At 41.2% G+C, this 71,922-nt stretch overlaps 3 protein-coding genes across 4 annotated transcripts; 1 reads left to right on the top strand and 2 right to left on the bottom strand.

Annotated features, from left to right (window-relative positions):
* Positions 1-20,774: 20,774 nt before the first annotated feature.
* On the bottom strand, positions 20,775-27,053 carry BATF3 (basic leucine zipper ATF-like transcription factor 3). Its single transcript, XM_067565407.1, has 3 exons — positions 26,786-27,053; positions 24,326-24,430; positions 20,775-21,800 (listed from the first exon to the last, which is right to left on the bottom strand). The coding sequence occupies exons 1-3, from the start codon at positions 26,861-26,863 to the stop codon at positions 21,615-21,617; spliced, it is 369 nt and encodes a 122-aa protein (XP_067421508.1). The 5' UTR covers positions 26,864-27,053; the 3' UTR covers positions 20,775-21,614.
* Positions 27,054-39,132: 12,079 nt separating this feature from the next.
* Positions 39,133-59,817, bottom strand: NSL1 (NSL1 component of MIS12 kinetochore complex). Its single transcript, XM_067564994.1, has 6 exons — positions 59,536-59,817; positions 55,180-55,264; positions 47,891-48,021; positions 45,670-45,724; positions 41,089-41,156; positions 39,133-40,543 (listed from the first exon to the last, which is right to left on the bottom strand). Exons 1-6 carry the CDS (start codon positions 59,800-59,802, stop codon positions 40,271-40,273), a joined length of 879 nt encoding a protein of 292 aa, XP_067421095.1. The 5' UTR covers positions 59,803-59,817; the 3' UTR covers positions 39,133-40,270.
* An 82-nt stretch (positions 59,818-59,899) lies between these two features.
* On the top strand, positions 59,900-71,705 carry LOC137164260 (putative deoxyribonuclease TATDN3). 2 transcript variants are annotated; one of them, XM_067564993.1, is made up of 10 exons: positions 59,900-59,997; positions 60,666-60,698; positions 63,382-63,455; positions 65,066-65,150; positions 65,846-65,908; positions 68,018-68,127; positions 68,522-68,577; positions 69,681-69,793; positions 70,874-70,951; positions 71,334-71,705. In XM_067564993.1, the coding sequence occupies exons 1-10, from the start codon at positions 59,938-59,940 to the stop codon at positions 71,475-71,477; spliced, it is 816 nt and encodes a 271-aa protein (XP_067421094.1). In that variant the 5' UTR covers positions 59,900-59,937; the 3' UTR covers positions 71,478-71,705. The 2 variants fall into 2 exon arrangements, with proteins under 2 accessions (XP_067421094.1, XP_067421093.1); XM_067564992.1 differs by having other exon boundaries at positions 70,871-70,951.
* The last annotated feature ends 217 nt before the right edge of the window (positions 71,706-71,922 follow it).

The raw sequence follows: 71,922 nt of genomic DNA, 5'->3' as shown, positions 1-71,922 counted from the left end.
TTGTACCTGGGAAAGACAAGAACAGATGGTTACAAGTATCTCTTTCAGATAGACGCAGTAACATTTATTAAAAGATTTGGACCAGGATCTAATTTGGAACTGGTGTTTAGGGTCCTAATCTTCTGGGCTGGCAGAGATGGGAAGCATTGCAGAAGCAGTATCAGTTATTCCTGTGTGAAATTCTTCAGGGGCAAAGGAACAAATGCCATACAACATTTTAAGTCAATGGACAGAAATTAATGGCATGTCAAAATCAGCAAATTACAATACAAACCACAGAAACATATAAAAATGACACAGGGGACAATATGTCCTTTGGGGACGGGAAACAAATGAACACTAACAGCCAGGAAGCAGACTGTTCAAAAGAGGGGATTTCCCTGGTTTACCCTCACTTCAGATAAATCACTGGGCAACACAGTCATCTGGTGGGAGAAGAGAGAGCTTCTTGCATCTAGTGAACTTTCTGGCTGATTCAGGAGTGCCATTGATAGACCAGAGAAACTACATGCCATCATCTTCTGTCAGAAGGATAGCTGTCCTGCCAAGGGATAAGGGTAATGGGAGTAAAAAGGGAAACACCAGAAATCCTTGGGATGCTGGAAGAATGTTGGAGAACACCTTGGGAAAAATACCTTCTTGAATCAGTGCTTCTCATAGCTGGTATTAATGAGAAAGAGACAAATTTTGTCCTCAATTACAATGGCTGACTTCAATGGAAGTGAAATTGATGGCAGATTTTAACAAGCATATAATTGAGGGCAGAATTTGGTTAATGAAACCTAAGCTTTTACTCATATTTAGTGGCTAATCAATTTCTGATGTATAATTTGATTACTCAAAAATAGATACTTCTAACTGTGACTTTGAGAGTCTTTAATACACATATGCATGGGTCTCCCCCTGACCTCAATAGGAGCTGTAGGCATTCATCTGAGAGTAGCATTTCATGAATTACATAAGGTATTTTACCATTTCTACTGTGGCAAATAAGAAACATAATAGACAACAGCCCAAATGCAGAGTTTCCATTCACTGTCTCCTTCTATGAAATGTGGTATTTCAACCACATGCTTCTTACCAAACAGTCCTTAGATGAGCTCTTGTGAACAATTCAAAGACTGCAACCAGACACTTGCTTGTGGATGGCAAGCAGTACAGAGCAGAACTGAAACAGAAACTCCCTAATGCACTTTGTTCACAGCAGCCCCATATTTTCTCTCTTAATAACCAAGTGCTACCCTCCCCCAAACAACAGCACAATTCCTTACAAGAAATTCTCCACTGATTTTACATCCTGTGAATTCCCACTGACCTCAGGGTCGTAACAGCAAAAGTCCACCTACTGTAATATGCAAGAAGCGAAGAGGCAAGGATCATGAATGTAATATTTGAGAATGTCTTTAACCACACATGATCCTTGCATATCTCTTGCATTAAAGCTTGAATAACTGAGCCTTGCATGCTTTGCATCATTCATGGGTGATCTTTGCACTTTTGTCAGTATGGGACAGTGTTGCATGGAAGGTAAGTCAGAGCAGAATTTGATCCCTTAACAATAAAACAACACTAAACAGTCACCCAGACTAAGTGCTCAGGCAATATTGGTCTTGGCTGCTTTTAACAGGCTTGATAATATTGTAAAAATTGGCTTTATATAACTCAAAGCATTTCCAAAAACCATAAACAAAATCAAGTAAACTGGAAAAGCATTTAAGAGTTTTCTATTTTTGTCTGACAACAATTTAGTAACTTTGTCCCCAGTACTGCAATCTGACTGCCACAGGGTTTCAATGTCCAGACTGATCAGATTGTGGGATTGGGGCCTTTGTGTGTGTGTTTTGCTTCAGTTTGTCAGAGAAAAGTACTTAAAATCAAATTCTTCTACTGCAGTTTCAAAACCCTAGACTTGAACTGAAACACTTTCACTTTTTTGCCAAGATCAAGCGCATGCATAACAGTTGCCACTAGATGACACTATAATTTAGGACACCTTGCTTTGTGTGGTGCTCATTGAAGTCACATTTTTAATTATGATATAATGAGAACTAATGGAATGACACAGAAGTATTTTCCAAAACACCGACAAGACATTTTTGTCAACATTTTTGACCTAGATAATAGCTTTGTGACATTGACCTTTACAGAGCTATCAGCATAAAAATTTTAAAGGTGGCAAAGAAAGTCATGTGAATTTTTGCTTAATGAATTCTCTCTCCATATTTGTACACACACGGAGTTGTGTTTAATCGACATAGATATGTCAGATGTTTCAAATATATTACATATGATTGTGGACAGCAATAAATGTAAAGGAATACTTTCATAATAGTTCATATCTGTATATGAGCTCACATAAAACCAATCTGAAAAATGTATACCACTCATATAACATAAGTATATAAACTGCATATGTTTTTATTACCCAGGTAGGTCTGTCAGAATAGAAGAGATCTCTGGAACTCATACTTCTTTTGTCTCCTCACTCATGATCATAATCAGAGAGCAGAAGCCAGGGAAAGCAAGGAAAAGAGATAAAAGGGCAAAAAGAAAAAAGGGATAATGTGGATAACATTCTTCACCTCTGCCCTGATGCTTAAAAAACACTCAAAGAGTTCTAAAAACAGGGGTGAAATGGGGAGTGTCATATCACATGGAACATTGGGGCCTGAAGGTTCTGCGGCAGTTGAGCGGGGATTTGAAGATCTTCTGGGTGGAATGCTGGGCCCTGAATGTTCCATGACAGTTGAAAGTGACAGCTGTGCAGTTCAGCTGGAGTGAGGAGAGACACCTAGAGTTCTGTTTCCCTGATCCAGTCAACTGGGGCCCCAGTGCCTCACTTGCCAGTCAGGAACCCTCACAGGAGGAACTGGGCTGATCTCAACTCTCATCCCGCTTTGGACTACCAGGGCTGAGTAAAATTAATTCTCTGTGATGGCATGACTGGCCGTGATGCTCACTGAAATGCACCTAGTTTTATACTTATGCTACACTTCCACTGGTATAATGTTGGATTACATGTGATCAAATCCTTGGTGGCCATGTTTTAAATGTTATTTATAATTCACTCTCTGCAACATCATTGTGATTTAGATTTAGGGCTAAATTCTCAGTTACCCCCATGCAACCCTATTGATTTAAGTGGGGTTTTACACGTGTAATTAAGGGCAGAACTTGGTCACATGTTTTCCTCTGACCAAGCTACAGATTTAGAGCCAAATTGTGCCCTGACCTACAACCTGTCAAGCCCTGCCCATTTCTGTGTGGATGCAAGGGGTGTAAATCAGGGCAGAATTTGGCACTTAGAGTGACTTCCAGTCACAATGAAACATTGGCAGGTTTACAAGACTTGATTACAGGGATTTCCCCTTATTTCAGCAAGTCCATATCTTGTAAATGAGAGCTCTTACCAGTGTTAACTAGATGGATAGCCCCTAATGACACTTCACTGATCACATTTCATGATTAATAGAATATGTTCATTGAAACTTTTTCATGACTTTCAGCTATAACCAAAGATGTTGTCGTGAATTATGATAATAGGATAGCAGGATCACAGTGATTATAGGCAGACAACACCGGTATGGTCACTGAGTCTGCTCCATGGCAAGGGTAGGAAATAGTTTAATGAGCTATTTGAGTGATACCAAGTACTTTGAACCATAAATGAGCAGTCTTGGTATACCTAAACAGTGAGTGAAACAGCTTTACAATATCAAAAAGATACAGACAGGGGAGATCTTACAGCATTGGTCAATTTAAAAAATATATATATTTTAAATAAAAAAGGATAAGGACACAATTTTCAAAAGTGCATATGCAATTTAGAATTCTAAGTCCTATTTTCAGAAGTGACAGAAGCACTTAGGAGTCCAGGTCCCATTGACTTTCAATAAGACATAGGCTCCCGAGTGCCTAAGTAACTTTTGAAAATGGGACTTTAGCCATCTGGGGCTACAGCTACACTTACGATGGCAAAGTCGCCATTGTCAGATTGATTGCTCTGGATCGACTGAGTGGTCAGTGAAGACCCACTCAGTCGATCCAGAAATCAACGTACTAAGACCACCTTCGCAAGTGGCGTAGCGCTGCGTCGACGGGAACGCGGTTCCCATCGGTGCAGTGCAGTGAAGATGCAGAAGAGGAGCCCAGAAGTCAACGGGAGTTACACAAGTTTTTTGCATAGCTTGTGTAACTCCTGTTGACTGCCGCCGAATCCCGGAGGTAAGTGTAGACAAGGTCTAAGTCACTTAGGCCTTGCAACACTGAGTTGAGAAACAGCTAAATCCCTTTAAAAATCTGATCCTTACACACCTAAGTAACTTTGGCACTTTTGAAAATTTTACCCCAAAAGCTCCCTCTCATCATTGGAAATGGAGCATTTTGTTGGCTGTTACACTACACAAGATGCCATCTCTTTTTTCAAAAAGATGATTTAGTTCAAGCAATCTCATCTGACAGCTTTGAATTCTTCACTTGCACAGGTATTTTTCACATCTATTACTAACCCTGTTTAGTTCTCTTTTAGTGGGTAGGTCCTTAAATCAAAGTATTGAGGCCCAGATATTCAAAGACATTTAGGTGCCTAATTCCCATAAGAGTTAGGCATCTAAATAGCTTTGGGGATCTGGGCCTTCATAGTGAGGCCTATAAACTATGAGTTGTACTTATTATGTTTGCTCTGCGTGAGTAATGAGTATTCACTGAAATAACCAAAGTTTACTTAATATACACAAACCTGCAAAGCCTAATTACATACAGATTGTTGCTTTGGTTGGTCTCTAGCAGATTTTCAAACACAAAATGCAGTGAGTGCCATTACAGGACTCACAAACTATTTCAAGGGATACTGCCCTATTCCTACACACTACATCAACAAATCACCATTCAAACTTGAAACTCTGAGGCTGCAGATTAGGACTATGAGGTAGAAATGCAAAATAGTAGTAATATTATAAATGTTTAAAGGGAAACCCACAAATGCAACATAAGGATTATGAAATCATACATAATCATAACAATTTACAATTTGCTTTTTGTTTCTCAAATTGTTGGTATGTGCAAAGCTACTGGGAAACTAGAATTTAAATATTAAGACTCACTTTTAGGATAAAGAACCAGCAATCTCACATTGATAAAAATTCAGTTTTGCTGAAAGATGGATAAATCACAAAATCCTGTTCCAGAATACACTTGGTCTCACGTAAAACCTAGGATGGATTTTTTCAGGACTGTCTCTACTTTGGTTGTTCCTAAGCCTTGACCAGAAAGGTAGAAAGGTTCTTTCCAGGATACTACATGTAAGTCAACGAAGTTCCAGAGAAATGACAAATATTAGTAATGTAGTGCTGAGAAATTATGTTATTATCTTCATCTGTGAAAGTGTAATTTCAGGAAATCAGTGGTTGTAATTTTGCCACCAATATCCAAATGTTTATGATCAGCAGTTCAGCTATTACTAATTGTGGTAACAAACTGAGATATGTATGCAGAGATCAGACATACATCTTGCAGTCTAAAAAACATACATACATACATCTTGCTGTTTAAAAAACATTGAAAGTCTCATGTCAAATACGTTTATGAAAACCTCTCAAAAAGTTATTTTTTATTATTAGAAGATAATATGGCCTTTGATTTGTAATCTAAGAAGATCCACTTTCATATCACATACACACAAATTAAATCAATTCTTATTATTCCTCATGAAAATTGAAGACTACAAAGAAATCTGCCTGCACTGCACTAAACTGTGAAATTATAACCCTAGAGAACAACCCTTAATTGTTAATTGAATGACATCAGAAAGTAGCACCTAAACTTCCCATTAATAGCATTCTGCCAATTTCCTATACTCTGGAGAGTGTTGGTAAGAGTTTATTAAATGAACTGTCATCGATCCTAATGCTCATCTGTCTGTATTTTATTACTTGGGTTTAAACAGGGTCTTCTGAAGGGAATGAATTACTGGCAATTGTAGTCAATAATGAGAAAGTGATGCATGGTATAAAAATAAGACAGGCAAATTTAATATTATATGGGAACCATTTAAAATATATAGGAAAATATGTCATATTATAAAAGTGTTTGAAAAAGCACAGATATGATGTGGGACACCATCTAAACAAAAAGGAATCCCCCAAATGGAATCCTCAGATTTCTCAGATCAAGAAGATATCAATGTAGAATCTTATCCTTTAAGGAGCAACCTGCAGCCAGATTGCTATGCCTGCACAGAGCCAGGTTGACTTCAATGGAGCAGCAGTCAGCTTGCATACTGCATATTGCAGGATCAAAGCCTTATTTTTTGATACATATGGAAACATTTGTGCATAAGACATTATGGTGCAAAGTCTGCTTTTTGAGATCAATGTGGATGACTAGGGTCTCTGATTTCAGTGGTGTTGCACAGAGCATGTGAAAGCAGAATTTGGTTCTAGAAATATGACACTGATATTAATAAATTGTATTTAATAAAATATTTCAACAACAAGAAAACAAAATAATAGTGAATAATAGTGAGTAAAACACCTTAAGTAGTTTAACTACTGTAAATAATAGGGACTGTGTATTGTAAATAGGAAAAACTAACAGGAACATATCTGATGGGCATGCTAAAGGATAGGATAGGATATACAGATTTCAAAATCATAACTGAATTGTTAGACTCTACCACTAAAACATACGGCTAGCCCATTTCAGATCATGGAACTACAGCTGAGCTGTTCAGGTTTTCTTCATTATAGCATAGCCAAGCATGAATAATGAAAGGGAAGATTGCCAAGAGTGGATCAATGCATGGACAAATCAGGAAAGCATTGCAAGTTAGGAAGTCTCCCTGAAATTGCTCCTGTACAATAGTTATTTGAGGATGCTTTCTTTAATAATACAATCAAAGTATTTATTTATTATTTGTATTATGGTAGTGCCTAGAGGCCAACCAAAACTGGGGCCCTGTTGTACTAGGCACTGTTTTAACATAGAATAGAAGACAGTCCCTGCTCCAAAAATCTTGTAATGTAAATAGACAAGACAGATGTAGCCTATGGGAAAGAGTTACAGATAAAGCTTATACTTCAGCTGCAGACACTACAAAGTAATTAATAGAGTAAGAATGTTAATTGTCCATTTGTTAAGCCTTTATTTATAATTAATAATAAAAAATACTGTAGCTCTCAAAGGTACTGCAAGGATGAGTTAGTACATAATTAAACAGCACTTTGTAAACCTCTATGCTAAAAATGCTAAGTATTATTATTTGTCATGATATATTTACAGATAGAGGAAAAATGTAGATGTTGCATATTGATTCAAAATTGATAACTTTAAAAAATATTAATTCAGTAGTTGAATTACTGCTCTGGAGTCTGAGCCCCTCTATTTCATGGAACAGGTAAGTGGGCTGTCTAATGAAATTTTTATTATGAGATGAAGAAACGGTTTAGTGTACTAGTGTTATCTTCAATAACAGCACAGTGTTCCTGTTTCTGAGAGCACACTGTACAATACAATAAGGCTGGTGAAAGCCTGAAGTTAGTGAATGGATACGTGAGATGTATCCCTGTATGATATTTTGCTACCAAACAGAATTACAAGCACACAATAGATCATTTATGTCTATCCTTAAATAGTAAAAAATGAATAGTTTAAAGTAATATGATTTCTTTATAAAAATCCCATTTTCACTAGCCATAATAAAAGTACAAACTACAAACCTGAAATTAAAAAAAAATAGTCAGTTACATGAAAGCTCATCTAGAACTGTGTACAGTTCCCCTTGAATTTTATAGTTATTTTCCATTTAAGTTGGAAATTGGAAAAAAATGGAAACAAATAATGGGATAAAATCTATCACTGAAGAATGTGGAAATTGGTTAAGCTATAGATTCAGTGAAATATTTAAAAGAATTATCAGGCAAAATTCAATAACTGGGGAAGAATATGAGCTACAGAAAAGAAAAAATATTAATTATTAAGTTAATTAACATAATGATAAATATGTATACGTATATGATGTGTATATGTGCATACCATCTACAAAAATCCCTAACATGGTTAACTAACCATGTAACCTTATTAATATAATGCACATCCTCCCTTACCTTTATTTAAGCCTACTGTTCGAATCATGTCTACAATTAGGTCCTGATCCTGCAAGCTTCTGTGCATGGGTGACCCCTGTGATGCCAGCGGAGCTCCAGGCAGAAGCAAGGGTCTGCCTACATGGAGCAGTCTGCAGTATCAGGACCTTAGATTGCATGCTCTTTGAGGTAGGCACTGTATATACTTTATTTGTCTGTAAAGCAGCACCTTTGCCCACTTCGGGTACTGTAAAAATAATAAATAGAGAGTAATAATTAATACCCTAAAATCATCTTTACTACAAAAAGCCTTCTCCAAACTTTGTGCACGTTTGCCATTAGTCAAGTTCTCAAACATAGTTAATGGGTCAGTTCTCCTGTAGACATGCATGGGCGATGGTGCATAACTCCTCTACATATTTACAGTACAAGTCCTGAGTCCATACTGGAACCTAGAGAATACATGGGATGATCAGAATTCACATGGGGAATTTTTTACCACTACATAGCATGGTCATTTACAGTAAAAAAGAAAGAAAAAGAATATTCATCTCTAGAGATTCTTTACCCCACAAACCTAGTACTATACTTGGAAATTACTGTCCCCTAAAACAGTTCTTATAAGCAAAGATGAAACTTGAACAGCTAAAAGGGAACTACCCTGACTCTTGTTTAGTATCAAATCCTGTTTTAGCGCTTTCTGCTCTTAAAGGCACAGCATCCTGTTTACACATCTAATCAATGAACTGGACATAAGAGAAACTGAGAAAGTTGCCTGCTGTACTCTGTCACCCTGTATATTCCCCAAGTGGAATGAGAATAATTGTTCATTTTGAACTAAATTACAAACTACTAAACAGAGTTTGAGAAATTCAAAAAATTCTGACTTTTTTGGTTTGTTTGCTTGCTTTCATTTTGCGTGTGAAAGCTCTTCTGACTGACCCAGGAATGTAATTTATTCCACCATGGTTCAAATGATAAATAAATAAATGATAAAAAGAATCCCCACTCTTTTCTGTCCTCTCCCTAGACAGACTAAACTAACTGATTCAACTTAACAAGAGGCTCTACCTCACCCCAGTCCTAGTTCTCCCACAATGAAGGCAGAACTGTGGTTTGCAGATCTTTTTTATGTGGTCTTGCTGTTTAAAAAGCATTGCAGGTCCTATGTCAAATACGTTTATGAAAACTTGTCAATATTTTTTTTAATTAATAGAAAATCCAGGCACTTTGCTGATCCCAAGTAAGTCTCCTAAGACTCCAGCTTTAGAACTTCTGGACTCTGATTCCAATTTCATGATTCAGCTGTTTTGAACGTAAAAATTTACAGTGACAATACTGAGACATCAGGTGAGTGTGGGATGCAGGTAAATGAGAATTTCCTCTCAGTGAGAGACAGCTGAGAGGTCTATATAGGACACAGCTAATCCTGATGGAAACATCCTAGAGAATTTAAGAGGGCAAGATCAAGAAGGTTTTACAGAAATGTAATAAATCTATATAATTTAATATATAAAAATGACTTCTATACAATGTTTAAAGCAACATATGCATATAGATCTCTGTAGCAGGGCTGCCATTCTCTATTACATTATTTAGGTTAGTTTAAAAATTCTTTAGAGAAAAAAACATTTCCTTTTAAATTCTATAAGTCTTTTCCATAAGGAACCATCTAGGGAAGAGCAAATGAGTATCAGGCTCATTCCTGGGTAATAAAAGGGCTAACTTTTATTATGTTTCCTATTAAATAGTACTCCTTCCAAGTTAGCTTGTAACTATTCATGAGTTAAATATTACCCAGCTTGAAATTTGTTAGCAGGAGCCCTGAGACACTTCTAAGGCATCCATGTGTCTATTCCCTCTTCCACTGAAGTCAATGTAAAACCCACATTTTGCACAGGATTAAACCTAAAATTTTCTCTCTCATACACACACTGCTTAATTTGTTTGTTTATGAATTTTCCAGCGCTTTGTAAAATGTTTCTCCTATGGTTGTATAACTGTAACACTGGGTGTAAGTACAGTAATCTGCTAACCTTCCTTCAAGAGAGCATCAGTCTGTGTAACAGTAAATCAAACCCACCACTTCTCCTGCTTATCAGACATGCTTCCTTCCTGTGACAGGAATGATACCACTCCACTGATGGGAAGAGGAGAGAAGGGATTTTTTAATGTTTGCTTTATTCATCACTTTCACTGAGGCGTTTAGGAAGAAATTCTAGACTGATTCACAAATGGAAACCCCAAGCGCTGTGCACTAGAGCTTTTGCCTTTGGAGAGGAAGCAGTGTGGTTTTATAGGCTAAAGGTTATGCCTTTTTTTCTACACCGAGTGGATGTAAATATTTCTACACCGAGTGGATGTAGCAAGTTCTCAGACTTCTTCTGTCAACGCCCAAGTGACAAATATCAACTGCAAACATGAACCTGCTTTCACAGCATACACCTGGATGATATAACTACTTTGCATAATGTCCTTCAGAATAATTGTGTTCCAAAATTATCAACAAAGTTATACAGTTACAGAGGTAAATAGGAGCACAAAGAAATTCAGAGGTACAAGCAGAGGAGAAAAGGTGATGTCTGAAATTAGATGGAGAGATACAGGCAGGCTGTTCCAGATGACAGCAGCTGCAGAGGAGAACACCCTCACACAAGCAAGGGCTAGAGAAGGAGCACAGAGTAGACCAGTGTTAATCTATGCAAGATAGCAAGGAAGGGAGGAGAGAGAGAATCAAAGGCTATGGGACAGGCTGCTGCAAGTCCATGGAGGGTTTATAAAAAGAGGGCATTCTGAACTGGATGCTGAAATGACTACTCAGCCAGTGGAGTATTTTGAGAATGAGGGTGATGTGGTTATGACTTTTAGTATATGTGACAGCATGGAGAGAGGATTCTGCACATGAAGGAGCCTGGAGAGAGAGGGTGTTCTAAAGCCATTGAGAAGGGAATTGCAATAATCAAGGCTAGAGGAGACGATGGCATGCATGAGGATTTCAGCACCGGGGAAGTCAATGTGTGCACAGGCAAAGTTGCAGAGATGGAGAGGCAGATTTGCTGAAAGAGGAGAGGTGAGAGTGGAAGCAAAGTTTGGAATCAAGGATAACACAAAGGTTATAAACTCTGAACCCAAACTCTGAGTCAGAGAGGAGATAGATGAGTTGGAGATGGATTCAAGGATGCTCTTCTTGACAAAAGAAGCCCTGATGTCTTTGAGATATTTATCTGAAAGAAATGGAAATGAAGCCACAGGTCGGTCAGTCATGGCAGGAAAGGGGTGGATGGGGAGGAGTCATTAAAAGGAGCAGAATTAGGATATTGTTATGTACAGTTGAGTATCATCAGCAAGGCTCCATGATTCCAAGATTCCACAGCTACAGAATTCACTCTCCCATTCACTGCAACAGAACTGTGCTTCAGAGTCTTAAGTTCTAATTTTCAAAAATATATTCTTAATTCTCATGGTTATGAAGGTACCTTTGCAAACATGAAATGACCGTAAACTGATATAGCCATGTCCCCCTGAGCCTGGATGGTCAATCTTTTTCTTACTGTTCATGACAGTTTATACTATATTAGACTTACGGGTTTTTCTTTATTTTCACCAGGCAGAGCAGTTCGGGTCAGAGAAACGCCACTGAGGGAAATATGTCATAGTTGCCTTCTGACTTATAAAAAATGTATACTCACGAGGACATCAAACATTACAAGCAATGCTGTATTTTCCCCATTCCCAACCCCTATAGAAGGAGGTATGACCCTTTGCAGCTCTGCACAGTGGAACGTGGTTTGAGTGCAATTTTACAAAGCTCCAGAGATGACTGAAGGACAGGGCTTTTTGCAGGGAAAGACGGTGCTCATATACCACGCGGAAGGGTGAGATTCAAGAACTTAGCTAATTAGATCACAGACCACTGAGGGTATTTCTACTCAGTAATTACACACCTATAGCTGACCAAGCCAGCTGACTCGGGCTTGTGGGGCTCAGGCTGCTGGACTGTAAAACTGTGGTGTAGATGTTGGGGCTTAGGCTGGAGCCTAGGCTCTGGTACACTCCCCCGTCATGGGGTCCTGAAGCTTCAGCCCAAGCTCAAGTCCAAATATCTCCACTGAGAGACAAGGTGGGGGAGGTAATATCTTTTACTGGACCAACTTCTGTTGGTGAGAGAGACACGCTTTGGAGCCACACAGAGCTCTTCTTCAACAGCCCTGTAACTTGAGCCCCTGTGAATCCTAGTCAGCTGACACGGACCAGCTGAGGGTGTTTAATTGCTGTGTAAACTACCCTGTGGATATATTTCTCCTGACACTTCAGTTTTCCTGTAGTGAGGGAATGCCCCAGTTGATGCCAATGGGTTTGTAATGATATAAGTGTGATTGGAATTAGGCCCATGATTTCTAAACAAAACTCCAGAAATTTAGATAGGCAGAATGCAACAATGCTGGAGTTTGGCGAGAACACTGGTGTTTGTTGATGTGAAGAATTATTTGCAGCTGATGTCAGAAACCACTCTCTTATAACTGACCTGACCATGCATGTACCTGACTTTGATTTGCCACACCGCTCGTGGGCTCTCCTGAACTGATTTTGAATGGGCCAGAGTCAATGTGCAGTCAGCCTTCACGCCAACAAGAGGATCCCACATGCAGCTGTGATCAAAGACAAACAACGTCACACATCACTGACCTAGGGTTGCCAACTTTCCAGGATTGTTCTGAGTCTCCAGGAATGAAAGATTAATCTTTAATTAAAGATTATATCCTGTGAAGAAAACCTCCAGGAATACATCCAGCCAAAACTGGCAATTCTACACTGACCACTGCCCTCTGGCCATCTTTGATGTTGATCTACAGGCTCTGCACTTTGAAGCTGCTGCAAATTGGCTTGGCAAGCTCTGCATCCAATAAGAAGGTGACTGGGTTTTGTAGTATGTCTTACTCTCAGTGTCACATTTGTTGATCACATTCCCTGCCTGTCAATATTAAAACAATTAATATATCAACAACTTGAAAACGGAAACCAAAGAATTTAGTTCATTATGGAACAGTGTGATTATCACAGCACTTTTCCTTGCTGAATTCTGCACAATAAAAACTGAACCATCACATGCCCCCCATCACCTTCTGGAGCAGTCAACAAGAAATCTCTGAATCTCATCTAGAAACTTGAAAATATTCATAAATATACATATGTGAGATCAGTGGAATAAACAGATTCTTTTTTTCCTCTTTAGATGTCTAGCTCAAGGCACAGAGTCAGTGTCTATTATAATCAAATTAAAGGTTTCAGAAAGTTTGACTACTGTTTTCTGTTGATTTTTCACCTTTGGAGACTAAAATTGGCTTTCAGAGAGACTTCAGTCATTCTGGACACCACCAAGTTAGTAGAAAGACAACATCGGATTGGGCCCAATTGGTTAATTGACTGAGTGCTTTTTAACTTTGGTAGACTTGAGCATCATGCATTTTGCTTCTTCATTGTGATAAATAGAACTTATAAGACTCAAGATCATAACAATCAAATCTGGACAGATGGCAAACTTCACTGCATTTGAAAACCGTTAAAACCAAAATCGTACTCACATGGCAACCCCCATATATATATTATACATCTACAAGCAACAAGCCTCTGACTACATGGCAACCCTTATATATGCCATACACCATAAAACAACACAGCTCCAATTCAGAAGGAACAAATCAAGCCTTTTGGAAGTTTTCAAAAGCTAGTGCATGAGTAGGATAGGACATCAGAGCACATACACAGATTTAGAATATATATTGCAATGATGTGTTAGTCTGCTCCAAAGGGGGAGGTTTGAATTTAATAAAGATATGTGTTGCTTAGTTTACAAAGGCACCTTTTCCTTTCTGTTCTCCTTTCTTGTTCTATTGTAACAACAGCCTCTAGAATAAATTCTGTTTTGAAATACATTGCAAATCTATACCTCGTGAACAGTTCATACAGTTATTGTAATCAGTGTAGCCCCAGTGTTGATCTTTTTATTTATCCCATGTGAGACTATGCCTTAATAGCCCTGCTCCCTTCTTGCCATGTGTAGACTCAAGCTTCACACTAACTATAAATACCAGTGTTGAATTTATTTGTGACTAATTTTAACTAATTTTTTTAAGATGCCCGAAAGCCTTTGAATATTGGCACCAAAACATGGGTAAGATACCATTTCTATTATTAAATATGAGGATGATGCATCAACATCAATGTCGACAATATCATACACACTTTCGTGACAGAAATGGAAAAATAGTTCACTAGGTCTACTGCTTATTGTGCCTTTTGCTCTTTACATAATGAACATAATAGTTACCAAGGAGGTTGTGCAATCCCCATCACTAGAGGTATATAAGAACAGGTTGGACAAACACCTGTTCGGGATGGTCTAGGTATACTTGGCCATGCCTCAGCACATGGGGTAGTGTGGATGATCTCTTGAGGTCCCTTCCAACCCTACATTTGTATCAGGGTGGATAAAAATCAATGATTTTTTTAAAAAAAATTTAAAAATCAGGTTTTTTACATTTAAATTGGATGTTTTTGATTTTTTTTTTTAAATCATCAATAAAATACTAAATTTCTCTCTCATTTAAAAAATAAGAGTTACAATTAAATCTCACCACAAACATGCTAAACCTACACTTACAGTCTCATAAAATGAATTAATGGCTCTAGTCTGTCCAGCCTACCTACCCACTCTTGCTTCTTGAAAGTTCTGGGCTTTCAGTTTCTGTTTCTCAGCAGACTAAAGTCACATGTGCAAAGAAAGACACGGGATGGATAGGATTGTTGTTGTTCTGTGCTTATGTAGTGGAGGAGCTGGGCCGAGCAAGGCAGAGGAGTTAGTTAAGACACTGTCTTAAAGGCAGAGAGACAAAGGACAGAGGCAGAGTAGAAAGGAACAGTGGAGTAGACTGGAAAGAAAAAGGGAAGACATTATTCAGTACACACACAGCTTCCTATATTCCCCCACACTTTTGCCACAGAAAAACTGTCATGGCTTCTGGGCATAAGAGTGACTCTATCTGGGAATATTTTGAAGAAATTCCTTTCCTGGGTAAAAAAGGAAAATGTGTCAAGTGTAAGCACTGCAAGAAGGAGATGCAGGGCCTAGTTGCAAGAATGAAACAACATAATGAAAACTGCTTATTAGGAGAAAATGATGTGGATGAAGATGTGGATATGTCTGAAGAACAATGTGGATCAACTGGTTAGTAACTTAAATAATTCACTTTGCAATGCATCACTCTTCAAGACTCTCTCTATGCCTTTTAGTGTAAGGGTGATTTAACAAGTAAATTCCCAAGCTGTTTGCTATGTTGCTAGAAAAAAAAGTTTAGCTTAGCTAATCCTTATGGCTTGTTTAATTAGGTAACTAGGTTTAGAATCTATCACCCAAGCATACGGTACAGAAAGCTGCAGTAAGAGAAATTTGCCACTTGCCACTGGGTGTCATTTTCTTATTTTATATTACATAATACATGCCCCTTATTTTGGAACATCATGGCCACATGATGCCATAAGTCTATTCCCTATTTTACTTCAGCATAACTCAGCTTTCCCAAGGAAACCCCATCCTATAGTTGTTTTCTCAAAAAACAGAAGTGCCAGTGAGTTCTATGGGGCTTACTCCAAAATTAAGTGCACTCTAAGTGCAGTCAGTCTTAGCTTTTTTGGTTATTTGGAATCAGATCTGTATCCTTGCTGAAAAAAGTGTAAATGATTAACTGAATAATAGAGTGAGAAGAACTGAGAAGAACGATTATTCAAAATCATTTTTGAATTTTGTTTCAGGATCCCATTTAAGCATAAGAGACTTTGACTGTGATTGTCTATCTGCAACAACTTCAGAGTCACCTGTTGGTACTTTTAGCAGCAGTGCTGCAACTAAACATATTTCAGACAACAAAGTATCAGTAGCAAGCAAAAGATTTCAATCATCCAGTAAAACCACCACCTTGGATGGGTTTGTAGTAAGGACCAGCAAATACCAACAAGACACCATAGACGAAAAGATTGCTCGGTTCATTTATGCCACAAATTCTCCATTTTGCATTGTTAACAATAAACACTTCATTGACATGGTTGAGTCCTTACAACCAGGCTACACTCCACCTGGTAGAGCAGCCATTGGTGGAAGGTTGCTAGATACAGTGTATGAGAAGGAACTTGAACAGTGTGCAAGAAATACTGAGGGGAAATTTGCCAGTTTAAGCCTTGATGGGTGGAGCAATGTACACAATGATCCAGTAAATGTACCTGTATGACAACAGAAGATGGGGTTGCATATCTTTCAAAAACAATAAATAATCGGGAAATACCCACACAACAGAATATTTAAAAGACGTGGTAGTGAAAGCTGTAATAAACTGTGAACAAAACTTCAGCTGTCACATGCACAGTTTTGTCACAGACAATGCTGCAAATGTGGCAAAGATGAGAAGATACTTAGAAGAAGAAATGGAAGGATGCTCCTTAATAACATATGGCTGCAGTGCCCATTTAATGCATCTTTTAGTCAAAGACTTAAGTACGTCTTCTCCAGGAATAAAAGAAAATGTTGAAGTCACAAAATACTTCTGTAACAACCATTTTGCTTCAGCTTCACTGAAGAAAGCAGGAAGATCCAAACTAATTCTCCCTCAAGATGTTCGAGAGAATTCTGCGGTTGATTGTTTTGAACTATGTATTAAGACTGGCCTATTCTCATAAAACATTGTGAAGAAAACCATGATATAATAGATAGAAGTATCTCATCCAAAGTATCTAACATTGGATTAAAGAGGAATGTAGACAATATGCTAAGTATACTGAAGCCTATATTCATAGCCTTAAACAAACTTCAGAGAAATGGTTGCAGCATTGCTGATGCTGTCAAAATTTGGAAGGCCCTTCAAGAGACATTGAAGAAAGAAATACTTCACCAGAAAGTTAAACTGCAGGCAATAAAGAAGCAAATGGATCAAGCACTAACTCCACCTCATTTTCTTGTGCACATTTTCGACCCCAGATATAAAGGTAGATGCCTAACTGCAGGCACAGAAAGAATATTTTCATTGTTTGGTATTATTCACTCAAAGCTAAGAAATCGACTGGGAGTTGAAAAAGCAGGAAAACTCGTATTTCTGTTTCAGTCTATGAATAAAAATGACAGTGGGAGGGGGGAAAATGAGAGCTAGTTGTAGAAGTTTTAAGGACAGCATATGTTTAGTGTTGGGATGACTTGTCTGTTAGAGTTAATAAAATTTGGGGGAAAAAAAAAAAAAGTTTAAGGACAGCCATCAGCTGGGAACTCAGGAGACTGCTGCAATTGCAAATGTGAAACATTTATGTAACATTTAAGATTTAGTTTAATAAAATATAAGTGTATAGGGACCAGGAGATTGACAGCAAGGGAGGTCCAAACCCCCTCTGGGCAGTGGAACCCAGAAGTTCACCCGCACCTGACCAGAAGCAGAGAGGTGGGACAGGAAGTATAAAGGGTGAACCTTCCAGCTCAGTGGAGGAGAAGGCAGTCGAGGGAGAAGGACGTCTCTCCCTTGGTACTGGCGTCTGACCCTGAGGAGAGGCTGCCAGGGCTGCCAACTGGCTGGGGCCCTGAGGACCTGCTGGAGCTACCTGAGCTAGAGGAGACCCCTGAGCCTTGTGACCTGGAGGAGCTGTGCTCTGCAGATGGCTGCAAGGAGCTACTGGACCTGCCGCCAATCGATGAAGCTGAACAGCTCTGGAACCTTCCCCTGGCAGAGTACCCCGAGGAGATGGAGGGTGACTCAGGGGACAAGGTACTCCAGGGAAAGGGGAGAAGGAAGGAGCCCAGGGAAGCCAGACACCCTTCCGGCTGTGTTGTGGCCTATAGCTGAGTCAGCACATTTCAGCTGGTTCCCCGCTGACTCAGTGGTGCGACACCCTGTCACTGCCAGGGCCCTGGGCTGGGATGCAGTGGAGTTGGGTTTGCCTGTGTCCCCCTCACCTTCCTATTCCATCCTTGGGGTGATCGCCCTCACATAGTGCTAGAGACTTGTGTCTCTGCCTGCCTGCCCTGCCTGAGGGCTGAGGCTGTAAATAGTTTGTGTGCCCTGCCAAGGGCTATAGACTACTGGACTTATCTGCCTGCTCTGCCTAAGGGCCAGGCTTCAGACTATTTGCTTTGTCCTTCCTAGGTCTGCCGCCCATTTATCCCATCAGGCCCCGACCTACCAGAGAACCTGGGCCGTGAACTGTTTGCTCATTCTTCCAAGGACTAGAGACCGCTCCCTTTTGCCTGCCTCACCCTGTCTAAAGGTCTGGGCAGAGAGCTGTTTGCTTGCTCTGTAGAGGGCTCGAGACTACTCCACTTTACCAGCCCAGCCCTGCCCAAGGGCCTGGGTCAGAAACTGTTTGCTTGCCCTGCAATGGGCTCAAGACTGCCCCCCTTTGTCTGCCTACCCTGCCTAAGGGCCTGGGCTTTGAACTGTGTGCTCGCCCGGGTGAGGGTGAGAGACTGCTCCACTTTGCCTGCCCACCTCGCCAGAAGGCCTGGACTTTGAACTGGGTGCTTGCCCTGCAGAGGACTAGCAGCCTCCTACCTGGCCTGCCCAACCCCAACTGCGGGTTTGGGCCCCAACCTACTGGATTGCCTCGCCTGAGGGTTGGTGGGATTGTCCAGCGGGCCAAAGAGGCCCAGAACTGCTAATTTCCCCCGCTTTTGCTAGAGCTCCCCACAGGGTATAGGGCCCACCCACACCAGGGAACATTTAGGAAGTGCTTTTGTGTTTGTATGTGTGTGATTTAGTTCTTACCATTCCTAATGTACTGCTGCTGCATCTGCAGCTTGACACAAGTTATGAGTATTATGTACTATTTCCTAAATTAATTAAAATCAAGTTATCTAAAAAATTATGCAAAGTATACCCTCCTAGATGTTGTAAAATGCTGTATTGAGTTGTAAATTAACGTTTTAGTGATCAGATTTTCACCATTGTTTAAGAAATATGTGAAGAAGTATCAGGGGGAAAATTGATTTAAATCAATGATTTTCTCTTGGTGATTTAAATCGTGATTTAAATCAATCCACTTTGATTTGTATGATTCTATTTCTGGACTCCATAGTAAAAAAAATGCCAAAGGAAGCCTAAAATGTTCAATTATAATGTCCTTTATAAACATTCTGATTTCTGACAGTGTCTCAAAGAGAAACAATGAAGCAGCCATTACTACTTCATTGTTATTCAAATGAGTAGAAACTATTCAACGAAGGATGCCGTGATACATTTTGGTGGGTGCAGCTAAGCTAGATCCATGGCCTGACTCTTTAACTTAGCAGGAATTCTGATTCTAAAAGACAATTTGTATCTGGATGATTGCTGAACACCCGCTAGTGTTGCTGGGGAGCAAGGGTGGGGGCTTTACCTGGGCATAGGGTTACCATATTTCAAGTTTCCAAATAGAGACACTGCTGAGGGGAAATGGCGGGAGGGGTGTTGGAGGGAGTATCTGGAGGGTGTTGGAAGGGGGTGTGTACTGGGAGGAGATATTTGGGGGATGTGTGTGTACTGGGAGGGGTACCTGTTGCCTCACTCTCAAGGTGGTGGGCAGTGTCACGGTGGCAGGGCGGCTGGCCTAGGCCTGGGACGCAGCACCAGCTTGTCAGTCAGCACCTCCAGGCCGGGGAGCCAGGGCTTGGCCCCGTCATTCCTCCTGGCCAGGCTCTGAGGCCCTGGGGCAGGGCAGGTGGCCTGGCCTAGAGGCGCTTGGCAGCTCCACTTACCTGCCGGAGTGGGGCGGGCAGGATCCGGCAGCTGCGGAGGCGGGAGAGAGACCAATGGGGGCAGGGAGGCGGCTCCTCCCAGCTGCAACATCTGCCCCGCAACGGAAAGACCCCGGCCGCTGCCTCTGACTTGAAAAATCCGCCCGGCCAGAGGACGGCCTACCACAAACAGGTCGTGTCCAGCAGAGCCTGGCCCTGGGGCAGCTTCAGCCCCACCAGGCCTCTTGTTCCTCAGCAGCCCCTTCCCAAGTCGTGCCCTGGCCTAGATACCTGTAATTCTGGTCAGACTGCACGAGGGATCCCCCTGCTGGAAGGAGGCTCGCACTGCAGCCAGCTGGTTGTTCCCCGGCTGAAAAGCCAGGCGGGTCTCCTTCATCCTGTAGCCAAGCTTTTATCTATCGACCATACCGCCAACTTCCCTGTGGAGACAGGAGGCAGTACAGCAGTGATTTGAACCTAGGTCTCCCACATCCTGGTTGAGAACTCTAACCACTGGGCTATTGGGTAAAAGGGGAGGGGGGCAAGGAACCAGCACCAACTCCTCTGGCATTTTTAGTGAGGATTTAGGCATGCTCTGAGCACACCTATGGGACCAGGCCTCAAAGGCAACATATTCAGGGGAATGCCTAGTTTGTAAATCCTGCTGGGGCTCACATGAGAGTTAAGCTGCTGGGTGGAGTCAGGATTGAGACAGCTGTACACATGCCAAGTTGCCAAAATGTAGGCACCTGGAGGATTTTAGGCACTGGCAGTTGAGTGGTGATTATCTGAATGCTAGGGGTGCTTAAATGTGGGGCTTAGACACCTAAAGTGGCAGTTAGGGACCTAAGTCTCCCTTGTGCGCCTAGCCTTATATGTGAAATGGATAATGGGGGAAAGGACGACTAGTAAATTACAAAAGAGACAAACAAAACAAAACAAAAAAAACCAAGGGAATTCCCCATAGTATAATTCCACTGGCTACAATGGCTTTGCTCCCAGAATGAATCTGGACCCAAAACCACATGTTCTACATTTACTCCATTCAAAGTGGGCAAACTTCATGCAAGAATAGGAATAAAGTTCTTGGAGGATTGATGATTTGAGGACCAGTGATTAGGGAAATGAAGAAGAGCTACACTCAGTTGTCACAGAAGCTTCATAAGGGAAGCCAGTAAAAGCTTTTCAAACATCCTGAAGTTGGTGATAAACAAATAAGACACACTGAAAGCAGGGAGATAAGCATTAGACTTTGGATTTGACAAATGAGCAAATGTAAAGGTGGTTGAAAGACATTGGATGTGGAAGAAGGTGGGGACACCATAAAGATAAAGAGAGTACATTGATTTTATTAACCAAACCCCAGTGTAAACAAAAAATGAGCCGCCAGGATATTATATATAAGATCTATTGGACGACAACCTAACAACTCAGAAATAATTGACAGCAGAGTGTGGGGTAAATCATATCCTAGCCCAGACTTCTATATTTCTCCACAGAGTTTCCATCCTGTAAAAGCAGGTTGTATCATATTTTGCCATTTATGAACATGAAACAGTGTATTACAGGTTCTAGAAAATAAGTTGTAGCTCAGTCTTGTTCTCTCCACACTGACCTTTTTGTGATATTCAGAGGATTTAGAGATGGAAAGGCCTATTAGGTCAAGTCCATCCCTCTGCAAGAGGATGGATATACCTGCACTGTGATGAGAAAAAGAAGCTGGATCTTTAAATCTCTTCCATTTATGTGCAACAATAACCCGTATTTAAACTTAAGGAAATAAGGAGGAGCTCTCATCTTGGCAGGCAACTGGTGAGGGCATCAGGCCTGGGGATGGTCACAAAGTTCATGGAGCAGTGCAATAAAGGGCAGATCTTTTCATGGTCCTTCAACACTTCGCTCAAATGTTTCATCTCATCTGTTAGCTTCCCAATCTCTCTTTTCAAGGAGGTATTTTCTTGTTCAAGGCCCTCATATTCCTGGAATGAAAAAAGGAAGCCGCTACTAGTAAAAACATTCCTTTCAGTGCCTTCCCCTGTTTTTAATCAAGTGATTCCAGAATAAATTGTTGTTTCTGCTTATTTAATATTTTTTAAATCTAACATAAGAATCTAAAGACTGAATGAGCCTAATAAATACAAATGCTTGTAACAATGTGACTATTATTGCCCATGTTCTGACTGAGCTACAGTCCTGGACCGAGACCATGAGCTGTCGCCACGAAAGGGTAGTGCCACTCGGGGGGAATTCAAAGGTAGCCTTTAGCCACCTCTGCATTCCCCTCTCCTGGGCTAATCTATGCTGTGCTGGTTCCCTCAACACAAATTATTGTAGCCTAGGTGTTCTAGGTTGTGCTGGTTGGTAATAGCCCAAAGGGCCATTCTGGTAACCAGGAATTGCAAGAGTGGGGTGTATGACCAGAACACCCAGTCTCTTTTCCCAGCCATGTCCTCTGCACTGTTGTAGGGATAGGGGTGGTGAAGGAATTCCACACCACCTGAAGATCCTCCTGCCCAGGATACATCCTCTGCAGGCTGCAAAAGGCAGTTTTGTATTGCCTAAAAAACCAAAAGTACCCAAGTCAGGCCGGGCAGAGTCATGGTCTGCTTTGGGAACCATGAGTAGTTGGACAGCTGCCTCTGAGCCTGGGGTTTCTTCCTTTTCAAATTGTACAATGGCATGTGTGGCTGCAGAGCCCAGTTTGGCTATATAATACCATGGAAGCTACTGAGCCCAATGTCTGGACCTGATAGAAACTAACTCAGCTCTACAACTGCATTTATGTTTAAGAACGAAACTCAGCTCTACTTTCCGTCTACATTATCTATTGTATACATTAATGATTAAAAAACTGAAAAAGGTCTGTGAACCCCTCATTTCCTGCTATCATATGCTGTTCATCTGGGACTTGGGCAACTTGCTAGAGACCTTGTTAAATATAAACTGAATTGGTATATTTTCCTGTGCTGGGTAGCATTGTTAATTATTAATTATTATTATAATTATTTGTATTAGTATAGCATCTAGGAGCCCCACTCATGGATTAGGACCCCACTGTGATAGGTGCTGTATAAACACAGAACAAAAACACAGTCCCTGCCTCAAAGAGCCTACAGTCTACATAGAAGACAAGAGACAACAGATGGATGCAGACAGATGGGGAAGTACAGGGAAACAATGAGATTATACTGATCAGTGTGATAGGCTGTAGTATCAGTGTTTCAGTGCAACTCTATCATTTATTCTCTGGTTTTCACTTTCAGTTGAACATGAGTTAGCAAACACTTCCATAGAAGTTCTTATCTAGATCAACACAAGCTGTCCAGCCATCATGACCAGTGTGCTCAGATAGAAGGAAAATTGTCACTCACCATATTTTTCTGTCTGAAAAATGCAAATATCCCCCACTCCAGCAAGTGTAACAAACTTTCCCTTTGAAGTTATCTTTATTATTCCCCCTTTAAAATGTGTTTGAATTTGATGCTCACAAGAGCACTTTGAAGAATCAAATATCATGCAGGCAGGTTCGGTGCTGGTTTCTAAACTCAGCTCTGCCATTGCATTCACCTCTGTCCTGACTCACAGCCATGTTATTCCAATCCTGCTTCTTATTTGAGCAGAGACTGCCTATGGCAATGAATTAACTGTACTTCATTGCAGAAGAGTTTCGAAGCATTCGGTGGTAGTCATCAAGGGAGGAAAGACTCAGAAGTTCGGCATTTCATCTCTAGAACTTGGTATCATGGAATCCAGATATGGTGACCCCATTACAAGTATTTCCTGAACTTCATAGTGTTTTGCAAGGACAAAAGACATCATGAAAAATTGTCTTCTGTGGATAAATCTTATTTTCACAATGTAGAAGACAGAGATCACTTTGTGCTGAATTGGGCTGTGAGAGCTTCATAATTTACATAAAGGCATTTATACCAGTCGTAAATATTTATATTATGGTGGTGTCCCAAGCCCCAGTCAAGCTGGAAGCCCTATTGTGCTGGCTGCTATACAAACACAGAAAAGAGACAATCCCTGCCCTGTTAGATTTACAACTGAACACATACGAGGACTGCCATATTATATTATTGAGGTTGAGAGCTTGATAGATTACAATAAGGATCAGACATTTAGATGCATAATGGAAACATCCACAGTTGTTGAAGATAGGATAAAATATATAGAAGGTGTCTAAACCCTCATATTTCCGTGATTTACTGGAGTTAGGAGAAGCTTTCCTATGGAAAATTTAGTCCTCAGTTGTTCAGTATAAGGATTCTAGCACATTTGGCCAGTACCAGATGTTTCAATATTGGAGACAAAATATTGGACTAGACAGACCACCAGCATGGTCCAGTATGGTAATTCATATGTTTCTACACCAAATCCATAGTTCTTCATGCTGGATTGATGTGTAAACACCCCATATCTTTTTAAGAAATTCATATTAGTGTTAAATCCCACACATAGAGCTCAAAAGGCAACTGCAACATATGAAGTACCCATTCACCTCATGGAGTTTGTCTGCTTTCTGTGTTTGTTTCTTCCGGCTTCTCTGGGCAGCGACCCTGTTTTTTTCTCTCCGTCTTATCTTCCTATCATCCTCTTCGGGACTCTGAAAAACCAAACACACCTTTTTGATTATTTTCTAATAGTACACTGAGATTCAGAAAGCAATCGAAAATAAGCAAAGAAGCTTCTATGTGTTTCATAATAATAATATTTCACTTTGACATAATCCTCTCCATCCACAGATTTTAAAGCACTTTGTAAACATCAGTAAATATCATTAGCTTTATTACATAGACAGGGAAACTGAGGCACAGAGAGATTTGTGGCCTGATTTTTCAAATGTGCTGAGCATTTTCAGCTCCTATTGACATCAGTGAAAGCTGACATTGTTGAGCAAGTCAGTGGCACAACCAGGACTGAAAAATAGAGAAGCCTGATTCTCAAGTACTCTGCATCTTGTAGCCACTTACACCAATGTATGAAAAGTAGACATAAAGCTCTACCAATCAGAATAATAGTGTTTTACATCTACTTAATCCAGTAGACCATGTGGTTTTACAGAAACAACCTTGTTGTTTACAGAAATAGCATATGATACGCATCACAATCCCTTTGAAATGTATACAATCACAAATGTTTCTGGCCTTTTAGAGAGGAAGATCTCCTATATACAATATTTTACTAAGAGATCCTATTTTGAATTAATGTTTTCCTGTATTGTTCACATGCAAAATCCACACAACCTAGACAACAACTTTCTGTTTTCATTATGGAGCCTTGATCATGGTTTGTGGAGGCTTCTGGAGGCTTTCCATTACACATTTAATGATTAACCCTTCCTCTCACACCTGAAAAATTCTCTATGTGGTCTGAAATTTCATTTGCTTCCTCTCAGGCTGGAGCAGAATTTTATGTATATTAAAGAATCAGGTAAATAAACTTGCCTGATAGCTAACAATGCCCCGTATCAGTTGTCTGCAGATCTAAGTTGCATTAGACTTAGAAGACAATAAGATTTTTATAGTACAGAGAAAGAACAGTCATTACCAAACTGCAGCAAATTCTGCAGAAGAGTGAGCTGGGATTGGGGAGTGGGGAGAAGAGTTCCTTAAGCATGGTGCAAGTATTTCCCTACAGCTTTGTAATACAACCTGACCAATTGCCTTTCATCTTGGTTTAGAAAGAAGACACAGAGTTCATCCTAGCATGTCAATGACAGCGTTAAGGCTGTTGGTGGTGGTGGCTGTTGCTCCTAGCAATGTTTACTCCAAAACACATCAGGTTAACCACTGTTTCCTCTCTTACAAGGAAGATTTATACAACTGAGCAGAAAGTATTTAAAACGGCACGTCCTGGATTGAAGAAGCGGCCCTGGTAGGGAGCTGTAATGCAGTGGTATCCAGACTGCTATCCTCATCTCTGAACTCATCTCTGAGGTAATTCTACTGAAATCAAGGGAGTCACACCAGTGATGAATTCCACCCCATATGTCAGACATGCTCAGGAGAGACATGTGTCTGTGTGTGGTTTCATGAAAGAAAGAGCGGGCAAGAGGAGTGACCACAGTAATTACACATCTGGGGAAACGAGGACATCTATTCTGTTCTCTTCTACATCTCCCTTAGGGGGCTAGAGATTACAGCACAGGCATGTCCAGGCAGGCATTAGTGTCCCCATGCAAGTTCAGGAGGACAACCCATACCAGCATCAAGGAGATGTTGCTCTTCATCTTGGGAAGCATGGAGGCAGCCAATTCTCTTCTAGTTAAAGTTGCCAACCCTTTAGGATTGTCCTGGAGACCCCAGGAATTAAAGATTAATCTTTAATTAAAGATTGTCATGTGATGAAACCGCCAGGAATACTCCAAACAAAATTGGCAAGCATACTTTCTGATCATCCTTGTCTCCTACCTGTACATTCTGGTTGTCATCCTGAGAATCCACCCTGCCAAGAGGAGGAGAAAAGGCATATCCACCTGCACCTCCCACCTGACTGTGGTCACCATGTTACAGGGACTCAGCCTTATGTATTTGGGACACCGTTCCAGCTACGCCCTAGATCAGGACATGGCGAGGTCAACATGCTGGATCTGGAATGCGGAGGTGAAGGATACTCTGAGGAGAGTGACCAGGGGGAAAATATTTCCTCGTGTGATGTGATTTGCAGGGAGTCCATAAGGAATAAGTAGCAATTGCTCCAATGAGAGCGAGCGAGAGAGAAATGACCCGCGAGTCCGTGCCAAACTGAAGAAAAGCACCAAGTTCTCACCAAGCACTTTGAGGGGCATCAATTAACTTTGTATGGGAGAGGAAAATGCGATCAGAGCGAGGGAAAGGCTGCTCTTACTGCCCTCCCACGCTCCTCCACAGCCCTGCTGCCGGTGTCCCGCTCCACCCCGTGCTGCAGCTATGCCACTCCGACCCTGACTGCCCCTGCCCTGCCCTGCCCTGCCCGGTACCTCAGGCTGCTGCTGATTCCCATCCGAAGAGGCGCTTCTCTGCAGAACGCTGCCCGAAGCCGGGGCACCGTGCGACATGCCGGGCGCTGCTGAGCGGCGGGGGCCGCGGCGGGAGCCCAAAGAGCAGCCACGCTCCCCGCACCCCGGCCCCTGCCAGCGCACTCCTGGCCCCAGCCTCGCTAGGGGGAAACTCCGGCCCGGGGCATCCCGGCAGCCGACACCTGGCTGCAGCGGCTCGCACGCTCTCTGTGCTTCCCCAACCCCCGGGGAGGAGCCGCCCCCTCTGCCCGGATCCGGCCGGCCGGCCGCTGCCTGCGGGAGGCAGAGCCTGGGAGTCCCGCACGCGCGGCGGCGGCGGCAGCAGCAGCTCGCTTGTCAATTTCATGGAAGTCACGTGGCGCCCTTTGAAACTTAGGAGGGAACTAGCTGCAAAACCGCAAGGGAGGGGGGGTGACATTTGGTGGGGAAGCGAGAGGGGCTGCGAAGCGCAGCCAGGAGGGGGAGGCTCGAGGCAGAGCACCCTGCCCCCGCACGCCTCGCTCGGGCCGGCGAGAGCGAGACTCCCAGCGCTGGGGAACGACTTGGGAAATAGGAACTGAAGGCGACCGGGCCAGCATCGGAAGCGATTCCTTGGCGCTGATGAAAGCCAAACTTCCCCCACCGCTGTAACTGCGCGTAGAGAGAGAAAAGCCAAGGGCGGGGGGGACGACCCGGCAGGGTTTGGTTCGGCTCCTACTTGAGAAAACTCCGATCCCGCTCCGAAGGGGGTGAGGATTGGTCTTCAGCTCCGGCGTTTGGGCTGAGTCCCATTTCTACAATTACATTTTTTTTTAAGGGACGGGGGCGTGCAAGGAGGCAGAAGAAACACAGGATCGCTCCCTTTAATAGGCTCCCTCCTGCAAAGCAGTACTTTCCATTAGCTGGATTCTCGGAAGGGGGTGGGAGGGAGAGACAGCGCAACCACCTATTTTGTGTATAAAACAGGACTAGCCTGTCACCAGGATAGCGGTGAGACCAATATAAATGCTTCGCTAGAAAGATGAGGCTGGGAGTTTAAATTCATAACTGCTAGATACTAAAAAATCCTGGCTTGAATAGAGACACTGGAGTTATAGCTTAGTACAACAATCTATAACCCACTATCAACCCCCCCCCTTGCTTACTCTCCCTAGGACCGGAGGGGGTACTAAGAGGCCAATTCACCTTGAATTGTCCCTTGAAATGTGTGTTAGCCACTAAATAATCTGTTCCATATTTGTAGGTAGCTATGACACAGTTAATTTCTCAGCTCTGAAGAGCTCAAAAGCTTGTCTCTTGCACCAACAAAACTTGGTCCAATAAAAGGTATTACCTCACCCACCTTGTCTAGTAGGGACAATCCATAACTTGCTCTACCCAGAAGCTACTTCTGGCCACATTTTTCACTGGGCTCTCCCTTCATCAACATGGGCATCCATGTAGTTCCCTGAATGTTTTTCATGAAAAATTATTAGTACAAGGCAAAAGTTATCTTTATGAAACTTGGTGTTGTTATGATACTACTACAGCTGCAAAATATTCCATGCTACTGAAAAGGATGATACATTGTTTTTACATTCCAGGCTCCTGAGCACCTGAATCAACAGTTTTGCTTCTCTTTTAAAAATAATCAGAAGAAAAATGTTTCTGTTTCCCCCAGATCTTCCTCCCCACCCAAATACACCAATCCGAGGCTCAGGAAGGACAATATTAATTCTTGCACTTCTGATAAGTTTGAGGTCTGTTATTCTGTGACTCCTCATGGTTACACAAAAGCTTTGTATTACTGAAAGGAAAGATTCCCAGCTTTGCAAAGGGAAACATAGTGATTATCTCTGAACCTACTGAAAATAGAAGTACATATAGAAAATCTATTTTGGGGCACTTTTACAGTTTTCCAAAATGTGTGATTAATTTTCTTATTTCTCAGAGAACATTGCAGTTGATCTTGTGGTACCTAAGGCAGACTGGCTTTACAAGTGGAAGAATATGAAACAACTCAAATATCTCTACTTTTTCTAAACATATGGATATTGAGGATATGGTGATGCAATGTGGTATTACACTTGTATGGACTGTTATTTAGGATAACCTACATAATTCACTTGTGGCTTCACCCCTCCTGGATAATACAGCCAGCTCAAATTCATCCCAGCTAAACCTCCCACACTGGGGGAATTCTACTGACTTCAATTGACATTGGATCAGATCCCTGTGCGTAATGGAATAAATTCATCCCTGGTGTAACAACACTGATGTCAGAAGGGGAGTGGACTTCAGTGCAGTTATACCAGAGATAAATGTGGGCCAAATACTATGCATGTATTGTCTAGCGATCATGCACTGACATGTTTGAAAAAGCCAATTTTTCACATGCACTAGTCACTCTATTCCTTTATAAGAAGTATTTAGCACATTTTTCATTTGGAGGCAAATCAAGTCTGATTGTTGAAAACATGAAATCCTTTTGTTTCAAGATTAAAAGGTTAATCCATGTTTATTATCCAAATAATATTTCAACATTATGGAGCAATAATACTTAACACTTATACTTTTCTTTTCATCTTCAAATTATTTTTCAAACCATAACATATTCATTCTTTCCACACCCCTACTGATTCTTCCCTCAACTCTTTAAACTAGGCAATGCATATTTGTATAGGTTAAAATGTCTATGCATATCCATAGTGCATATTTAGATAAAATGTCTAAATATACCTTACTAGTAGCATACATTACTTTGTTCAGCTATGAAATTCATAGACTCAAGCCCAAGAAAAAAACCAATATATGCTGTAGTTGTAAAGCCTCAGCTAACCGATCATAAAGATCTAATTGGATATGTCTACATTTTTAATCAGGTACTTCTCATTTTCTGGTAGTCCCAGATGTTTCCATTTGATTCATACAATTTAAATTAATATCAATATTTATTAATTATTAATTATTTAATATTAATATCAAGTTATACAGCTCACAAATTAATGTAAAAATAGTAATTCAATTATATGGAATGTCTAAAGGCTAGAGTATGAGGCTAGGTCTCATTGAAGTCCATGGGAGTCAGAAGAAGGATCATCTAGTGGTTAGTGCATTAGCTTGGGACACTGGAGCCTCATATTCAATTCCTTGCTCTGCGACAGACTTCCTATGTGACTTTAGGCAAGTCACTTTGCCCCAGAGCCTCAAGACTATTTAGACACCTCACTAAATTGATTTCAATGGGAGTTAAATAGACCTTAGAAGAGAGAATTCCTATGTTCTATTCCCAGCTCTTACTATATTGCTCAGGCAAGTAGCTTAATCATCCCCTATCTCATTTTACCCATCTGCAAAATGGGTATTGCAACACCACATATCAAAGAGGTGTCACAAGATTTGACCCTCAGATGATTGATGCTAAAAGTATTAAAAGCATTGCACTATTCAGATGCAAGGTGACATATGGTATTTGACACACAAAAATAATTTTGTTATTTTTTTCTCCTGATGCACGCACAAGTTCCCTTGCCATCCCTGGAAGCTACAAGTGCATAAGAGGAAAGTAAGATACATCTATAACTGAGAAATTACACACATTTGAGGTTATGTCTACACTGCAGCTTGGATGTGTAATTCCAGCTCAAGTAGACCTACATGCACTAGCTGTAGTTGAGCTAGCACCTAAAATTAACAGAGTGGCCACAGTGGCGGCCACACTGCTATTTTTAACATGCCAGTTCAAGAAGAGCTAGGACACAGATGTCTACCTGAGTTAGGAATTATACAGCCCAGCCGCAGTGCAGACATATCCTTCATTGCATTGAAAAAATTGGTTTGGTTAAATTTGGGAAAAAACTTTTATATTACACATCTAGTACACTGTAAATTCTAGATGAGAAATTTTTTTGTCACTATATCCATATTCAATACTATTTCTTTAAGAATACTGGCTAAGGACACAAGAATCCTGCTACTTCAGAAGTCAGTTCAAAACTTCCATTGACATTCCTTGACAGCAGGATTGAGGCCCAAATCATAACAGAAAAACCCGTCAATTAAACCATGCCCAAATATAATCCAGTTCAGATTTATAGTTTCAAAATCCCAATTTAAAATACTTGATTTTATTTTGTGATATTTCAAAAACTAAAAATGAGAAATAAAGATCAGACCTTCAGATTCCACTTAAAAAAATTCATACCACAGCAGGGTAACTAACAAACTGTGGCTCTGAAAAGGAAAATAGAAAATATATTTCAATATTTGTGCAGATCAATATAGTTCTTCAGAATGACATTTTAAAACATTGTTCCACAAGGGAGTGAGATATTCTGAATGTCAAGGATATGTCATTCTCCCTTAGCTTTGCTCAAATGGGCAGAGATGTTCATGTATTGTTTATGCACACATTGTACAGAGATTGTAGGCCAATAGCATATTTGGTAGGCAGGATGCATCTTTCAGTGAACCGCGTTCTATTGATAGAGATAAACTTTGTAGCAGAGGTTTACTTGTTAAAAGAGCATTCAACCTTTTTTAAGTCAACATCAATATAAACACATGGGTAGGCTACCACAGATTAGCAAACGTAGGAAAAAGCTGAAATTTTGTGGGAGAGAAAGTTGTGGACAATGCTATATGCAAATTGTCAAAGGCAATTGGCAAGAAGATTGATATCTCAACTCTGCCAGGCTGCTGCTGCTTGCCAAAGGTCTTTACAATTGGCCTCTAAAGGATGAACCAGAGAACATTTGGTGGACAGCTAAGCACCACACAAACTGTGGTTACTGGTTTGACTTCCAGTGACCTGCTATGGAACCTCTTGGCAGTTATATTATGGGTGGTGGTAAAAGGATTTAAATGGAAGTTATAGGTTTTCTGCTGAAATTATTGGGTGAGGTTCTTTGGCCTGTGTGCTGCAGGAAATCCATTTAGATGATCCTACTGCTCTGTTCTGAACTTAAAATCCATGAATTTAAGATAATCCATGTTGATGACAACTGCGCTCCTGGGAATTGTGCACAACTTCAATATTTTATAGCTTTACTTTTAAAATGCTCATACTTTAGTGAGCACCCTTTACTAATTCTCTCTTGCTGCTATGGTTTTAGGTTGAGAGACCATGTGCACCATAGGATGGAGGGCTCAACATATCTGTAATCGCTATTTGAGAATTACCAAACCAAATCTGAAGACTACCTTACTGCAAGAGATGAGGATTGACTTTAAAACAATTCTATCAGCACCTGAATAAGAACTCGTTGCACTACAATATTTTTTCTTAAAATTTGCAAATACTAATGCTGTTCATGAAAGCAGGAGGCTTGTAGTAGACATGAAACATGCTTGTTTCAAGCAATGTTTATGTTTCACAGACACTGGTTACACCACTGCCACTGTAGCCCTGGACTCCAAGCCTCAAGCAGAGAATATGAACTATGCAGATTATATAGTGGTTTTCTGAGCTGCAGGAATAAGAATGAAATCAAACACACTGATGCTTTATTATAGGTGTACTCTATGTTAGCATGGTCTTAAAACAGAGGGTAAACTCATCCTCTCCTGTGAAGAAACACATAGGTCATTTGGGCAGAGGAAGTTTGAGAAGTTTCCAAGGGATAGTCTTCTTGTGTGGGAGTGGTTTGGCCTCCAACATCTGCAGGTCTGCAAGGAAAAAAAGCCCCATTTATTGAGGATGGAGACACACCTGCATTACAGACTACTCCCTCTATCAAGCTTTCCTGCTTCTCCACCAGCACATCTTCCCAGGAGTTACACCGTCAATGATTTTGGTCCTCCCTGGGTGTACAGACGTAGTTGCAGAGGGGATCCAGCAGTACTGCACTGCATTAATACCTGATCTGTTTATCATGGACAGTGGTGCTGGAGAGTATGGTGTATTTAAAGTGGAGTCAAAATTATAAGTCATCACTTTAAATGTAAGGGGTTTTCTGATCCTGCCAGAAGACTAGGGGGCTCTGTAGGAAGTGTGCCATCTGCATCACTCTTGTGTAATCAGTCTGCAAAAAGCCAGCCTAAAGTATGGTTGGGTGAGCTGTGTCTTTGTTTTAGGGAGCAGCCTACCTGGTCTCTCTGTTCTGGGGTTCCTGTGGGTTAGAGTTCTGAATTATGAAAACAAGCAGTGATACGTTACAACCTTTCAGCAAGAGTATTGTGGATGTTTATCTAACGTCTGCATGTGTATGTGCTGAACATAACAGGGAGAGAAGCTAGCCCTTGGCAATAGCCAAAGCTGGAAGACTACCAATCCTTTAGAGCTCTGGCAACGGGGAGTGTCCGAGAGGTTCCAGAAGAACAGACTATCTCCTTGAGAGATCTGGCTGAGTAAGGTCTCCTTTATTCACAACAACAAAAGAAATGAAGGGGGGTCAAAACCTGCTTACGGGAACAAGCTGCTGTTTAGTGCATAAGGATTTATTAAAAACATCTTTACTACAGCTACAAAAATACATAAGGAACTGCTGCTGTAGACTGGAAGTATTGTTTTAGCAGAGGCACATGTGCATGAGAAAACTCGTCAAAGAGAAAGGGAATCCAGAAAGCAAAGACTAGTCATTTGGGTTTACAACACAATATGCAAAGTTTTATCATTAAAGGTTTAGCAGCAATTCGTTTACAAAGAGTTAACTTGTAAAACATTCAGACTATAATATTCATAGAGAAACACTGAAGCATTGTAGACTATGTCCATATGTTGGTTGTTCTGGAGGGAGGCAGAATTAAGTTTGACTTAACTCCATAGTTTCAGACTCTCCAATTTTTAAAAAAGTTTAGAGAAGTTTTTAAACTTAAATTTTCCACTTTATTTTAAACTTAAAAATTTCATGTGTGTGTGTGTGTGTGTAACTATAAAAGCCTTACAGGAATTTTGATGTCTTGATAACCTTAACTTCATCTTAGGTATGTTTGCTTTGCTATCTTTAAAGAATGTTTTCAATTAAAAACTACTGGTATTCCTGCTATATGAAAGTATTATTAGGGCAGGAGAACATCAGATGGCACTGTTAACAGTCTTACAAATTCTTTTTCTAATTACTTGTCTATAAAAGATCCATAATGAAAGCACGCTATGGAGGAAATGGTTGGTTACTCCAACTGTGGTTCTGAGACGTAATGTGGACATGTATTTTACTTCGGGGTGTGCACACCCAGTGCACCGGAGCTGGAGAACTTTGCCTAGCAGTACCCATAGAGATGCGGTGCTCATGCCTCATAGCCTTATCCCCTCCAGGTCTACGAGGTGGCAGTACCCTGACCCCATTCAGTTCCTTCACATTGAATCCCCAGACACTAGACTGATACAGAGGGGATGAAGGGTGGGTCATGGAATATACATCTGCATCACATCTCAAAGAACCATTTCTTCTTCAAGTAGATACAGCCATGTATTCCACTTAAGTGACTCACAAGCAGTACCCAGAGGAGGTGTCTGATTATCTAAACAAGGATTGCAGGACTCAGATTATCTAAACAAGGACTGCAGGACCACCTTCCCAAATTTTGCATCAGCTTTGGAGGATACAGTAATGGCATAGTGGTTTGTATAAGTATATATGAACAACCACGTGGCAGCCTGTAGGAAGCCACTGTGGCCTCCCACGGAGACAGAACCGGAGGAAGGACGCCCGCGCTCTGATTGGCTCAACTCACACCCTGCCCTGGAGTCTGCCCAGCAACAAGGGACCCGGGCCGTGATAGGACAACCCAACCAGGCCAATTGGCTGCCGCAGGGCGGAGCCCCAACAGGAAGGGGAAATACAAAAGCCTGGCCCCTGAGCTCAGTAGGCCCCAGACTGCTGCCAGAGGCAGACGTGCTGCCGAGCCAGCAGAGGCCTAGGCCAGAACCTAGCCGCTGCCGCCCCCACCTGGGCCCGGGGATTGGATAGGGCCCTCAAGGAGCTGGACAAGGCAACCCGGCCAGGACGACTGGGCCGAGTTACCCCGACCCCGGGGCCGTACTCCGGAGCCACCTGGCTGGGCTGAGACCCCAGAGCAGCCCTAGTGGCGGGCACCCCCGGAGGCTGGGCTGGATTTGGAGGAACTGCCGGCTGCCGAGCCCCTCCCTGCAGCGGGACAGGACTTGGAGGAGCTGCCCGAGGCCGAGCCATTCCCCACCTCTAACGACCTGGAGGAGCTGCCCCCTGAAGAGGAGCTTCCTGCCTTACCCCCCATTGATGAGGAAGGACTGACGGCGCTAGACCAGGTGGACTATCCCCGTGCCGCGGAGGAAGCAGGTACTAGGGTCAGTGGGGAGGAAGTAGCCCAGGGACAGCCACGGCCTGTGGCTGAAGCCGCCTTATAGCCGGTGTGTTGCGGCGGGAGCCCCGCCGGCACAGTGGCAGCCGCTTCTGCCACTGCTAGGGCCCTGGGCTGGGACGCAGTGGAGACGGGTGGGCCTGCGTCCCCCTCCCCTTCCCCTTTTCCCTAGCCACCCCAGGAGAATTGCTCTCCTCACCGCGCCTGAAGCCCTTGCCTCCTTTGCTGACCCTGCCTGAGGGCCTGAGCAATCTGCCTCTGCTCACCCTGCCTAGGGGTTGGAGCCATAGACTCCTGGTTCGCTCGCCCTGCCTGAGGGCCTGAGCGATCTGCCTCTGCTCACCCTGCCTAGGGGTTGGAGCAATAGACTCTGTGCTCGCCCGCCCTGACTGAGGGCCTGAGCGAGTAACTGCTGCTCACCCTACCTAAGGGCGGACTATTAGGACTACTCACTCGCCAAGCGCGAGCTATTCCCTGTTTGTAGGAAGCCGCTGTGGCCTCCCACGGAACAAGAACGCCTACACAGCCCCACAAATGTCCGATATTGAGAGGTCTCTGAGGAACACTATTGACATAGAATGAGTTTGCACCCACTGAGGTGTGATTGAGACTATTTTATATGCATTTAGAGATGTTTTGTGAAGAGACGGCTTGCCCCTTCATGCAATCCACATATGATACAAACAGGAGATGAAGCACAAAATGATTTAGTCTTAGCCAGATAGAAGGCTAGATTTTGGCTGACATTTAACGCATGAAGATTCTGCTCCTCTGGAGATAAATGAATGCAACTTTGGAAAGAACACGAGTAAATATGTCTGGTTCTAATGAAACTCAGAGGCCACTTTAGATAAAATTTTTGGGTGTGGTCGTAAAGACACTTCGTCCTTGGAGAATTGCGTACAAGGAGGCTCAGCCATCATGGCCTGCAATTCACAGACTCTCCCAGTGGATGTTATCGCAACCAGGAATGCAGTTTTCTGACATAAAAGTGGAAAGGGACAAGATGACAGAGGCTTTAACAGAGGTTCCATTAAGGCTGCCAACACCGTCTTAAGTTCCCACAGAAGGGCTGGCTTTTGGACCGGAGATGAAGAAGCCCTTTTTAGAATCTTGCTATCAGGGCATTGCAAAAAACTGATCTTCCATCAATGGGGGGATGAAATGCTAAAATCGCTGCCACATGCAATGAGCAAAGTGCAAGGCCCAAAGACACAACAAGTACTCCTGGATGCACCGGCCCTGCTTCCAGAGACTGCAGAAGGGGAACATTGGGGTGTGGTGCCGACAGACCCAATGGCTCAGCAGCTCATCCAGCCAACGAGGCTGTGAAAGTTCAGCCCTGGCAAAGTCCTGGTCCAAGGGAGAGGTTGTGACAGAAAAGCAAAGGAGGTCCATTGCTGCCAGCGTGAAAACTGCCAGCGCCAGCATCACCCTCATCGGTACTGGACTCCGATTCCATACTAGCTATATACAACTAGGAAAAACACTAACAGTGAAAAATTGTGAGGTTAAGAACCATCCAGAACTTTGACTCCAACCACGAGTGGTAAGAAAGACCTGGGGTGGGGGGAGAAAAAAGGGGGAGAGGTGCTAGGGCAGTACTGCCTCTCATAGCCAGGGGAGGGGATAGGGCCACGGAGTGCAAGTACCACTCCTCTACTGGTATCGCTACTCAAATTTCTCCAGCTTTGGTGGGCTGGGTGCACACACTCAAGTGGAATACACAGCTTCATCTACTCAAAGAACTTCTAATGTGCTCTAGCAGGATCCACACACAGTTAGCAGTATGCTGTAGATTCACACAGCTTGCCACACATTAGCTCACCACGTAGACAAGGTGTTTGTGAGCAAGCAGTGCACAGCCCTTGCAGAAATGCTGTAGTTTGTTTGGTGGTGTAGTTTTCTTTGGGGAACCTGTGGCAATGAGCAAGAGTTTGCTCTCTGCCTTAATCTTCCCAACTAGAATTAATTTTTTGGGAAGAGTTGCTACCTAGAAATTGGGCACTGGTGCTTGGGTAGAGATTTCTGAAAGAGGAATTTATTTGCATGCTCTTTGTGAGCACCTCTATTCAAGAACCAGTATATAAAGTGTAAATAAAACAAGTTACAACAAAAACATAGCCAGACTCTGCAGCACTAATATCTTCTCCAATGGGAGTGATCTGCAGGGCCCCAACAACTGCTGCTGCTTGAGAGAGTGGCAACAATTTTTATCAAATATACAGATATATTACATCTAAAATTAGAAAATCAATGGGTCAAAAATCCAGTTTATAATGGAAATGTGGTTGGATCTTGGACCATCAAGAACAGTCTTTCCTTTGTGGAGTAGGCATCTCTTGCAGAATTCAAAGGCTATATTAAGAAAAACTGCCAGACGTCTCCTGATGCAATACCAATTTACCCCAAGTTAAAAATAGGAGTTTGACTGTTGTGACACTTCAGTAAATGCACACTTCAGACACTTGCCTTATAACACTGCTGATTTCTATGGAAAGTTCCCTGAAGGGAAAAAGTATCTTAGAAAGAAAAATGAAGCACTTTGCATATTCAGACCAACTAAGGAAAAAAAGGACAGAACACTTGAGGCCATACACAAGGAATACTGCAAAAGTAGAAAGGGTCAGTCTTTGGTTCACATTTACAAATGCTAACGTATTTACCATGTAGTTCATCTTACCATGTAACATCCACTCCAAAGAGAAGCCTCCTGGCACCATCTGCTTTTATCATGCCCTCTGCCTGCAAGCTTGGCCCATGGTTGTCTCTGCAGATCCTGAACTTCACAGAGCATTCCTGTTCAGACAGTCTACCCATAAGATTTAGTGATATTTTTGTTTCTTACCAAGTTGCCCTTTGCTCAATCTGCCAGCCTCATTTTTCCCCCCTCCCACTCTGGTTTGTGTCTTCTACCACACCACATCCTGTGTTAGGAATGTTCTCCCTACCCCAGAACACCAAGCATCTATACTCACTTCATTCATATCCCTCTTGAAATCCCACTTTTCGTGGAGCCTTCAAACATTGTCAATATGATGCCATCACCAGCTCACGTTTTTAAAAGTAGCTCCAAGATGCTCTGCTCAGGTTCTATTAAGGTGTTTACCTGACTTTTGCCTTTCAGAATGCTTGTTCCTGGGGCCAGGGGCCATGTAAAGAGCAAAGACACTGTTGGTGTTTACCTCCGACTGTTAAGGAAGAAGAGCCAAATGCTCCCTGAAACCATCTACAGATTTTCTTATGTCAATCTATTAACGTAGGAGTTGCTTAGATACTACAGTGATGGATACCAGTACAAAACCCTCAAATAAATACTGCTCATATATTGGTCTTAAAACTCTTCCTTTTCTACTTGTATCTGTGGGGCTGAGGGAAGAGGAGCAGAAGGAAGTGAGAAGAATGCATGTGGATCATCAAGTGGGTGAAGTAATGAGGTGGTTGGTGTCTTCTTATCCCCACCAACAAAAAAGCACACGACAATCCTGCATAATGTAGGTGGATTGTGTTCTTGCTTTCCTATCTATATGCTAAAATGCCAACATATTTGTGATCCCAGTTCTGGACCTCTCAAGTAGACACTTCTAGTTATAATGAGCTATGTAGTGGTTTTAAGAAGCCAAATAAGAACCAGAATAGGACTAGTATTGTAGCCAAATTTTGAACACAGATTACCAGAGGTACTAATACACTAACCTACTACATTCACTACCAGATTAGATATACCCAGATTAGATAATTATTCTTGAACTGGTAAATAAACTATATTGAGATTTTACACAGTATTTTTTATTAGTTTTATTTGCTTTGTATAATAGCAAATTTCTATTTACAAATATACAAATCATAAGTGCAACATAAAAACAGTATTTATGTACAAATGTTCAATACACAATTTCTCACTGTGCAGTAAATTTAGATTTTTTTAGTCACAATATTTTATTAATCTAAAATTTGTCATGCATTTTTTCTTAAAGATTTTCAGTCTCTGAAAGACTAAGTGGGGACTATCCTTTCCCTTTTAACTGAGTGTACTTGATCAGTGAAATTCTCCAATAAAGAGTAATGAGAGTTATTCAGTACGAGAAAGCACTTTGCATGTTACAGATAAGGTTATATTGAAAGTATATGTAATTAGAAGCTAGGAAAGTTATACTAATGGCTTTGACTTCTGAAACATTTCAAATATAAATGATTAATGCAAACTGTTTAATTTAAGCTGCAATCTTCTAGCTATCCTGTTATAACATGCTGAAACTCAGATGTTGAATAGTTCAGCTTGATATTAATTTACTTTTATTCTACATTGATTTAAAAGTCTAGTCAAAAATATTTTACATACAACTATATTACACACACACACACACGATTGCTTTGAGATCTTCTAACATGTAGCAGTATCCTCTAGGGATCCCAGAGGGGGTGCACTTAGACATATGTAGTTCAGATGACATGAAAATGCAGATGTGAGATTACAAGACTGGAAGGGCCTGATTTTTGTTCAAAAACCATACTGCAACTAAATACACAAAAATGTTATTAAAATTCCATGTTTACATAAAAACATGGATTATAAAAAATAAGCAAACCCATCCAAATTTAGAATAAAAATAATTGTATTAGAAGGACCAGTTTTGCAATTGCACATGAATTTCATAAATGAAAACTATATCGCTATACAGAGACGGTCATGTTTTAAAATTACTTTTCCTCATCAATTAAAGAGAGATCAACAGCCATCTAGCTAACTATATGTAAGAGTGCAATACAATAGGTTCATTCTCCAATCCTTTTATACACATACTTTATGCATGAGTAGTTCTATTGAATACAATAGGTCTACTCACATGCATAAAGTTATAATGTGCATGAGCACCTGAAGGATCAGGACCAGAGTCTATCCCTATAATAAAAAAATACAGCAAGAATTGCAGACTAATCTATGGCGTTCACTATTTTGAAGGACAGAGAAAAATCTATGTGGCTATAACTGCATTCTAATGAACATCTCTGCTAATGGACATGTTTTCACATGACTAGGTTGTAACGGTAAAAAAAGAAAATATAAAAACATTAAAGGCTACACAGCTGCTTAAAAATTCTCTTTTTTTTAAAAAAAAAATCTATAATTCACTGTCAGAAAAGAATACAGTTGAACCATACTATGGACATGGATAGAGTAGATTTTCAAGCTTTAAAGAAAAACTTTCATGTATTCAGAGTAATTTTTTGTCGCAGTGGATAATTTGTCTGTGGTGAATCTGTAGTTCTCTTTCTTTTTAAAATAGCATTAGAATTTTTACTGGCAGCAGTCTCTGCTGGTGTGACTTCCATTTGTGTTATAAAACTTTGGATTTTATTTTCTTCCTTAGCTTTACAGGCAGCAAAGACTTCTTGGCGGAGCTTGCATAGTTCCAAGATGGGCTGCAAAGTTAATGCTTGGGAAAATCCCTCTGCTCTTTCTATCAATGCTGGCAGGGACTACAAAACAAACAAACCAAACAAAAGTATCTCACAGCTCATGTAAGGAAATTTCAGTGCAAATTTAAAGACTAAGCAGAAGAACATATGAACAGTTTATCTAGAATAAATATGGTGGAAATACTACAGCTCATTTCAAATTTCTTACCAAAGTGATAAAATGCCATTTAGTATATAGAGTCAGTACCATTCTTCTAAAATGATGGTTTAATTTTCCAAATACTGTAGGTACAGAAATCTTTAAATATTTACAACACTGGTTATTCCAAATTACGAAAATACTTCTACAGCTCTTTCACTGTGAGTCTTAACAGAAACATAGAATGCTTGCTTTTTTGACTACTGCAATTATGTCCTATAAAGACGTAGAGTCGGTAATTTTACAAATACAGATGGTAGATTTTTGTACAAAAAGTGATATATTGGCTAGTTAGAATTTCTGCTTCATCAGGCAGTTTTACAGCATTGATGGAAAACGTGTTAAATGCTAGGTGACAAAAATCATAACCAAAGATTTCCTCCCAATAGGCATACAGAAACCTTACCTTCATTGCCTCACTAATCTGCTTGGATGTGACCCCTGTTACCTGCCTCAGATTTGCCATGTGAGAAGCTGCAAAGAAACACAAATACCAAAAATATTTTATTCCCCCAGAATTATGAATGGATAAAAAGCCCTATTCAAAAAACGGGGGGTAGACGGGAAGAAGAGCAGGAGAATCACTAACGGTAATTGAAAAAATAGTGTTAAAAATTATTAAATACCAGCTTTGTCTCTTTCTAAGGCATTTTGCGATTCAGTATTTTGTATAACAAGATACTAAAAGAATACTCTGCTTTGTAAATTTAGTGATCCCATTAATAATACTTTGACAGACTATCCAATAGCAGGGAAAAAAATAAGCATCCCACGGGTTTCCCCAGGATTCCCATCACTTAAAGACTGAGGCAATACATCAAGCCAGTACTGCTTCATGTCATATTGTACAGCCCTTTTTTCTCATTAAGCATTCAGAGAAGAATACAGTATCCACATCAAAGGGTTGCCACAAGCCAATCACAGCTTTATTCACTTCAGAAAAATATACAGCAAATGTTTACAAGTAATCTTCCTACACTGACATCAAACCCACCAGCTGTTATTTATATACATTTGCAGGAGAACTAATTTTGAACTAACTGAACTAAACATTTTTTGAGGGTTATGATTTTAGGGTCTTCGAATATGAGCATACCAAACATACAATGTACAATATGAGCTATAAAAGGTAGCACTTTTGATTCTACTTTATGAGAAGTAGCTAACACACCCCAGGTTCTCAGATTGTCCTTGACTGAAGCCTCCTAAACATTTTAAAATACCAGAGAAGGCTAAGTAATGGTTTGTATCTTAGGATTTCTTGAATAACCTGTATAAATAAATGTACTCCATGAAACCACAAAGGAACTCCAGAGGCACTCTCTAGAAAAACAGTTCTTATTCACTAATATATATAGGCTGCTGTTTACTATACATGCAGCACAATACTTGTTAGCAACATTTATAAAATTAGATTTACCAACTGAAAATATAGTATGGCCTCCCATAAATGTCTTAAAACTCACCTATAGCACAGGCCTTACTCTCTCAAAACCTGGATGTGGACAATCATTTACCAACTTCAACCCCTAAAATTATGATTCTCTGCTAAGTTTTATATGGCCATTACTCCTCCTAGTCATTTGTTTTGTCTAGAGGCCTCAACTAGGTCCAGATAGGAAAAGCAAGATATAAGGTCTTTGCTGCAGAGATCTTGTAACCTAAATTAGACAAACACAGGAAACAATGACAACACGAGGTGGGGAAAGAAGGACGAGAAGAGAAGACAATAACAATAAATAAAACCTTGAGACATGTTTATGAATGTTAAAAGATTGTATTAAATTAGAAAATAAGGTAGGGCAGAAGAAAAAATTGTGAAAGGGTCAGTAGTGGAACGTTACATAAAAGTAGCAGGTTTGATGGAAGGTTTTGTTGTTCCTATACAACTGGAATTGGTGCCTTCATCATTTAGTTATGGTTAACCTTTTCCACTCAGCAAAACTTAATGAGTGATGAGATAAATCACTCCAGAAAAATTAAGAATGCACTATAAGCAAAATGGAAAGTTGTTCTATTAGATCAATTTGGAAGGAAAAAAGGAGTTTGGAAGAATGAAGTTGTACAATAGATGCAGAATGAAGGAAACACTTTCATTTTACCATATTGTGGCAATAACAGGATGAGAGTCTCTATACAAATATTAGTTCTTGTGATCACTCTAATGAGCAGGAAAATAAAAAGTTGGTATGATTTACAAGCTAGAAGAATAGACCTATCAAAGACCTATCAAGCTCCTCATCAGTCTATCAAAAGCAATCTTGCACTCTTGTCTGCTCTAGTAGGAAAATGAGGACTCTGTCCTGGGAGGACTATTACTAGTGGAGACTTAATCTGATTTCCTATCCAGCTGTCGGACTGCATAATCCAGGAATGGCAAAGGATGCTAAAAATGCCAAAATTACTCACACCTTGGGAGGCAAAACTTTTTGCACAGCAACCCCTCTAACTGAATAAAAGCTATGAATGGACACTCACCAAAAAGGATGGTATGTCTGTGATAGGAAGTTTTGATGACAGGATACAGAATGATGGAAGGCTGAGCAAAGTAAGGACTCCCCCAGATTGAGGGAGAAGACAAAAGCAGTTACTTGAAACCCTTCTAGGAAGTCAGGAACAATGGCACATAGCATGTTAAATGTACTCAATCTATTACAGTTTAGGTGTACATGGAGAGCATTATATTCCTCATTGTTCTAGGGTTTCCAAAACATAGGGAAATGAAAAAAGGAAATGAAAGGTATTGAGTAATCTATACATTTTTGGTTTCTGGCCGCTGCACTTACTAAACTGGGAGGTATTAACTTCCCAGAGACTGTGCAAATACTAAAATTCAGCACAAACTGTACTTTTTTCTTATATAACTTGCTGTTGCTTTGTTTAAAAAGAGCAACAAAACACAGAATGCCTATTTTTCAAAAAATTAATCTAAACCTGCAGATCTGGATACCAACTCCACCACTGAAAAAAACCTCAGCTATGGAGTGAAGTTCTTTACAGAGTCTGCTGGCACTTTGACTACACAAACTGGCATTTCTGGGAGCAGTCTCCTCTCAGTTAGAGACGAAACATTGCCTAAAATAAACTCAGATCAGCAATCAGACATGGAAGCTTCTAACAAAACTTCACTTCAGTCCTAGTTAATGTTTCTATTTGTTTAAACATTTTTATATTGTGTGAATGAGACTGTGCCACCAAAGCAAACCGAGGACTTTGTAACCACTAGGTATGATTAACTGTATTCAAAATGCTAGAAATAAACCAACACCCTTTTAAAAATAAGGTAGTGAAAATAATCCAGTTTGTAAAAACAACCCTTGAAAGACTGCATCCTATGCGCGGCCCTTAATGTTTTATTTGTTCTTAACTGTAAGGTCCTTAGGGCAGGGACAGTGTCCTATTTACGAAGTACCTAGTACACTTATGACACTGATTAAATAGCTTTAACGAAGCTGTCCCATTTATTTAGCAAAGTGTCCCATTGACGTACTTTAAAAGGAGCTGTACTGTATTTACTATAATTTTTAAGAAAAATCAACTTTTTGCCACTCAGTACTGAACGATAACAGCATGTCCAAAGATGTGTACTTTATGCTTCTTTACCAGGTCAGCCAGTTCTTGGCTATTGCTTGCCTCTTGACTAAAGTTGAGAGCCAAGTGGTATTCTCATAGGTAAGGTTAAGATTTTGTCATGGTTATTTTTAGCACAAGTCAGGGACAGGTCACGGGCAATAAACAAAAATTCAGGAAGCCTGTGACCTGTCCCTGACTTGTGCTAAAAATAACCATGACTAAATGGGGCTGACCGGGGCAATGAAAGCCCCAGCCCTGCTGGGAGATGGGTAAGAATTTGCCTCAGCTGACAGCTCCGGGACCCCCCACTGTCCATGTAGCTTGAAACACCAGGGAAGGCTGGGAACTCCGAGCCTGCGGGGCCCCTGCCACCCCTGGGATTTGGAGCTGGGGAATCTCTGCGGAGGCTTGGAGCTCCGGGTCTGTCCCCCAGCCGCCTGTGGCAGCAGGGAGCTGTGGGGAGTTCCCGCTGCCTGCGGTTGCTAGGAACTGCAGGGATCTCCCCACTGCCAGCGGAGGCAGGGCGCTCCAGACCCTCCCCCCATCAGGGCCAAGAACTGTGCCTCCCCCCTGCCGCTGCTAGGAACTGTGAGGGTCTCCCTGCCACTGCCTGTGGTGGCAGGGAGCTCTGGATCACCCCCACGGGAGCTCGGAGCTGCAGATCACCCCGCTGTCCATGGCAGTTAGGACTTGCAGGGGCCACCCACAGTAGTAGGGAGCTGCAGAGGCCCTTTCCACGAGGGGCAGCTCAGATCTACAGGGCCTTGCATTGGCTGGGAGCTCCAGGCCCTCCCACCACCCTTGAGAGCTCCAGCCCCACTGCCCCAGGATTGAAGCAGTAAATGTTGCGGAGGCCTCTGGAAGTCACTGAATCTGTGACTTCCATGACAATCTTATCCTTACTCATAGGATATAAATAGGAGCACAGGAATTGCTGTAATGGATCGAGGAGTGATCCATCTAGTTTCGTATCTTGTCTACAACAGTGGGCAGAGGAAGGTGTAAGAAATCCTGCCACAGACAGTCATGGGGAAATCCTGACTCTCAGAAAGTATCTGCCAAACCCCCACCATTTGTTAGTGGCTGATTTTTGCCTTGAAGCACAGTGTGTAATAGCATGAAGATTCAGGACAGGAGAATGAGAGGCGTGCTAATACAGCAACACAGCAGTATGCTCAGATACTGCAAGCTTCTGACTAGATCTGCACAGTTACATCCAGAATAGAAGTGTATTTAAATAACCAAGTTTTCTTGTGTAACTATGCCAACTGAATGAACAGGTTAAAAAACCTTCAGTCTGAAAGTCACACTTGAAAGAGAAATTGTATTGGAGTTTCTTAAAACCATTTTCATTTGGTGATTCAGCTAGGTAGTGTTATTTCTATACATATGCACTGTCATGATGAACACTTACCTTGAGAAAGCTCAGGTTTTATCTCTTGTGGCTTTACAACAGGCTGGTAGAGCTTCTGCATACATAAAAATAAATCCAAAGTATTTTTCATTCTGAAATATTTTCTTTGTTTAAGTAGTGTCTTAATCTATGTTTGCACAATACTTAGCACCATGGGTTACTTTTGTAATAAAAATGGTTAGTGGGATTAGTGTTCTACATCCAATACAGAGAGCTGCTAGAAATAGTGATTTAATTAGCTCCGTCAGTCCCTTTCTTATTTAAATGTATATAGTCACCATCTTAGGCTTTATTTTGACAAACTCTAAACTCAGTTGTTAGTACAAGGGAAAGCAGGAATTTTAGCTGAAGTCTAGACATTTTGGGAGAAGCATTGCCAACTGCTGCATGATTTATGAAACAGAACTGCAGAGCAGAAGTAACTCTTATCCTGATCTGTTCACAATTTTAAGGGGTGACTTGTAGTGGGGAAAATATTTAAATATACTAAAAATGTTTTCTAACCATTGAAGATGTTGGAACTGTTCAAGAAGCCTGGACAAACTTGGAACAAAGGGAACTTTTATACAAAAAGCTATTAATATGGTCAACCAGTGTCGGTTTCCACTGTTCTATCTTTGCAAGTATTTGTGTATGAATAAGCACATTCTCCCTCACAACCTAGGTTCTCCTGCTGTTTGACCTGGCTATGAATCTTGTGATCTGACATTAATTAATTAACTGCAGCAGAAATGAAAGTAACAGTACAAATTCAGCATTATGATTTTACTTTAGGTCAAGTGAGGAGCAAAGATAGCCTATGAGGGAGAAAGGAAACGTATTTCAATACAGACATCTTCAACAGTTATAAATACTAAAAAAGCTTTCTAATACAAGGGAAAGATGAACAACATTTATAGTCAAGTCTGACCCATGAAATATTTTCCCCACTACAAGTCGCTTCTTAAAACTGTGAGCAGACCAAGATAAAAGAGTTACTTCTTTCTGTCATTAGTCACTTATTGGAACAAAATTCCTGGGGCTCACACACTTTGTTAGCAAGTCTGGAAATACAGACAGCAACAGTCCCAAGCGAGGGAAGTATACAACTTGCACTGCTCAAGCATTCTTTAATGGATTGACTTGAAGAACCTTAAAGGAGGCTGCCTCCCTTTGGCAGCTGTAGGAAGAATGCAACACTTGTGCAAAGCTGGTGTGGGTGTTTTTGGAAGGTGTGTTTTTTAGAGAAAAGCATAAGGAAGCCCATAACAATGAAGTTCCAGGGCTACTATATGAAGCCACTGCCTCAAGAGACATATACTGAGACGGTGGTGGTAGTGGGAGCATGTTGTGGTGCTCACGATGACTCCTTACAGTCAAAGATCAGGAAAACATCAAAAACTACTGCTCAATAACGGTTGAAAAGAAAAAGTCACCACATTTATGTAATGCTACATTTTAACAACACTATTTTTTGCTGAAGAATTTGGATAGAACAGAATAATCTAATTAGTATGACTGAAAAACCTGAAAGGTCCATCAGTAACAAAAGAAAGTGGAGAGGGGTCTTTGGGGCAATTACTTTAGGACTATTGTAAAGCATAATTAACGTTCACTTTGTAATCTGAAAATATACTAACTACTGCAACAAAAAAAAAACAAAAAACCCCTAACTGTCTTGCTGCAAAAATTGAATAGCAGAGTATTGGAAGATCTTATTACTAAGACTTCAAAGCACCTTTTAAAGAAATCCTTTTTGGCAGACTACAACATTCTCATATCATTTAGCATTTTTTCTTGAAAACTCTTTCCATGGCAGATACATGACTGATTTAATTACAAGTTCCTTTGCTGCCAATTTGGAGAGTGCAATCCTGCAGGCAGAATTCCCATGAAAGTCAACAGGAGTTGTCTGAGTAAGAATTACAGGATATGGACCTAAATCAGTAACCTGGATCTGTTTTAATACCTTTAAGAAAAATGTAATTTTTCTGGATTGTATGGAAAACACTTTTCTACCTTATATGATGCACTGCAGTTTGTGCATAACGTGAGAGGTATGTCAGTCACGTACCTAAAAATTTATAAAGAATCAATGGCAGAGTTTTGAAGATAATTGGTATTGCAACTTGAGTTCTCTGTCCTAGCCACTGGATTGTCAGATTCTTTCTATTTCCCTTCAAATGCAAATCAATGGAATAGAATTAAATTATGCTCTTCATCAGAATCACAAGATACTTACCAACATTTCTTGCTCCGCTTTCATGGTTTTGATGACATGTACTAATATCTTTCTGGGACACTGCTTACGCTTCGTAGCTGTCTCTACTATAAGTTCGTCAAACTGATCTTCGAGGATTTTGATGTCAGAACCTAAATTCACAAGAAAAACAAGGTGACATAGTACACAATTATTTTAAGAGCGTCTTAAAAAGTACTAAAATTCTTACAGGAAACTAAAGAAAAAAGCAAAATATTGGTCAGCCCTTTCCCCTAACAGCAGGCATTGGAATTTCTCATGGCAATTAGTTTTCTTACTGCTATCCCGTTTCAGGGTTATTATCTGCACTAAAACAGTGCTTATAGAGCCCAAGCAGAGATCAGGCCACACTTTGCAAGACTGTACAAATGCAAAATGAAAATATAATAATCTCTATCCCACACTGATTACAATTAAGTAAATTTAGCTAGCTACAGAGTGTAGGGTTGGGGTTACATGTTTTTTGGAGACGTTAGCATCCGTTGGTCTAAGTCACGTAAAGTGAGCCTACATTCTATGAAGATTGTCCTTTCCCCTCACAAGTGTATACAATACAGCAAAGCCATACTAGAAATATAAAGCTGCAAAAGGTATATGTGCTAGGTGCTCAGATTCCACACGAAGTAGAATATAAATAGAGATTGATTCACAGACAGACATGACATGGGACTGTCTAAAAGTAAGAGTTCTAGAAAGCACTAACACTGAAAGTCATCTTAATAGTAGAACTGCATATAGATCAGATCTCACATGTGATACTAGTTTCCTGGATGCCTTGAATTCTTCTGAGAAGCTTTTGATTTTTGAGAGCATTTATTGTTGCTAAGACCTGGGCTACACATTTTAATTTTGTACTGGTATAACTATTTTGGTAAGGGGTGGGCTTTTATTCCAAAGTAGTTATACCAAGGCAACCCCTAGTTATTCCCTTTTGTGATGAAGCTATACCAGTATAAGCTCCTTTATACCACTATAAAACATCCACACTAGGGGATGTATTTTGCTATACTAGTGTAGTTAAAGCAGTACAACTTCTGTGAATAGACAAGTCCTAAGAGGCTAGTTCTTATGAAAGAAACAGCTCCCTGCAGCAAAGATAGTCTATGTTGGACCAGTTGACTATTAGAAGTGACTATTGATCCAAAGCCCATTAAACTCAGTGGAAAAACTCCCACGGATTTCAGTGGGGACTAAATCAGGCCCTCAAGCTCGACAAATATTTTGTCAGATCTACTAAACCCCATTGCTTTGATATTTGTGGCAGCCTTTTCAGACATGTATTCAGCCTGAAGACATGTGCTACACTTCAGACAAACTTACACTTCTTGAGAATTATTATGAGGTGTGCCGTAATGTACAGTGACTCAGAACAAAGGCTGGCTATTTTTAAGACACTGTCCTTCTTCCAGCAGTAATGGCTGATATTCTTCACTACATTTAAAAAAATAATAATTTAATTTTCTGAGGGTATGCAGGTTGATAATCCTGACACTGAATTATGCAATGAAAAATATAAAAAAAATATAAAAAATTATATTTTACCACCATACTTTTACATACACCACACTTATGAGTTGATCTTTCTGTAATACATATGTTTTTTTCCCCTAAGAATAAATTCTTAAAAGTATCAGACAGAATATTCAAGGCATTTTTCCTTTGGCTGTAAAGTTAGAAGAGGAGTGTTATGTGAGTAGTGTTTACAGTATTAGTGTCCTATGATAAGTTCTTCGCTTCTCAAATATTGCAATTAAACTTGAGAATTTTTAAAGCTAAAAGCTGTTAGATTTATCTGAGGTTTCAAACAAACTTGAACCAGCTGCCTATGTTATTTAAAGTCACATAATTGATCATTATACCAGCTATATGATTTTATATAACCTATAAAAACTAGAGTTACAAAATGAAAGGAAATGGAGCTAGGGTAATGGTTACAATCCTGTATTCTAAATGTATGTGATTCAAAGGCTGAGCACATTTTAGATGTGTTCAGTGGATTAGGGAAAGACAGAAATTCAGCACTCTCTACTGGTCAATCTATGCACCATCAATGAATCTGGAAGAAATGCCAGTGGGCAAAACAATAGAGCAGCATGGAAAACTGTTTTCCCATTCCATGAACATTTATGACATTTCAAAATATTTCTTATTCTGCATTGGAACAAAACCAAGTCCTTCCAAAAATTACCACAAAAATAACAGACACCTCAACCCCTTCAGGCAGGTGCCCTAACCACCAGGCTGCTGACTATTTGGGGCAACGGAGGGAATTCCTCTCTATCTGTTGGAGCTGCTCTACTTTGGCTAAAGAATCAGTTTGTAACTGGTGCAATAAATATGTACTTATTTATACAAAATGGAATAGCTCTACATCTGACCCAGAAGTTTTGATTTGTTGAGAGCAAACAACTAATGCTGTGCTCTAACCTTGTTTTCCCCATCAAAGTAAGTGGGTTACATACACACACAAATTCACAAGACTTACAAAATAAGAATTTTTGTAACAGATTTTGCACCACTGTAATGAAAGTCAATATTTATTTTAAAATGTAAAATATTTCACCTAGAACAGTATTATTAATTGCAAACAAATGCAGACTTGAGTATTTCTGGTATGTTTCAACAGATATTCCAGCATGAAACTAGCATCCACATCAGTTCAAAATGATCCAACATGGGTCAGAGTGAATCTTCTCTAGCTACCTAGTAAGAGCTTTCAGATTTTTTTTAAACAGGGAAAAAAGTCTTCCACAAAGAAAAATGTACTCCAATAAAAAGTGATCCACATTAAAAACAAACAAACAAAAAAATCCTTCCATAAAGAAAATTTCCAAGATTATGCAAAATATATTGAAAAATACTAATTTACAATGGTCTAAGTCAAGACTCTCTAAAACAGAATTCATTTTCTCAGGTCCAAACTTTCTGTCAAGAGGTAGTGATTCTGGAACACAGCTTGGCGTGTTTCCTCAGCCTAGATCTTCAGTTGCAGAGTTTATAGAGCTTGCTGATCAAGCACTGGTTCAAGGAACTCTTCCTCCACATTCAAGTCAATACCTGCGTTTCCCGTTTCACTCAGTTGAGGGCAGCAGTTACACAGGAGGAAGAATACCTGAGACTAACATGTATAGGCAACCAAACCATATGGATTGGGTATAAACTGGATGGGTATAAACTGTTCAGGAAGGACAGGCAGGGGCGAAAGGGGGGAGGAGTTGCACTGTATGTAAGAGAGCACTATGACTGCTCTGAGCTCCAGTATGAAACTGGAGATAAGTCAGTTGAGTGTCTCTGGGTTAAGCTTAGAAGCAAGAACAATAAGCGTGATGTTGTGGTGGGTGTCTGTTACAGACCACCAGACCAGGAGGATGAGGTAGATGAGGCTTTCTTTACTCAACTGGGGAAAGTTTCCAGTTCACAGGGCCTGATTCTCATGGGAGACTTTAATCACCCTGACATCTGCTGGAAGAGCAATACAGCAGAGCACAAACAATCCAGGAAGTTCTTGGAGAGTGTCGCTGACAATTTCCTGGTGCAAGTGCTGGAGCAACCAACTAGGGGCCGTGCTTCTCTTGACCTGCTGCTCACAAACAGGGAAGATTTGGTAGGGGAAGTAGAAGTGGGTGGCAACCTAGGCAGCAGTGACCATGAGATGGTCGAGTTCAGGATCCTGATGAAAGGAAGAAAGGGGAACAGCAGGATACGGACCATGGACTTCAGAAAAGCGGACTTTGATTCCCTCAGGGAACTGATGGGCAGGATTCCCTGGGAGGCTAATATGAGGGGGAAAGGAACCCAAGAGAGCTGGCTGTATTTTAAAGAAACCTTATTAAGGGCACAAGAGCAAACCATCCCGATGTGCAGAAAGAATAGCAAATATGGTAGGCGTCCAGCTTGGCTTAACAAAGAAGTCTTTGGCGAACTTAAACGCAAAAAAGAAGCTTACAAGAAGCGGAAGCTTGGTCAGATGACTAGGGAGGATTATATAAACACTGCTCGAACGTGCAGGAATGAAATGAGGAAGGCCAAAGCACAATTGGAGTTGCAGCTAGCAAGGGACGTGAAGGGGAACAAAAAGGGTTTCTACAGGCATGTTGCCAACAAGAGGAAGATTCGGGAAAGTGTAGGCCCCTTAAAGAAAGAGGGAGGCGACCTAGTGACGGAGGATGTGGAGAAAGCTGAGGTACTCAATGCCTTTTTTGCCTCTGTCTTCACCGACAAGATCAGCTCCCAGACTGCTGTACTGGGTGGCACAGAATGGGAAGGAGGCAAACATCCCGCAGTGCTGAAGGAACAGGTTCAAGACTATTTAGAAGGATTGGACATTCACAAGTCCATGGGGCCGGATGCAATGCACCCGAGGGTGCTGAGGGAGTTGGCTGAGGTGATTTCAGAGCCATTGGCTATTATCTTTGAAAGCTCGTGGCAACAGGGGGAGGTCCCTGACGACTGGAAAAAAGCAAATATAGTGCCCATCTTCAAAAAAGGGAGGAAAGAGGATCCGGGGAACTACAGACCGGTCAGCCTCACCTCAATCCCTGGAAAGATCATGGAGCAGGTCCTTAAGGAATCCATTTTAAGGCACTTGGAAGAGAGGAAGGTGATCAGGAACAGTCAACACGGATTCACCAAGGGAAAGTCATGCCTGACCAACCTGATTGCTTTCTATGATGAGGTGACTGGTTCTGTGGATGTGGGGAAGGCGGTGGATGTGATATACCTTGACTTTAGCAAAGCTTTTGATACGGTTTCTCACAGTATTCTTATCAGCAAGTTAAAGAAGTATGGGTTGGATGAATGGACTATAAAATGGATAGTGAACTGGCTAGAGCATAGGGCTCAACGAGTAGTGATCAATGGCTCCATGTCTAGCTGGCAACCGGTCACAAGCGGAGTTCCCCAGGGGTCGGTCCTGGGGCCGGTTTTGTTCAACATCTTTATTAATGATCTGGAGGATGGGGTAGATTGCACCCTCAGCAAGTTTGCGGACGACACTAAGCTGGGGGGAGTGGTAGATACCCTGCAAGGTAGGGATAGGATACAGAGTGACCTAAACAAACTGGAGGATTGGGCCAAAAGAAATCTAATGAGGTTCAACAAAGATAAGTGCAGAGTCCTCCACTTAGGAAGGAAGAATCCCATGCACAGCTATAGACTGGGGACCGACGAGCTGGGTAGCAGCTCTGCAGAAAAGGACCTGGGGGTAACGGTGGATAAAAAGCTGGATATGAGTCAGCAGTGTGCCCTGGTTGGCAAGAAGGCCAATGGCATATTGGGCTGCATTAGGAGGGGCATTGCTAGCAGGTCACGGGAAGTGATTATTCCCCTCTATTCGGCATTGGTGAGGCCGCATTTAGAATATTGTGTCCAGTTTTGGGCCCCCCAATACAAAAAGGATGTGGACAAGTTGGAGAGAGTCCAGCGGAGGGCAACAAAAATGATTAGGGGGCTGGAGCACAGGACTTATGAGGAGAGGCTGAGGGAACTGGGCTTGTTTAGTCTGCAAAAGAGAAGAGTGAGGGGGGATTTGATAGCGGCCTTTAACTACCTGAAAGGGGGTTCTAGGGAGGATGGGGCTAGGCTGTTCTCGGTGGTGGCAGATGACAGAACAAGGAGCAACGGTCTCAAGTTGCAGGGAGGGAGGTCTAGGTTGGACATTAGGAAAAAGTTTTTTACTAGGAGGGTGGTGAAGCACTGGAATGGGTTACCTAGGGAGATGGTGGAATCTCCATCCTTAGAGGTTTTTAAGCTGCGGCTTGACAAAGCCCTGGTTGGGATGATATAGCAGAGGTTAGTCCTGCTTTGAGCAGGGGGTTGGACTAGATGACCTCCTGAGGTCCCTTCCAACTCTAATATTCTATGATTCTATGATTCTATGATTGTTTTCTCTGAACACTAGAGCAATGGTGCTCAAACTTCATTGCACAACTCTCTTTGGACAACAAAAATTATCGAAGCCTGAGGGCGTCAGCCCTGGGGGGCTGCACCTGAGCCCCGCCGCCCAGGGCTGAAGTCCTCAGGCTTCGGCTTCAGCCCTGGGCCCCAGCAAGTCTAATGCCAGCCATGGTGACCCACTTTGCGGTCCCGACCCACAGTTTGAGAACTACTGCACTAGAGGGTACTAAGAATCCCCATTATTACAAATTAGAAGATATTAAAAACAGTAACTGCAAAATAAACATTTTCCCATTCATATATGAAACAGTATTAATATACCCAGTCTTATGTCACTGGATATAACCAAGGATGCCAATCCCTGTGATGTAAACATACTTGTCTCAAACCAGTTCTTGTGAGATACAGTCAAACCACCATCAAGTTAGGTAATGCTACAGTAATTTCCTAAAGTAATATCATTTTTGCTCCCCTAGGATGCAGGAGGAACTTCACTTGTCATTAATCTTTGGCTGGTGGATTTGCAGGGGAGGGATTTTCATAAGGTTTGCATCCCCTGAAAAGTCTATTACAGGTTAACTATCACTGTATTTCTCTTCTTACTATCACTGGGAGGGAGATGCATCATAGGTTGAAGTGCCATGATTTATAAAAATTGCAAAGTAAAAAAAGATTGTTGTAAGTGAGTTTACTAGGAAGATCATTAGTTTATTTTTTTTTAAATTGGATTTATTTCCCATTAAAGCTTTAAAAATAATATCCCTATCAATTTATTATATTCCATTTAGTCAGTTGTTTCTTCTTCTGAAATTTTTACTAAAGGTGAATGGAACCGCAACAAGTGATCGTGTAAGATTATGTTTATTTTTTCAAACTAAGATAATCTTATTTTGTAAATATTGTACGAGTTGTTTTGTTATGAACTCTTCTGCAGGATAATTACCCTGGACATTGGTTATATATTCTTAAACTTCTTTACTTTGAAATATAATTTATCTATGTCATTTGTAATTCACCCATCAACTTGATACCTAAGTACCCAACAAAATGTGAAGTAGTAAGTGTTCTGCACAATTGAGTTCTTTCTCTCTCCTCCGCCCCCATTTGTTCCCAGGTTACAGAGGCACAGGAGTTTATATGTTTAAGGATTTTTTCCCCCCTTTTAATTTATTTATGGAGATTGTTCTAGGAGAAAGGTTTTATTGAAAAGATGTATAACTCATTAATCTGAATGCATGTAGGCTTGGGTTCAAGAATGATTTCTTCCCTCAGCATTACTTACATAATTTGCATCAACAACAGGAGGAACAATTGCTTGAGTAATATGTTAAGTGCTTAGAATAAAGTAAAGACATTATTAAAAACCAAACACACACCATTTTGAAGCTCAGCTTCATCTGAAGTTTCCTGCCACGGCTGTCCATTAATGGTAATATTCTCCTGAACTGCTGTTTCGAAGTTCTGTAAGAAATTCACAACAATCCAAATGCTTGAAAAATTATGCTTACTAGCCTATCAGTGTAATGTAACACAGCTAACAAATGAATTTAAAGAACTTGGTAGAATCCTTGCCTGAATGAAAATGCTGAACAACGTTCCCTTGAGTTATTTTTTTCTGTGTGAGACAAATTATACCTTAACACAAGTTTAAAACATCAGAATGTGGTCTCTTGATCTAAGATAATCATTTATTTCAAACACACAGGAAGAGAGGACAGGCAAGAAAAAACTGAAAGTAGAAGGAAAGGGTGCTGGGAAGGAAAGTATGAGAGCACTCTGTAGCCCATCCCCGTGTCTGGCAAGAGCAGCAATGGCTGTGGAATAAGGAGAAGTGCTGGGGTCCTCTCCCTGACTTGGCAGCACTAGGCGTTAGTGAGAGTAAGAGGGGGAAGCCATAGAGCAGGTGCAGCCAACAAGCAGACCATGGACCAAATCCAGACCACCAGACGCTTTTGAACAGACCCTGAAATCTTTTTATTTGCTTATATTATCATTGTTATTATTTTCTCTGGAATCTGGACCTTGAGTATACCTTGACCAAGAAATCTGGACCTGGACAAAAAATAATTGACTATCTCTGCCATAGAGCAATATGCAGCTACCATTGTCTATAGGTTATCCTACACTTTCCATTATAAGATCCTTTATCAGTTGCTTATAACTTTGTCAAACAATCAGTCTGGACTGAAAATTTTCATGCCACGTGTCTGCCTTAGGCTGAATTTTTTGGTATATTTCAGCTAAAAGAGTTCAGCCATTACCAAGAACAAGGTTAGGGGGAAATGCATTCTTTGTCCACCTGAAAAAAGATTCTCACAGCTATTTTGTTGAGCTTTGGCACGTCCATGCTTTGGCACAGAGACTTGATATTTGGCAAGTAGGTAACCATGGTGTCAGGGACATATATTTTGCTATTCCTGTGGAAACCCAATCAAATTCAGCCAAGTTAGAACTGTGCAACCTTATATCAGCCCACTTGCGCATAAGCATTATGATACAGCTGTTAATTAAAGGATCCCCTACTTTTCCACAGAACCCTCCTCTCATCCACTGCATAGGATGGATGGTGTGAACTAAATAGGTAGTGTTTCAATACTTTCGTTTCTAATCCTCATAATTTAAAGTGTGGCCCCCAGCATTATTTACTTCACATCATCCAAACCCCGCACTGAACACAGAATAATTAATTTCCCTTTGGGCTTTTATGATGCTCTCAAAATAGTAATTTAGCTCTTCACACACACCATCTTAACATACCTGTGAGGGATGCTGGCATTATTATCCCTTTTTTACATATATACATATAAGGTATAGAAATTAAAGCTAAAAGGGTCAATTAATTTTGGGTGTCCAAATTGAGAAGCCTAGGACCTAATTTTTCAGAGTACTTAGTATTTTTATAGCACTTTATATGGTCAGACCATAACTCCCATTGATCTCAGTTGTAGCTCTGAGTGCTCAATATGTCTGCAAATCAGATTCTAGGTGTCTGAAGTTGGGTAGCTAGAAAATGAGGTGCAACAAATTAGTGCCCACCTGTGAAAAGTTTGGTTTAAGTGTTTTGCCCAGCATCATGTAGAAACTATGTGGCAGAGATAAGGGGTGCACAAGACCCTCTTCTCTCTTCCCGTACCCCTCTGCCACATTCACACATACCTTACAATTTCAGCAACAAATGGGGGAGGTAAGGGGTCATTCATTATACAACCCTAATTTATTCCCAGAGTATAGTCTGTCCCATACACTGAATGAGGTGGGGGTCCTGTAGAAAAATTAGGATATGTTCATATGATTAGAGACTGTATCATAATGTATATACACAAGACACATACACAGAACAGCAAGGAGTGACGGACAGCAGGAGCAGAGCACACTACCATGCTGACACCACAGGCAGGAGGTTGACTGACTCAGATTTGAGGAGAAAGATCAGGGTCAAGTCAGAAAAGCTTTTGACCCTCGTTGGCTGGGTTTGGATCCAATTTTTATTCCTGAGAAGACGTCGACACAAGGAGGGCTGAATCAGAAAGAGGAAAGATGGTCAACAGGTTGAAAGTGCTAGCCTGGGACCCAGCAAGTGTGATGGGTTGCATGGGCAACCTTAATTCTGGCATTAGCTAATTTCTGCAAAGTCAAGCACTCAATCTTAATAGTCTTTTAATGTACTGTTATTAATAAGCCATTAAGAGATGGGTATGAAGACACTCATGCAGAACCCATACAAGTTCACCAATGAAGCCAGGTTTTCTTTTCCATGTGAGACAATTACAAATTCTAACCTCTAAAGAAGATTGCTTCTGTTGTAGAGTTTGGGTACTGGCCACTTCTTTATGGTCTATGACTTTTCTCAGAACATGAAAACCACAAAAATAAAAAAAGAACTGGATGGTTTTCCTGTTTCATTAACCCATTTAAAGGGATAGCAGCAATGTGAACTAGAGTCAATTTAAAAAAAAAAGTGAGTTGAATTAGTTTCAGGTACTATACATTCCCCAGAGTTCTTCTGACAAGATTTATGGATTTACAATTATATTCTCCTATTCCCCCCCTGTTCCTGTATGAAAGACCCACACAAGTATTAGGGGAAATAAATCCAATCTCCCAATCTGAGCCACACAGATCTGAGCACCATTGGGCCCCAAAGAAGTCAATGGTGCTCTGTGTGCACGCAACTGTTTGGATGGCAGGATCAGGGCAGGATTGACTGCACAGGAATAATAGTGACACTGACTATACACAAAGCACACTCAAATGTTTAAGACAAAGGCAGAAGTACAGACACATTTCCCCCTCTAATCTTTAAAAGCATGCTGACATCTAAGGATACAAAGCATTGCAGCGGTGACATAAACATCATTATATTAGAATTCAAAATGATCATGACAAACTGGAGACCTGGTCCTAAATCAACAAGATGAGATTCCATAAAGACAAGTGCAAAGTACTATACTTAAGGGAAAAAAAATCAAATGCACAACTACAAAATGAGAATAACTAGCTAGGTGGTAGTTCTGCGTAAAAGGATCTGGGGGTTATGGTTGATCTCAAACTGATGAGAGTCAACAATGTCATGTAGTTGTGAAAAAGGCTACTATCATTCTAGGGTGCATTATATCAGGAGTGTTATATGTAAGACACAGTAGGTAATTGTCTCGCTCTACTCAGCACTGGTAAGGTCTCAGCAGGAGTCCTGTGTCCAAATCTGGGCTCCACACTTTAGAAAAGCTGTGAAAGAGTCCACAAGAGAGCAACAAAAATGACAAAAAGTTTAGAAAACCTGATTTACAAAGAAAAGTTTAAAACAAAACTTAGCATGTTTAGTCCTGAGAAAAGAAGGCTGAGTGAGGACCTGATAACAGTTTTCAAATACGTCAAGGGCAGTTATAAAGGAGACTGAGAACAATTGTATCCCATGTCCACGGAAGCCAGAACAAACAGCAACAGGATTCATCTGCAGCAAGGGAGATTTAGGTTAGATAGTAGGAAAAACTTTCTAACTATAAGGATAATTAAACTCTGGAACAGGTTTCCAAGGGAGATTGTGGAATCCCCATCATTGGAGATTTATAAGACCATGTTGAACAAACACGGGTCAGCGATGGTCTAGGGCTACTTGGTCCTGCCTCAGTACAGGGGCTGCAGTAGGCGACTGCTGGAAATCCCTATGAGAAGCCTACGAACAGTCTCACCAGCGACAGTCCCCTCAGCCCCTACCCAGGAGAAGGCGGATATTGATCAGCGAGGGGGTGGGGTGGGGTTACGTCTCCTGGCCCCTGGGCAGGCCTCGGCCTCACTAGGGGCATCTCCCCACCGCGGGGCTCTGAGGCAGGGGATGAGGTGGGGGTCTAGGCTCTAGGCCAGGAAGGCCGGGCTTTACACTTTCTACATCTTCTAATTATAAAGATATGCATAACATAAAATATAAGGGCAGAAGATTTCAACTTATTTATTAAAGTTGTCTGGTCTATTTCTCAAGGCTAAAAAGAAAGCAGGAACTACTTGAGGCTGTCTCCTCATTTCTCCTGTTAATATCTCTCCCTGACCTCGGCAGCGATAAGCACCCTAAACAAAGAGAAGAGGAGGGGGTGGGTGATTTCAACAGAGAGCAGAACACTAAAGAAAACTAAGATGGAGTAACTGTGGTCAAGCAAACTATTATTTTCCTTCAACCCCCACTTTAAGACAGGCCCCACGTCCCCCACCCGGCCGGGCCCAGGACCGCGGGCTCTTACCCACAGCGCGTCCCCCAGAGCCTGCTCCCGGCTCTCGGCCCCGAGCGCGCCCGGCTGCCCGTCCGCCAGCGCCCGCAGGTAGGGGCCGCACAGCTCCAGCACCTCGCCCACCCAGCGCTTCGAGCGGCAGCGGACGCGCGGCTCCCGGCCGGCCGGGGAGGGGGAGGGAGAGGGAGAGGGCGGCGGCAGCGGCGGCGGCGGCAGCTCCGGGCCTTTCCCCGTCGCCTCCATCGCTCCCGGCCGGGCCCGGGCCGGGCTTGCCGCCATTTCCCGCTTTCTGAAACCGCCGCCAGCGGAAGCGGAACCCGCCCGAGCCCCCGGCGGACCGGTGTCTCGGGGCACCAGCCCGAGCGGAAACGGGGCCCCGCTCCGCCGTTCCGGGCCCGGCCTGGGCCGCCGGGGATGGGGGCCGCGCGGCCGGTGGATTGTCACTGCCACCTCGCCGCGCCGGACTTCCAGCGGGTGCGGAGCCGCCCAGCCCAGCGGGACCTTCCCCTCCGGCTCCTGCCCCTTGGTGCTCGCCCCCCTTCCCCGCTTCACCCGGAGACCTGCCTCCTGCCCTTGGGTTGTTTCCCCCCCCCCACACACACACACTGCTCCATCGGGACCTCCCCGCCCCTTCCTCACCCGCCTCCTTGCCCCATTGCGACCCCGGTCCTGCCCCATGGTCACCTCCCATCCCTGCACCATCGAGCCCCCTGTCCTTCCTCTTGGTCACCCCTCCCCCATCGGCTTCTACCCCCTTTCCTACCCTATCCACACACTCTAACCCTTGCTCCCCTCTCTTGACCTCCCCCCCCATCAGGACTCCACCCCCTCCTGCCCCTTGCTCACCCCCTTGCTCCCCACCCCCAGTGCGTTACATCGGCGGTGAGTGGCCCTTGCATTGGGGAGGGTGCGAGGGACTGCTCAGTGATTGCTGGGGTTGCTTTTCCCCCAAGTGGAAGAGTTCCATCCCACAGATCAGTGTCTTCCAGCCCTCTGGTGTCACCCCATGGCTTTTCCACTGTAGCCCTTCAGATCTACCTCTGTTTGCAGAGGCCTTAAAAGAGTAGACACGTGTGTCATTTTACAAGTCTTGTTCCCCTCTCCGATTCAGGTTTCCTATAAAATTTTACGATCTCTTTCAGGATATTGAGGATGTGTTGGAAGAAGCAAAGAAGGTGGGTAAACAATACTGGCATTTTTCTATAGTTGCAAAGTGTTTGCTATTTACTAAATGTATGTCCTGCTCCTGTCAACACTTACACACATGCTTAAATTTAGGCATATGAATGGTCTCATTGAGGTAAATGAGGCTACCCACATTTCTAAAGTTATGCATGAGCTTAAATGTTTGCCTTATATTGAAAAAAATCTTCATTTCTGCTAACATTGCCCATTTCCTATTAGCTGAGCACAAAGTTTTATACTTTAAAATACAGAATGGCTAGCAATACAAAATTTAGTTAAATGTGGAATTTATAGGAAGCATAATGACATCTGAATACTCAGCACTTTCAGACCCTATACAAACATGAAGTAATCTTCACAGTATTCATTATTATCCCCCTTGTACAGATGGAGGAAACTGATGTAGAGAAGTTAAGTGAGGGATTCAGATTCACAATAGGTGTCAGAGTTGAGATTAGAATTTGGGAGATCCTGGTTTACAGATCTGTGCTTACTTCACAGCACTCGCACGGCTTTCTGTGACACTGACTATGTTTATTTTATCTGACAAAAAGGACAAGCTAGAAACAGCGTGGCCTCGGGAATATTAGAAATAAAATAAAATCCTCCCTTCGATGTGCTTTGTCCAGGAATTTTAGTGATTTGGGGACTGATCATGCAGACTGCTCTGCACAGCCAGACTATCACGTCTACATAGACCCCACTGACTTCTCTAGCATTCTTTGTGGGCCAACTCTTATGCCTGAATGGAGCCCTGTAATGGCATGTCTTTACCTCAGGGTTGCCCCTCATGGCTAGATGACCTGTGGCAGGGGTCTTCATCTCTAACAGCCCTAGTGATCACTTCCTTGGCCCCCCAGGGCCTATCTTTGGCTGGCTCCTTTGGCCAGGTCACTGAAAAATTCAGTCCCCTTTTGGGGGGTAACAAAAGGCACAACTGTAAATAAATATTTACACTAATAATACTTTGCACCTTTTAGGCTACACTGAAGCTCTCTACCTTTTGCCCCTATTTCTGGGCCTTACAAAGTTTCTCCTATGTTGCATCTTCTCAGCAGGCTTCCTCCCAATGCCTTGCCTTGCCTTGCCATGCCATGCCATCAGCATATCTCAGGAATCTCCCTGCTCTTTGCAGGCCCTATCTCAGGACCTCTGCCCAGCCTCACACAAGCCTGACCTACTCTCTAGAGGTCTCATCCAGCTTGACTTTTGCAGAAAAGAAACTCCTCTTTCTCCTCTCCAGACTGAGTTCTCAGGTCTGTTTAGGTAGTCCTCTCTCTGATTCCCCTCCGGCCCCACAGCTGCGGTCAGTCAGAATTCCTTCACACTCAGCTGGGAGATAGCTGTATGGTTAGAGGCAAGGCTGAGGCCAGCTTGCCTTAAAGAACCACCCCCTTTGTGACAAGCCCCAGTGAAGTTAATGGACTCTGGACAAATGTGTCTCTCCATGTGGAGCAGCTTGAAGGATCAAGGTCTAATTATTTGTAGATAAAGTAGCTGGATTATGTTTTGAGAAAGATAAATCATGTTGAATACATTTAATTTTTCTGAAGCCATGACTTTTTGTGTAGCATGTGGTTTTTAAAGGAACTATTTATAGTTAAGATACCTTTATTACCACTGTATGGACAGGAAAATCAGCTGTCATTTCTGTTTTTTCATGTACCCTATGGAAAAATCCTTATTAGGAGGACAGTTTCCAGTTCACCTATTTTTTCTGATTTCATTGTTTTACTTTTTAGTCAAAGTTATGAGTGTGTTTCATTTAGTAATGGCTTTCCAACATCATTAATTTAAATGTTGGTACAGATTGCTTTAGTATCAGTGTACTAAACTGAAATTCTTTATCAAAGAACAGTTTTGGTAGGAGCAGCAACCATGCAAACTTCCCTGTGCCATTCTGCTTGTGTTTCTCATCTTGATTTTGGAGCTGTCAACTCTAGGAGCAATAGGGTACTTCAATTTCCATGGCTGTTCAGTCTTTGGTGCTGAGATTGCCACAAGACTGTTCACTTGGCTAAGACTTGATATTTTACATCGACCACCAAAACAACCCTCAAACAGAACAAACTCACTTACTGCTGATCTACATCTTGACCTAGTTCTTATTGATGTTAACTGGAGTCTTTTCATTGACTTTAGGAGCATGATTTTGCTTCCATTTAACTGTATTTGAGACAATGGTCTAGAGTTGAAATGTTCCATAGCCCATTATCAAAACCTCAAAATGTCAAGTCACCCCTGTTTAACCTATTTTTTATTAGATGGGCCAAAAAGTAAAGGGCTTGGTGATTTGTTTTCGACTCTTAAATACTTAACCTACACTATCCTTTAAAAATGCCCTGTTGTCTTAAAAAAATTCTGAATTCATGGACACTTTTGAAAATTATTCTGATTATTTTTTCAGAACTTGCACTAATAGGGGGCACAGGGCTGGTTGCTAGGAACACTTGGAATTCAAACAATCTCTCCCAAATCCCACCCCGGCATCAGCACTTAAAAAATCAGGCGTTCCAAAGAGAGGTTCATTTTACATAAAATATCCTCATCTAATTTTTATCAATTAAATGCAGACCACGAGAAAACCCGGAAGTTCTATCAAGCTAAGATGTTATGCTAGGATTTCCATTTGCTGCTGTGTGCTACAGTGATTTTTATTTCGTGTTGTTTCAGGCTAAAATTTTGGCTCTTGTGGTAGTTGCTGAACACTCAGGAGAATTTGAAAAAATTATGCAGCTTTCAGAAAGGTATTGTTTATTCCAATTACTTTGTCTTCTTTGCCTGTGATTAAAACAATAGTTATTTTAAAATGACTGCAGAGCAGTTTGACAAGGTTGGTGCTGTAAGATTCAAAACTTCAAGGAAAGCATGATCTATGGACTGGAAGGGGTGGAAAAGAAAACACAAGTTGCTACTGTGCATGGGCAGTACCCAAAGGACAGAGCAGAATTAGGGGCTGTTTATGGGATGCAAAAAAACCTTACTTAGACTGGAAGATCCTTGGGGCAAGGACTGTCCTCTGGTTCTGTGTTTGAACAGCACCTAGCACAATGGGGTTCTGATCTGCGACTGGAGCTCCTAGATGCTATTGCAATGCAAATAAATAATGATTATAAATGAGACCTGGTGAATCAATAATAATAATAATAATTCACAATTTCCCACTTTTCCAGTGCCTTTCATCCAAAGATTCCTAAGGACTTTGCAAACATGAATTAAGGCTCTCAACACTCTTGTGAGAGAGCTAGGTTATGCAACTTTACAGACTTTACAGACCAGAGAAGTTAAATGAATAGCTCAAGGTTACGTAGTGAGTCAGGGCAGAATGGGAGTAGAATCTAGAAATCTTGACTCCTGTCTTCTGAACTAACCATTAGCCACACTGCCTCTCAGAGTGAATACTATTCTACTATGTATTTTTTCTATTTGGCTCTTCGGTACATAATCAAATGTAGGATGTTTTTTGAGTAGGGAGCTTTCTGCAATATCTAGAACTTTCTGAGCTTTTTTCCTCTTTGCTGGTATTAGAGTTGTGACACAAACCAAAAAACTCAAGCACAAAAAGGCATCTTAAGCTGGTATCCCACTGGTATTTTATATGTTTGCTCTTAGGCTGAGTCTTTATTTTGTATTATCTTATTTATTTCAATTTCTACATGCATAAAAAAGTGCATCTCCAAAAACTTATCACAAGATGAAAGTTGGAATACAAAGGTAGCAGTATTTTTATAAATGAGATATAATATGCTTTTCACTTCTATAATTCCTTTTAACTGAAGATCTCAAAGTTCTTTACAAACAATAATTGAACTTCACAAGACGTTTGTGAAGGAGGTTTTTCCCTCATTTTACAGAGGGAGGGAAATTGACGCACAGAGAAGTTGAGGTTAAAATTTTCGGAAGAGACTACTGATTTCAGTTGCCTCAGTTTCTGAGTATCCAACTTGAGACAATCCTGGTCTGATTTTCAGAGGCATTCAGCACTAACAACTTAATTGAAGACAAGTTTTGAGTGATCAGCACCTTAGAAAATCAGGCACTAGATGTGTCAAGCTGGACATCCAAAAATCAGAGGGGACTTTTGAAAGTGTGACTATGACTTGTTTAGTGTCAGAGAACAAATCAAAGGCAAGAATAGAACCCAGGTACTCTGACTTTCATTCTCTGGCACTAGGCATAAGATGTGCAGTCGCTCAAATGGATTGCTGGTTATTGGGATGACAAGGAATATACTGTAGCCTTAATCAATCATTTAGTAATTTTTTCTCTAGTTCTTTAAACAAGCCATGATGAAGCATGCTTTGTGATCTCTCCCATTGTTCATGTATTTCTCATTTCTCATATTTCTCATTTCTAGGTACCCAGGATTTGTCATGCCATGTCTGGGAGTTCATCCAGTTCAAGGTATTCCCCCAGAAGAACAATGCAGTGTTACTTTAAAGGTAAAATATGGACAAGTTAGATTAGCGCACTAATAAACTGCTGTTTGGCTCAATCTTGACGTGTGGCAATTAAGAAACATTCAGAATTGACTCATTTAACATTTAAATCCATCCTAAACTTTATGTTGATTTTTACATGTTGCCATTATACAGAAAACACTGATGAAATCCTGAGATCCTTATTCATCTTTGACTCTGTTGATACTCAAGCAAAATGCTACCGTAGTCATTTGGCTTACTATTTTACAAAGGGCTACAGTGAAGTGGAGTGATCTGCTTACAATCAACATAATGAACATGCACATTTAGCTGTCACTCTATTAGCACGGGGAGTGGAAGAGATATGTACACATCTGTGTCCATGCCCTGACCATATTTGGTGACTATTTGCACCTGACATTTGGCATTCTCAGGATATGAATAGATCTTGTCTTGAAGAGGTAATTAATTACATGTTCCACTCATCTGAAAAAAGAAACTTCAAGGCAGAATGGCCTTGCAGGATCTTAAACCTGATGGCCTATCCCTCACCCAACCCCCCCACACCTATTGTAAGAGCATGTTTCAAGGTACACAAACAACAGATAAAGCAGTTGTATATCACAGTGGAACTGAATTCATCTTGCTGTTGCTTTGCAAGGATAATGAGGATTGTTTCTTTAATTTCTTCTTTCACATAGTTTTTCTCTTTGTAGGACCTGGATGCTGCATTGCCACTTATAGAACTCTATAAAGATAGGCTGTTGGCAATCGGAGAGGTAAGTAGAAATTCTGTGTTTTGTTTAAATCCGCTTTTTTGCCAGCATAGGTCTTCTGCGTTACATGCATTTAGCACATCATTGGTTCTATGTAAACAATAAGTAATACTAATAATCTGTGCAGGTGGAGAGCCTGACCTGTTATTCCAATACTGAAAATGTTTTCCTTCATATATTTCCCTGATACGTCTCCCGCCGCCCCGCACGCCGCCTCCCAACTGCTACTTACTTTGCAGTATAAATTTTTCATCTGAACAGGAAGTATTTTTGCTACCTCTGAACCTGCTGTTAATGCCCTTCAAATAAATGAATTGGCAAAGGGAATTACCATTCACACAGCAGTAAGGGACTAGCCAGAAAAAAATAAGAAGAAAAATATAGTAATAGCATTTTTTATCTTCCTTCTCCCCCCTCTCAATCTTTCAAGTTCCCCTACTTTTTCTCTCAGGATTTTTCAATTATACTTCTCATTTTTAGAATTTCCACTGACCTATCCTACCTCTTGCCGCTGCCCTTTTCTGCTGAGAATAATTCACGGTGTTGATTCAACCCAATGGGAAAGTGTGCCAGTGGAACTTGATCATAAAGGTTGAATGAAAAGGAGCAGGTTTTAAAAACTATTAGCTACTTTTTATTTTATATTTAGTTAATAGTATTGACTTGGTATGAAATATAGTATCTTAAATATAAATTATACCTTTCACTTTCAGCCCTGCCAATTTGTGTTGTGATCTTGAGAGCAAAGTGTGGTCAAGGTGGGTCAGTAGTTGAATGGGAGATCTCCACTGACTATTTAGGGGGTGTGGAAAGCAGAGTGTGTGATTCAGTTGGTGATATCTCACCTGTGATTCAGTATTGAGATGAAGTAGGGTGCAGAGACACTGCTGCTGAAGGTGCTGTTTTTAGGATGAGATATAAAACCAAGATCCCGATCACCTCAGTTCATTAAAGATCCCATGGCACTTTTCATAAGATAACAGGTGTTAACCTCAGTGTCCTGGCCAAATTCCCATTGAGGTACATGTATTCTGCTTTCCTAATTTGCCTCAGCAGTTTTGTTTGGCTGGGATTCTCCTTTGCTTCCTGTCCTGCAGTGTGGTTTTATATGCCGTTGTGGTTTGAGGCTTGCTTAATTAATGTTTGTTAAGCTGTTATTACTTCCTCTCTGTGGATTCCACGGTGCTTTAGAAATAATGTATGTATGAATGTATTGACATAAAACTACAAGTGTCAATTTATTGATTCTCAAAACACACAATGCAGTAGGTAAGGAATACATAGTGTTCATTTGACTCACCACTGAAATTCAGGGTGGAATACAGCAGAACAATATTAGAGCACAGTAATGCTTCATGACAGGTTATTACAGAACATGAAGGAGAATAGCTGTGTAGTGGCTTGTATGACAGGTGTTTGGTATCTGAGTCCACTTCCTGCAGGACACCTGGTCATACCTCAAAACCACCGCAACAAATGACAATCTTGCTGGCAGTTTTAGCAGAGAGAATTAAATAAGCATGAAGTATCCTATTACACCTGGATTCCCTTTGACTTACTCTCTGATACTGTGCAGGATTGAGTGTCACTGACATGGCATTATAGATAAATTTGCCATGCTGTACCTGTTTTGTAGATAAGTCAAGGACTTTGGTTGGTACAGCTGTGGACCTTTCACAAGCATGAGAATTCAACTGAAAATATTTAATTCATATACTATACAGCTGGCTGACTTCACTAGAAATGGGCTTGAGCTACAGGTTCAGATCTGAATCTGAACTTCTCTTGGAATTTAGAGGATTTCAGGTACAAGGCTTTAGTCTGAAATCATCTTTAAACAATGGTTATAGCTGCACAAAAATCATATATAGGTTAAAATGTTGAATAAAACTCTTGGGTCTCTCAAACACTATCAGAGTTGGAAATAAATTCAGTGTTAAATCACTAATAAGACTCTTTGCAGTAGAGCTCATTTTAATGGCAATCCTTCCTAAATGTATACATTTTAAATAGACTTTCAGGATTGAAAAACTGTTTCTTTTACACACTAGACTGCAGTTCAGTAAATAATCAGGTCAGTGAAATTTTCTTATTTCTCCTCTTGTACTGTAGGTTGGACTAGATTTCACTCCCAGATTTGCCAGCACTGATGAGCAGAAGGAAGAACAAAGACAAGTCTTGACCAAACAGATTCAGTTAGCGAAAAGACTGGATTTGCCTTTGTAGGTCTTGTTTATACTGACAGGGTATTGTGTTTCCAAAGAAACCTAAAATCAAATTCCCCCATATCTTTAGTTATTAAAGAGCCCACAGCACTTAAAAAAGTAATGATATTGACTCCATTGTCTTGGCCAAATTCCAAAGTGGAAGTTACATTCTGCCTCCTTAGAATACCCTTGTAGTTTCAGTTGCATAGAGTAGTCTTCTTCGCTTCTTGTCCTAGACTGTTGCTGCTGTCTTTTCATGATGGCTGAAGTGATTTCTTTATATATGTTCATAAAGTTCTATGGGAATCTTTCTTGGTGAATGGTGCTATAAAATTGCTGTCAAATAAGTTAATCTTATAAAAAATACTTCACTTAATTTCCTAATGCTAGCTTTTGTTTTCTTCAATAGAAACGTCCATTCTCGTTCAGCTGGAAGACCGACCATTAATCTCTTAAAAGAACAAGGTACTTTTTTTGACTCACCTTGTGCTATTAAAAATTCAGGTTTTTTTCTGCAGGCTTTCTTCAGTTTTACCACATCCTCCTTATCTTCACGCATATCAGTTTATGTACACAAAGCCTGATGGGCACAGTTATGTTAGTCCTTCTCAAAGTATTGTAATTTTGATTTATGGGATTTTCCTGTTTGAAGAACTGTTCAGATTGCCTTAGCCACTAGCAGTTTTCCAGTTCAAATATACCTTCTGACAGATCCATATCCATGCTCAGTGACTGCTCAGAGTATCAAACTCTCCAGGTTGACATCTGAAATTCTACTTTTGATATTTTTAAAAGGTGGAAATTTTAAAAACATTTCCAATAGTGTTACAGGCAATTAACTATACGATACTTCCACAGCTTAAGTCTTGGGGCTCATGAAGTGGAATCCTGTCATTATTAAAATAAGTTGATGATAAAATAAGGCTCTGTTATCTCTTATGTCTTGAACTAAGATCAAGTGTTGTATCAATACACACTCTTTTGGGGAATGGTATCCTGTACGGTAAGGGAATATGGACTCAGTGATTTAATAGGTCTTTTTCATCTCTTCACTGTTGCCCTGTTTATCTTACTTTGTGGGGGGAAACCTGTAAAAATAAGGAAGGAAGAAAAGTGAATGTAATTTCTGTCTGTCTCTATTATGTTAGAATTATGATGTCAACTCCTGACAGAAATTCCTTGGTCTCACTGTGCTTTCGTGAGACTGCAATGCTTTCAAGAGAAGCAGATTAGAATTGTTCCCATGGTGTTGTCTACCTCCCTCCCTTCCTCACTCCCTCCCCAAACTGGCTCTGCTTGCAATCCCCAACATGGCTCCTCTTGTAACTGGCTCTTCTCCATACCCAGCCCCTTCTCCTGATCTATTTTATAGCTATCTGGCACCACAAGCACCAACTGTGCTGGCACTGCTAATCGGTGGCTTCGCAGGAGCAGTTTTGACTCTGCTCCTCTCAGTAGCACTATAGTCCTAGGTAAGTACAGTGAGACCATGGGTTCTAGTACTAGGAGATGACATCATAGTCCTACCATGAACACAATTACTTCCTAATTGATTTGGCTCTCTGTAGGTGCTGGAAGGGTGTTGCTCCATGCATTTGATGGGAGGCCATCTGTGGCAATGGAAGGAGTGAAGGCTGGATATTTCTTCTCCATTCCTCCTTCCATTATAAGAAGTGAACAGGTAAAGTTCAAAGGGGCTAATCCTATCTCAGTACTTGGGGATTTCAGCCTGTAGCCCTCTGTTTATCACAATGAGAAAATATTACTTGTGGTTATGCTGAATTTTTAAAAAAGCCTTAGGGCCTGTAACATGTTGTTTTGCCCATGTTAAAAATTTCTCATGACGTTTTCTTTGGAAAGCACTTGCACTCCCATGCTTTGGAGTCAGGCCTTGAAATTGGGCAGGGGGGTGAATTGTGTGTCAGAAATTAGTGTTTTGCTGTTCTGGTGAAAAGCTACCCAAATTTGGCCAAGTTATATGTCCACAAAAAACTGCAAGTTTGCATGCTCAGGAGAGACTTTAGATTTTAGCTGCTAAATTCCTCAAAGATCCCATCCACACTGAGCATGCTCCAACTCCAGGCCGAGCGGAACTTTCCTGTAATTTCTGTTCTGCGTTGCTGCAGGCTGTGCTGGGTATGGGCATCTGAACTGAGAGCAGGGAGCCTATCTCTCCTGTGATCTCAGTAACCTCCTGCTGGGCCCAAGCAGCTGGAGGAGGAAGCAGCTGTCTGATTTGAATGCAGAAGGGACAAGAGCCAGACTGGGATGCAGGAATAGATTGGGGCAAGAACCCTGGGGATGGGAGGTGGGACAAGATTGGGGGGAGAAAAATTAGTATGCGAGCACGTAATTAAATATTGTATCATAAGACATATGCACAAAGAGGATGAATTAGGGTTGAACAGGCAACTTTGATTCTGGTAATTCTGAGCTTTTGAGTGCTTTACTTTGCAACCCTAATGGAGGGTTTTTTTTATGTGCAATAATATTACTTGATTTAATAGATAATAATTGGGCCAGGGCTTCACTAGGGGTGGGATCATGTATTTTATGGAGACTTTATGAAAAAGTAGTTAATGTATTCTTGACCATATTTACTACTTCCTAATTGTGCAGTTAGGCAAAATGTATTTACAAGATCCCCACATGTATTACTGCCATGCCTTTAACATGAAACATAGCTGTCTCTCTCTCTGCTTTTTTTTCCATAGTTTGAATGAATGAGGCATTTAATAGCTTTCTTGTTTCCTTTAAGAAGCAGAAGCTTGTGAAACAGTTGCCCTTAGAATGTATGTGTTTAGAAACGGACTCTCCTGCACTAGGTCCTGAAAAACAGGTAAATTGTTGGTTTCTCAACTTATGCATTTCCAAAATGTAGCATACTGAGGACAGTAACAGAGGGCAAAAATTGATTAGGTAGAGATTAGGGAGGAAAGACGTCATCAGATAAAATTTGAAAAGAGATTGCAGGTTGATAAGGCAAAGTGATACAAGGAGCCAGTTCCCAAAGGCAGGGACTGCACAGGAGAAGACTTGCCAATTGCAGGAATAGACTAAGAGGAAACTGGAGCAAATATAACTGAGAAATTACTCTTAAAGTCCCTATCGATGGTATATTTGAAACAGTTAGCAGCAACTGGTTTTGAAGAGAAATTGAATCTGACATTGATGTAATTTGAGATGATCTTTAATTTATTCTCTGTTTTTGTGCATTGCAGGTGAGAAATGAACCAAAGAACATTTTCGTTGCTGCAGAATATATTGCCAAAATGAAAGGAATCCCAGTGGAAGAAGTTATAGAAGTGACAACACAGAATGCATTGAAACTGTTTCCCAAACTTCAGAAATTTCTCTGGAAATAGACCCAGAAATGTTTTAAATTTGCAATTACATTATGTCCCAACAGCTACCATGTGTGCAATCAAAAAGCTTGTCTTGTCCTAACTGCAGGCTTTTATTGTCAAATAATTCAGCAAATATATATGTTGTATAGAGGCAAGTTGTGGGTATGATGGATCTCTCATCATTCTGGTATCTGGTCCAGATATAGCTTCATATTAGTTGCTTAAATAAATACGGAAGAAGGGGTCTATCTCATATCTGTGAATTAATATTATGGCTGCCTCACTTAACTAAACACTAAGTGAAATCCTGGCCTTATTGAACTCAATTGCCAAACCCCTATGGATTTCAACAGGCCCAGGATGTCATCCCTATAATCAGTGAAATTATCTTCATAGTATCCCACTTGTTGCTCCTAGAGCCCAGCCTCAGCAAGGAGGCAGAATGCAGGGTCTCTGTGGAGTT

This window comes from Emydura macquarii, unplaced genomic scaffold, assembly GCF_026122565.2.
Source record: "Emydura macquarii macquarii isolate MOO-44397 ecotype Brisbane River unplaced genomic scaffold, CSIRO-AGI_Emac_v2 contig_2676, whole genome shotgun sequence".
Taxonomy (NCBI): domain Eukaryota; kingdom Metazoa; phylum Chordata; order Testudines; family Chelidae; genus Emydura; species Emydura macquarii.
This window is presented reverse-complemented; position numbering and strand designations above follow the sequence as displayed.

Bases quoted from the DNA above. Each gene is read 5' to 3' on its own strand.
- BATF3 (XM_067565407.1), bottom strand. From the start codon at position 26,863: ATGTCGCACGGTGCCCCGGCTTCGGGCAGCGTTCTGCAGAGAAGCGCC. The intron at 24,431-26,785 runs GTACCGGGCAGG...TTGGTTTTTCAG, and splicing joins GGAATCAGCAGCAGCCTGAG to AGTCCCGAAGAGGATGATAG. The intron at 21,801-24,325 runs GTGAATGGGTAC...TTTTCATTCCAG, and splicing joins AAGCAGACAAACTCCATGAG to GAATATGAGGGCCTTGAACA.
- NSL1 (XM_067564994.1), bottom strand. From the start codon at position 59,802: ATGGCGGCAAGCCCGGCCCGGGCCCGGCCGGGAGCGATGGAGGCGACG. The intron at 41,157-45,669 runs GTAAGTGTTCAT...GTTTCTTTGCAG, and splicing joins AAAACCTGAGCTTTCTCAAG to CTTCTCACATGGCAAATCTG. The intron at 40,544-41,088 runs GTAAGGTTTCTG...TTTGTTTTGTAG, and splicing joins AGATTAGTGAGGCAATGAAG to TCCCTGCCAGCATTGATAGA.
- LOC137164260 (XM_067564992.1), top strand. From the start codon at position 59,938: ATGGGGGCCGCGCGGCCGGTGGATTGTCACTGCCACCTCGCCGCGCCG. The intron at 63,456-65,065 runs GTATTGTTTATT...TCTCATTTCTAG, and splicing joins ATTATGCAGCTTTCAGAAAG to GTACCCAGGATTTGTCATGC. The intron at 65,909-68,017 runs GTAAGTAGAAAT...CTTGTACTGTAG, and splicing joins GGCTGTTGGCAATCGGAGAG to GTTGGACTAGATTTCACTCC.